Source organism: Quercus lobata, chromosome 2 (genome assembly GCF_001633185.2).
Source record: "Quercus lobata isolate SW786 chromosome 2, ValleyOak3.0 Primary Assembly, whole genome shotgun sequence".
Classification (NCBI taxonomy): Eukaryota; Viridiplantae; Streptophyta; class Magnoliopsida; order Fagales; family Fagaceae; genus Quercus; species Quercus lobata.
Window position 1 is genome coordinate 65,225,871 of NC_044905.1, and position 72,089 is coordinate 65,297,959.

General features: G+C 35.0%; 4 protein-coding genes across 4 annotated transcripts in view; 1 reads left to right on the forward strand and 3 right to left on the reverse strand.

The window, feature by feature from the left end:
- Nucleotides 1-20,801: 20,801 nt before the first annotated feature.
- On the reverse strand, nucleotides 20,802-22,861 carry LOC115976241 (putative disease resistance protein RGA4). Its single transcript, XM_031097413.1, has 2 exons — nucleotides 21,351-22,861; nucleotides 20,802-20,916 (listed from the first exon to the last, which is right to left on the reverse strand). Exon 1 carries the CDS (start codon nucleotides 22,845-22,847, stop codon nucleotides 21,354-21,356), a length of 1,494 nt encoding a protein of 497 aa, XP_030953273.1. The 5' UTR covers nucleotides 22,848-22,861; the 3' UTR covers nucleotides 20,802-20,916; nucleotides 21,351-21,353.
- LOC115976240 (putative disease resistance protein RGA3) lies at nucleotides 22,470-25,057 on the reverse strand. The gene has a single exon (XM_031097412.1). It carries the CDS (start codon nucleotides 24,629-24,631, stop codon nucleotides 22,943-22,945), a length of 1,689 nt encoding a protein of 562 aa, XP_030953272.1. The 5' UTR covers nucleotides 24,632-25,057; the 3' UTR covers nucleotides 22,470-22,942.
- Nucleotides 25,058-33,231: 8,174 nt separating this feature from the next.
- On the reverse strand, nucleotides 33,232-33,843 carry LOC115968442. The gene has a single exon (XM_031087841.1). It carries the CDS (start codon nucleotides 33,841-33,843, stop codon nucleotides 33,232-33,234), a length of 612 nt encoding a protein of 203 aa, XP_030943701.1.
- Nucleotides 33,844-69,926: 36,083 nt separating this feature from the next.
- The window catches only part of LOC115968451 (ankyrin repeat-containing protein NPR4-like), an 11,389-nt gene continuing 9,226 nt past the window's right edge, over nucleotides 69,927-72,089 (forward strand). Inside the window, exon 1 of the mRNA XM_031087851.1 lies at nucleotides 69,927-70,337. Coding sequence (XP_030943711.1) covers nucleotides 69,927-70,337 — 411 coding nt within the window. The remainder of the gene's footprint in view (nucleotides 70,338-72,089) is intronic.

Here is a 72,089-nt window from a genome sequence, read left to right on the forward strand (position 1 = left end):
GAATAAAATTAGATTGATAATTTCAATATAGTTATACTGCGCTGAGGACTCTTTTGTTAATCGGTATTTAAAAAAAAAAAAAAAAAAGTCTACCAATTGTGCCAAATAAATCAGAAAATAACTGTTCATGTGGCTTAAGGAGAAAAGAAAAATAAAAAGGAAAATTTGAAAGAGCATGCAGCCACAATGTTTGATACACAACTTTTATCTCAGCAAAAAAAAAAAAAAAAAAAAAAAGTAGTAATATGCTCATGCAATACTGTTGTTAAGGTACAATTTTTTTTTATGCCTAATATTGTTTAAATACTACCTATTTATTTTCAAACATCGCTAACAAATTATTGGGCTTCTTCAAATATTTTTTACCATATTATTATTATAGTCCACAACCATTCTTCTTTTCATCACAAAATTAGACAACAAATATAAAACGTTATAAGACCCTATATTGTTGTAAAACCTATTTTGCGTGCCAAGAATGAAGCCTATGGGCCAAATCTCACTTGGGCTTACAACTTATTTATGAAATGGGCTTAGGATTTCCTACCTTGGGTTATTCACAGAGACTCAGCTTAAATGTCTCTGCCTCTGAACTGTTTAACTCTCTCTATCCTACAATTATTCTAACTTAATGTTTTCCCTTTTTCTCTATTCTCAGTTCTCTTGTCCCTCTTTCAACAACCTTTTTCCTCCTCCCGCTTTTCCTATTTATAGCCTTATAATTAGTGGGGAGTTATGATTACTCTCGTGACTAGTGGTATAGGAGGTCCAATGTTGTTACTGCTAAGTGGGTGTTTAGTTGGGAGTGGGGTGTGGTGAAAGTGGCATTGGAACTAGTTCCTTACTTCTAGAGATATTCCTGGCAACGTTAATTCCCAAGGCAATACCAAGCATCTATGAGTCCACCTTCCTGGGAGATTCGTCCTTCTCAGCTGGGCTAGAGTTGATCCGTAGGGAATTACACTTGTAGCTTGTGTCATGATGGTATCATTGCGGTCTTTGAGTTTTAGAAGGGTATCAAGATTAATTGGGGCTAAGGCATGAGTCCAATAGAACACACAATTGAACTCAAAATTTTGAGGTCCAAAGTTCAATGCCCAATAAGACTGAAGCCTCATACATGTGGTGCCAATACATTGGATCATACAAACATAGGAGTCCTGGGGGGAACCGTGCCCTGTACACCTATAATTTAGACTCATCCCCAAATTTTTTATTTTATTAAGCAAGATAAAGTCTCATTCTTTTTAAAGCCTAAGAATGTTTATGCTTAGCAATATTTGAAAAGCCCATGGTTCAAATACATGGCAAAACAATTTTATTGATGAAATTCAAATCTATAATCAAAGCCCATGATTTAAACCTATGCCAATTTTATGGAATTCAAATCCGTAATTAAAGCCCATGATTCAACTCATGACAAGATATTTTTCTTTAATGGAATTCAACTTCATGATCAAAACCCATGATTTAAACCCATGACAAATTATCAAAGTTCATTGCTACACGACCCCTCAAAGCTCGTTTCTACACGGCACCTCTAAAGCCCGTTGCTACACCGCACCCTAAAGCCTGTTGCTACACGGCACTATCAAAACCCAATTTTCATTGGTAATATCAAAAGCTCAACTTACGTTGACAATATCAAAAATCTCAGTTCTCACTAGCAATATCAAAAATCCCAACTTACATTGGCACTATTTTAAAGCCCAATGTTATTAATACTTGGCAAAATATTATATCATATGTATTTCATTTAAAGTCCAATAATGAACAATACTTTAAGTTCTTAAACCTATTACTATAATATTAGAAGCTCCTGAAATTTATGGCAATTATCTATTTTCAAAACTCATGGCAATTATCTTATAGAAGCCCATGGAGAATCATGATTATTTATCTTAGACCCATGACATCTATTTATACTACAAGCTCTTGGAATTTATATAAGAACAAATGTTCACTATCTATCTTACATCACAACATTCAAAATATTTATTTCCAAAACTCATGATAATTATTCACCTTACAAGCATATTATGATTAAAAAAAAAACCACGAGAATATTACATTATTTCACTATAGTGGTTGTTACCATATTTTATTTGAAACCCATGGATATTTCCTCTATTTAAAACCCATGGTAAATATTATTCTCAAGAAACATTGGGGGCCATTATTTAAAAGCCCAAAAAAAAAAAAATATCATTTACAAAATAATCCATGGCAAAAATTATGAGAAATTATACAAGTTGTTATTTAAAGCTCATGGAAATTAATACCCAAAACCTATCATAAATATTTATTAAAGCTCATGAATACATTTCTTATTAACTAAAGCCCATATGGAATAAAAATCATTGGCATTATTTGGTAGCTTTGTCCATTTTGTAGGGCTCACAATGAGAAGGCAAAAGGATAGACCCAAGTGGAGAGAACCACCAAGTTAGAGGCCCACCAAAAAACTTAGCCCTCATGGCCAAGCTCAACTTGAAGTCTCAGCCAAAACAACCCATGTGTGCAAATTGACCCAGCTGGAGAACTCCATTTAGTTCTACCTTCTGTCGATAAGCACCTCAAGAAGCAATCAACCTCTTAAACCAAATTAGGAGCTGGCCACCAGTTCCAGCAACCTCTTTGCCACTACCAATCATGATTTGAACAGTACTAGATGTTGAGATGACACCTAAAAGCTAATAGGTAATAAATACCCTTCTTCTCCAAGTTTTGATTACAACTCAAGGGAGCCATGACCAAGACCTCGAAGTTCATAAAATCCTCAATTAAATAGTTATTTTATTACTAAAAATGTATGTAATTAGTTCATGAATCAAGCCCATGAATCCTAAAGGGGAAAATTTGGGAATGTGGTTTGGAGGGCATGGAGGGATCTCCAATAGAATCCTCTGAAATAGGCTTAAACTTTGACATATGGCTTGGGGTGTTGAATCTTACTTCCTAGGGTCCAAATCTCAGTTGCAACACTAAGATTCCTCTTTAATACCTGCCTTATTCCCATTGGCTAAACACAATCTCAGAAATCTTAGCATTTAATGCAAGATTATCCAAATATTCCCCCATGTGTGATATTACCCAAAGTAGCAAAGCAGCCTCAAAAGCAAATCTCTCATTTATGGCCAAATCTTAGGATAATTAAGCCTACTATTCTACCCCCTGATCAGTCTTATGTTTTTGGACTTTTGATAATTAATGTTTTCCTAAACTCCACTATAAAAGCATAAGCACATTAACCCAAAAAACACATACCAAATTCCTCTAAAAAACCTCTATTATTCTGTCAAATTTTAGCTTGTAGTTAGCCCCACTAACCTACAAATAAACCACTCTTGTCCATACCCACTTACTTTCAGACCTTTCTTTCTTATTCCAAGCTCATAAATTCTCTCCAATCAGCCATAAACAACTCTTCTTTCCCATTAAAGACTTAGTTTTAGCATTTCCCATTATAAGCCTACACGCTCACTCACTCAAAATAGTCCCTACTATCCCATTTGTACCCCACATATATATATATATATATATATATTCCCCAAGAATCTTAGTTCAATATCTGCTGCACTAAACTGAAATCTCTCTCTCCCTTCACACATGTCAAATAACCCTTTCCTTTTCACCGTAGAACCATTAGTTTTTACCTTTTGTTTTACTATTGAAGTATATAATGTATTTGCAATAATAGAATTCTTTCCTCATATTGATGTAATGATGGCTAAAAAATACTGCATTGATGAGGAAGTGACCTGAACAGTGTAAGTCACAACTAAGCAGATTCCTTTTACCATCTTCTTCAGATGTTAAAAGCAATAAGTGTCATGAAAGGAGGAAGGTTAGGTGAGAATGGATGGTTAAGATATGATAGAGGTAGGAGTATATAAGGAAAAGATGGAACATTGAGAAGAGGATCGAAACACAGGTATCAAAAAGAGATAAGCATAAAGGAAAAAAAGAAAGGAGAGAAAAAGGAGTGAACAGTATAACTATTTGTACAAACTTGCCTCCTCTATTTGTACAAACTTAGCCTCCTCAGGCAAGTTTGTAGAGGGAGATTTACCCCTTCATTTTATAAGATTAACTTTGTCTTCTCTATCTTGATCCTCGGGCAGAGTCCCCTCTTGTTATTCGTTTCCTTCTCTTACAAATTCTATTGATTTGGGCCAAAGTTTAACTGTGTAACTCACTGTTCTAAGCGGGCTTGGGTTGTTAGATTTTTTGGTCCTTACAGTCATAAATAACTTTTATTAAAAAATGAATATTTTCTTTAACTTGCCTTTTGAATTTTTGAGAAAAATTGTATTGTTTTCATTTTCATACAACAAAATTTATATTTATGATCTATGATTGTTCTTATATTACATTTATGATTGTTTCTATAATAATTAAAAATATGATTATGAAATACATTATTCTTTATTAAATTAGTTTAAATTGTAAAAAACAATTAGTAAAACCATCATAAAAATGATTATCATGCGCAATGCGTAGGTTCGCAGTTAGTTACTTTAATATTAGAAGCTCTTGAATTTTATGGCAATTATCTATTTTCAAAACCCATGTCAATCATCTTATAGAAGCACAAGGAAAATCATGATTATTTATCTTAGTCCCATGACATCTATTTATACTACAAGCTCATGGAATTTATATAAAAACATATGTTCACTATCTATATTACATCACAATATTCATAATGTTTATTTCCAAAACTCATGATAATTATTCACCTTTGAAGCATATTATGATAAAAAAACCATGAGAATATCACATTATTTCACTATAGTGGTTGTTACCATATTTTATTTAAAACCCATGGATATTTCATCTATTTAAAAACCATGGTAAATATTATTCTCAAGAAACATTAATGGTCATTATTTAAAAGCCAAATATATATATATATATATATATATATATTTATATCATTTACAAAAAAAATCCATGGCAAAAATTATGAGAAACTATACAAGTTGTTATTTAAAACCCATGGAAATTTATACTTAAAACCTATCATAAATATTTATTAAAGATCATGAATACATTTCTTATTAACTAAAGCCCATGTGGAATAAAAATTCATTACAATATTTGGTAGTTTTGTCCATTTTGTAGGGCTCACAATGAGAAAGCAAAATGATAGGCCTAAGTGGAGAGAACCACCAAGTTAGAGGCCCACCAAAGTACTTAGCCCTTATGGCCAAGCCCAACTTAAAGTCTCAGCCAAAACAGCTCATGTGTGCAAACTAACCCAGCTGGAGAACTCCATTCAGTTATGCCTTCTGCTGAAAGGCACCTCAAGAAGCAATCAAGCTCTTAAACCAAATCTGGAGTTGGCCACCCATCCCAACAGCCTCTTTGCCATTGTCAATCATGAGCAAGAGGTTGAGCTGACACCTAAAAGCTAATGGACAATAAATACCCTTCTTTGCCAAGTTTTGATTACAACTCAACGGAGTTATGACCAAGACTTCCAAGCTCATGAAATCCTCAACTAAAAAGTTTATTTTATTACTAAAAATGTATGTAATTGGTTCATGAACTAAGCCCATGAATCCTAAGGGGGAAAATTTGGGAACGTGGTTTGAAGGGCATAAAGGGATCTCCAGGAGAACCTTTTGAAGTAGGTTTAAACTTTAACACATGGCTTGGGGTGTTGAATCCTACTTCCTAGGGTCCAAATCTCAGTTGTCGTACTAAGATTCCTCCTTAATACCTGCCTTAATTCCATTGGCTGAACACAATCTCAGAAATCTTAGCATGTAATGCAAGATTATCTAAATATTCCCCCATGTATGATATTATCCAAAGTAGCAAAGCAGCCTCAAAAGCAAATCTTCCATTTATGGCCAAATCCTAGGATAATTAAGCCTGCTATTCTACCCCCTGATTAGTTTTACGTTTTTGGACTTTTGTTAATTAATGTTTCCCTATAAAAGCGTAAGCACATTAGCCCAAAAAACCCACACCAAATCCTCTAAAAAACCTTTGTTATTCTGTCAAATTTAAGCTTGTAGTTAGCCCCACTAACCTACAAAAAAACCACTCCTGTCCATACCTACTTAGTTTCAAACATTTCTTTCCTTTTTCTGTATATTCCAAGCTCATAAATGCTCTCCAATTAGCCATAAACAACTCTTCTTTCCCTACACACCCACTCACTCAAAATAGTCCCTACGATCCAATTTGTACCCCACACATATATATTCCCCAAGAATCTTAGTTCAATATTTGCTGCACTAAGCTGGAATTTCTCTCTTCCTTCACACCATGCCAAATAACCCTTTCCTTTTCATCATAGAACCATTAGTTTTTACTTTTTGTTTTACTATTGAAGTATATAATGTATTTGTAACAATAGAATTCTTCCCTTATATTGATGTAATGATGGCTAAAAAGTATTGTAGAACCTTTTGACCAGATCACAAAAGGACTTCCAAAAGTGAATACTTTCCTAAATTTGTTTAATAATTGATTGTTGGACCTTAAGTATAATTTTACCTTGTTGTTGGAGAATTTATTCTTCTTGTAATATCGTAAAAGGACCACTAAGCCAAATAATTAAGTGTCTATTGGGCTTTATTGTTGTTTTTTGTTAGGGTGCAACCATGGTTTTAAAAACCGAATCAGGCACAGAACCGTTTTTTTTTAAATTTCCGGTTCAACCCTGGTTTTTGACTGGTTTTCCAATTGTTGACCGGTTTTGGGGCTTTTAACCAGACTGGATTGGCTCTCGGTTCTTGGTTGAACCGGTCGAGTTTTTAAGACAATGGGTGCAGTCTTTAATTTTTTGCTTGGATAGACTTATCACTACACTGAAAGACTTTGGGCATCATCTCAAGAGCCCATGGTCGAGTTTCAGTTTGGCGTCCCCATATTTTATTTGAAGGCATTAATTTCCCCCTCAACAATTCCAAATTAGGTTCTAACTGCATTCTAGTCCAGTGTCTTTTAATTCCTCTATATTTTAAAGATAAGTAAGGTTTTATTGATGAAATAAAATCACTGGTCCTTCCACCTGAATTGGATTATGTATTCCAAAGTGTCATTCAATATCTAACTTTCATGCCAAGTATTTTAATATATAACTGCACAAATCTAATTTAAAAAAAAAATCAAAAGAAAATTAAATTTATTATACTTGTATTTGTCACTTTGAATGTATAATAACTTTTTAAACTATTTTAATTCATTCTAAAACTACTTTTAACCCATTCTATTTAAATCAGATTTGCAACAGCTTCCAATCCATTTATCACTAATCTATAATAGCTTACAAAAGCTTTTTATTTAGTTCAAATATAAAGTAAATTTTTTTTTGTCATGTTCTAAAAATTAGTTGTGTATAACTTAATTATTTGAAAAATATAAACATGAAATAAATTTATTGTATTACTAAAAAAATGATAAAATTTGGCTACAAATTTGGTTATAACCAATAATAGGAAGAGATATGTGTTCACTTACTAAACCACACTTAAGTGTATACAATCACTTGCTAAACCATGTATACAATCATTTATATGCCATCTTCCTATTTTTTGATATAGTCATAGGTTACAACAAATTTTCTAACAAAACTCTTTAAAAATAAAAATCAAGTTAAGAAATAAAAATATTACATTCTTCTTATTTTTTTCCAAAAAGAAAAACAATAAAGAATGGACAATTTGTATACTCTACCAAATAATATTCTTACAATGTTTTTTCATAAGTTGACATAACATAAAAATGACTATAATTATTATGCACGTTATGTATATATTTTTTTTAAAGAAAACTGAAGCATGAATTTAAATATGCATCTACCTATGTTTATTTTGAAATGAATTCATGTAAATTTTAATATACAGTGTACTAATTAATAACAAATGCAATGCATGGGAATTTTTGATAAATCATATTCATATATTTCAAATATTTAAGCAATAAGTACTAATAAATATGAAGTCAAATGGAAAAATTTGTTAAAATAAATTCCCTAATTTAATTAAAATTTATTTTTAAAAAAGTAAAATAGTATTTAATCAGAAATTGTTTCATGTTAGGTTGCTTTATTTTTCTAATTTTGTTAAGCACTTTTAGTTAAGAAATATTTGCAAATATAAAAAAAATCAAATTATAACATTTATATCAATTATAATGATATTTTTTTTCTATAAAAAACATGTATGCTTTTAAAACTTATGTGACAATATTAGAAAAAAATCAATAAACAGTCAGAAATTTCAATTTGTACTATTGTATTGATACAATCATAACTTGCCAAGAATTTTATAATTCAATGATATATCTCATTGTTTTCAATGAATATAACAATAGTTCAAATCCCTTAAAAGGTGGATATATATATATATATATATATATAAATGAAGCACCCAAGCAACCACAATTTTAAAGCAACCACACTTTTGAAGTTCTAATAGTTATTTTATATAGGTAAAGTGCATGAAATATGAAATATGGAATGATGACAAATATGAAATGTGAAGTGACCTGTCCTTCTTTACTAAAAAGAATGTTTAATTAGAATCATGATTTTTTTATTATTTTAAAAAATAATTTTAAATTCAATAGTTACAATAATGAAGTGAGGATAAGAACTCTAATAATTTTCCTATTAAAAAATGTCAGATCATATCATTGATCTACAATACTCTTGCATCTTCTTTATAGTTTGAACTATAACTCATGCTACAATTGTCCTCCCCTTTTAAAGTGTTTTTAATTGAAAGAGAAAAATACAAAAAACCATTTCAAATTTATCTATAAAACACAAATCTTTTGAGATCTTGACTATAACACTTAACATATATCTGTTGCCACTTGCATCTTTCGGGCCCCCTTAATAATATGCTCTCTATCTTATTCAAAAAAAAAAAAAAAAAAGAAAAAGAAAAAAGACTATAACACTTAACTCTATGTGATATCACTTTTTGTGTAAATCGTTAATTGTCTAACACTTAAACCCCTAAAATTTTTAAATGTAATACAAAATCCCTAAGAAGTACTATTTTATGTGAAAATAATATGTGCATATTTCATCCAAACAACATACTGAAAAGGGCTATCGGATACTTGCATGAATACCAACAGCTCTTGGTCGCACAGTAGAACTCCTGAGGCTTTTCTCGAACAAACTAGGCATGCAAAAACTCTCAGATTGGTTGAGTTTTAACACATTTGCATCGGATGAGCATATTGTCCTTGTAATCATTGTTTTTCCCTTCCCCTTTTCTATATACGTTAAAACAGGGTATCCTTAGCTTGTATATTGTTTGATATTATTAATACAATACCTATCTTTATCTCCAAAAAAAAAAAAAAAAATGCATATTTCATTAAAGGAACAAATCACTATTTATTTTCACACATTTTTTTTTCACTTTTTTATTATTACTTATTTCCACTTATGTTTAACATTTTACAAATAAAATAATATCACAAAGAATTAAGTGTTACATTTAAAACTTAAGAGATTACATGTTTTAGAGGAAACCACAAAAGGTTTGTATTTTTTTTTTTTAAAGTTTAAAGAGAAGAGAAAAATTTTATGTAACTATTTTATTCTCCAAGAAGTAATTGTGGTGGTTTTATCACAAATTAACACTTAAAACATATTATGAAATTGAGTGGTGCTTTGAGTATGTCTACAGTCGGTCTATTCATGGAACATTCCTCTCCAAAATATGTGAGTGGTTTATTGAAGGATCACATGACTTTTACCGTATTTTTTCAAAAGCATCTTATGTAGTAAATTACGAATCCTCTCCCGACAGTTGGCCTTAGCCACATCGTAGAGTTACGAAAATGAGTGTGAATTACAGAATTTTTGGATGCGAGTCTCACGTGTGTATACAGCTGGTAAAGATGAGAGGAATACTTTTTCCCGACATTCTTGATCGAGATATGAGAGGACATGACAGATAGAAGCTGATAAGGAACCTTAAAATGACGCCTTTGTGTATCGGAAAGAACCTGTCTTTTTCTTCACGGGATTCGAAAGCCATGTGCTCGTTTCGTAGCCCACGTCTCGTCTTCACGGACGAGTTTAGACGTATGCTCAACTATGAGGGCTTTCTTGTCATCTCTTTGAGCGTATCCAAAAACTAAAATTGTCTCCTTGTTGAATGTCTCAATCAAATCTTCTACATTTTTCTTTTCACAATTCTTCTAATTTTTCATGGGTACCGAATTGGTGTAACATCTAAAAATTTGAGAATTATATACGCCAATGGTTTATACTTTACACCCGTGCAGCATATAGTTATCTGGAATATAAAGAATACAATTGGCCCGTAAGTTACGTTTGGAAAAAAAAAAAAAAAAAAAAATCTTATCTAATTTCTACGAATTGTATAGTCCAGTTGTGGATACTAAATTTGCCGCCAAAATTAACATTGATCACAAGACTTGGTGAATGTTAGTGGAGTGAAATTTTTTTGACAATCCCTTAAACAGAGTTTACTTGATCTTCAGCAATTGGAATAGAGCGTTTTTTTGGTAGAAACAGCACAAAGTTCAAAGCCCTTGAACAGAGATTACTGAAAGAAAGCAAGCTTGAAGGTTTATCAATGGTGGATCAACAATGAAACGGAGAGAATGAAAACGAAGAATCAAAAAATCTTCTATTAAGCTTGCTCAATAATAGTACGTAAACTGTATCCACTATTTATACATTACAGATGGCAACTGCTCTAGAAGATTCTATCTAACAAACCCTAACAACTTCCTAACAGAAAATACAGCTGTACATTGTTACAAATATCTACAACCACAAATATCTGGACTCTGGAAGCTTTGAGTGAAACAGAGTAAGGCCAGAAGCTTTTGATCAAACTGACGTCGCTTGGAGTATTGTATTAAACACGCGTGTGTCAATATAAAAACGGTGCCGTTTCTCATTTAATAAAACGCCACCGTTTAAGCTCTGTACTCTTTTAAACTAAAGTGACCGTCGGAGCTTTGGAACTATCCTGTTGCCTCTTCTTAAGATCAGATTCAGTAACTCTACTTTCAATTACTTGATCTTTAGCAATTGGAACCCTCAATGTAGAACCTTATTGCAATAGACTTTGCGCAACAAAAATATGGATGAATGGAAGATAAGATAGGAAGTGATTCAGGAGCCGAAATTGCAAGAGCTTAATTTGGTTGGAGGAGGGGGATAGAAACACAATTCTTTCATCTCTCCATGATTATTAGGAGAAGGAATTATGTGGGCAGTTACAGTATCAAGGTGGATGATAACCGTTGAATTAAGGATCCTAATGAGATAAAGTAGTACTTCATTTCCAACTTTAGAGCATTATAATGAGTCCAGCAAATCTCAATTGCCAGAGGATTTGGATTTTGGAGGGCATCACCCAAACCATGTTTCCAAGGTATTGACAATGAAGATATGTAGGATACTTACGTAAGAAGAAATAAAAAGCATTGTGTGGTGTTAACGTATATTATGTTATGGGCTTTAGGCCCAACTAGGTTACTTGTATAGCATACTTGTACTTATACTACACTTTACTTGTACTGCATTTTACTTGTACTGCACACATATGCCTCCTATATAAAGGCACTTATGTATATTCTTTGATTTGAGAAATACAATTTAATTACATTCAGTATTTCTAACATGGTATCAGAGCCACTGCTCTAATCCTTTGGTGTGCCGCTCTTAAGCAGTCTTGTCTTCTTGGGTGTCCTCTACAGCCGTTTTTGTGAGCAGCACCGCTGCCTTCACCGTGACTCCAGTACATCAAAGACCACTGCCTTGCCGCCACCATCGCTTCCGCTTCTCCGATCAGACCATAGATAGCATCATTGGAAAGTAGTCTCTCCGATCTGCCTTTATGTGTAATTTCGTCTTCATCGGAACCTTCACGCGCCTCCACGCGCCACCAGAATACTCTACGTCACCTGCACGCGCCACCGCGCGCCGCCGACACGCGCCTCCTATATCTGTCACGCGCCTCCACGCGTCGGACTTGTTCGCTGACGTCATCATCTTACCTGCTTACGTCAGCCCTAGCTGACGTCACCTGATTACGTCAGCGCCACGTCATCTGCTGACGTATTCACCTATCAGCCTGCTGACGTCATCCGTTGACTTTGACTAGGTTGACCGTTGACCGTTGACTTTGACCAGAGTTGACTTTTTGCAGTCCGGGTCCTCCTTACCTAGTTTTTCGCGTAGATTTCATTTTTGCGCTCCATTTTTGCATATTTTGCTTCTAAATGAGAAATAAGGACAAGTCTTCTTCTTGTTGCAATAATCATCGCCAACAATCCAGCAAACGTCTTTGCAGTTTTTGCAAACGTTTGGGCCATAATATTGAGACTTGCTATCATCGCAACAAATCAGCTGTATCTATGTCCACTGCTACTGTTGCTAACACTGAGAGTGTCCAACCAATGGCTCCCATCTCTGCACAGTCTAAGTCTTCAGGACGCACTTTCACCATGTCCACAGATGACCTTAAAAACATCATCGCCAATGTCATTCGTATGGTTGGTAATGCATCTTATTCCTCTTCTCTCTCAGCTTTATCTGGTATGTCTCCTACCTCTTGGCTTATGAATTCTGCTTGTTGCAATCACATGACACCTCATTCGTCTTTATTTTCTGAACTTAAACCTGCACCACACCCTCTTAATATTCGCACAACAAATGGTTCCACAATGTCTGGTCATAATATAGGATCTGTTTCGACCTCTAACCTCTCGGTTCCTAGAGTCTTTAATGTTCCTGACCTTTCTTACAATTTATTTTCTGTGGGACAATTAACTGAGTTGGGTTATCGCATTATCTTTGATTATTCTGGGTGTATTGTGCAGGATCCAAGGAAGGGATAGGAGCTTGGGACCAGTCCCAGAGTTGGGCGTATGTTTCTCGTGGACAACCTTCGTCTTCCACTTGTTGCTCCTGTTTCTGTTGCTGCAGCTACCGTAGTTTCTTCTGTTCCTTCCCTTGCACTTTGGCATGCTCGTCTTGGTCATGCATCTTCCTCTCGGGTACAACAATTGGCTTCTAGAGGTTTGTTAGGTTCAGTGTCTACCGAAAATTTTAATTGTGTCTCATGTCAGTTAGGAAAACAACCAGCTTTGCCTTTCAATACTAGTGAATCAATAACAACTGATATCTTTGACCTTATTCATTCTGATGTTTGGGGGCCTTCCTCTGTCTCTAGTATTGGTGGGTCTCGATATTTTGTTGTCTTTGTTGATGATTACTCTCGCTATAGTTGGATTTTTAATATGAAATATCGTTCAGAATTATTGCAAGTATATTCTAATTTTGCAAAAATGGTTGAAACTCAGTTTTCCAACGCATCAAAATTTTTCGATCTGATAATGCTCTTGACAGAATTTTGCAAAAATGGTTGAAACTCAGTTTTCCAAACGCATCAAATCATCTTGTCCATGGTGCTCTCCAGCTTTTCTCCATCTCCTCTAAAGATCAACTTGCAGATATCTTCACCAAGTCACTTCCTAAGGGACGCACTCATGATTTAGTTGACAACCTCAAGTTGGTCTCACATCCACCTTGAGTTTGAGGGGGGCTGTTAACGTATATTATGTTATGGGCTTTAGGCCCAACTAGGTTACTTGTATAGCACACTTGTACTTGTACTACACTTACTTGTACTGCACACATATGCCTCCTATATAAAGGCACTGATGTATATTCTTTGATTTGAGAAATACAATTTAATTACATTCAGTATTTCTAACATGTGGGAAATAAACCCATTAAAAGCTTCAGGCATTGATTGATGGTGCACAATCTTTTTCCAATTTAGGCCTATTAACTTATGTAGCTTCTTCTACAAGATCATTGCTTCAAGGTTGTGCACCATGTAGGAAAAGTGAGCTCTCCCTATCAAGCTGCTTTTCTTCCTTGCAAATCAATATCCAAGAATTCCAAAATATTTCAGGAGAGTTTAAAAATTCAAAATAAGAAAGAAAGGGAATGGCATGTTGGGAGTGAAATAGAACCTACAGAGGGCATATGACAATATTGAATGAGACTTCTTGTTGGATGTGCTAACAAAGTTTGGCTTTAATAAGGTCACCAAATTAGACTAAATTGTAATTTTCACTCTTAAAGTTTGAGTTCATTTTAATTTTTCTCAAAAAATTTAAAATTTTGGATTTAGATCCTCGATGTTATATATGGTTTGATTCAAGTCCTTTTATTTGTGATGATAAATGGTCTGGACCAAAATCAATCCATAGTGTCTCCAAAATTGTTGCATTGTATAATTAGAATGAGAAAGTGAACGTATTATATGGTTTGAAAATTGTACAACACAGCTGCAACCCATGTAAATGTCCAAGGTCTCTCTTAAAAACCTTCTCCTAGTTTAAGGAAAATATAATCATTTACCAATAAGTAATTTCTCTTGACTGTTTACTAGTCACTTCTAAGGCCTTGTTTGTGACCTGTAGTTTGAGTTCATTTATAGATTTTGCTGCTAAATGGCATGCAGTTTGGAAAAGATACTAACCAACTACATGTTATTTTATTTTATTTTTTTTTTTTTTTGAGAATCAACTCCATGTTATTTTATATTGTAGATTGTAGTCATAACATATTAGTCATTTTGGCTCTAGTTTTGTGTAACTATCCATTGGTTAATTTAGTTATTGCCCTTGAGAGGTGTGGTTAAGTTGTTATAAGCCTGTTAGCATAGTTGAGTTACTGTTCAGTTAATCCATTATAAATAGTCTCTTGTACAATAATTCAAAGGTTAGAGTGGAATAATACAAGTTTTACTCTCTCATACTCTCTTCTCTACGATTCTGCATTTCCTTCTTCTTTCTTCTAATTTTTCTTGTATCAAATACGTAGCTATCAAATGCTTGGCTATAATTTTCACACCAACCAATTCTCAATTAGTAATCTCCAAAGTTGTCAAAAATTTAGAATTAATATGTTGTAACTTGGTAGTGCTGAAAATTATGAGCTCTACGTGCACTTTAAAAAAGAAAGTTTAGATTTCTTAAATTCTAATACTTAAGAGTGGGGTGATTCAAGGAAACAAAAGTTATCCTGTAGATGAAGTTACAATTCACAATTCAAATGTCTAATTCACATGCAATCTATAATATTAAATTCTTGAATTCTTCGTAACAACTTTAAATGACAACAAATAATATCAAAAAGTTTGTCACAAATCCAGTTAATTTTTCAGTGGGAGTAAGGGAAATAAAAAGAAAATCTGAAAAGGCCCAAAGCAAGCAAAGAATGGAGCTAAGCTTGGCCATTTAAAAAAAAAAAATTAGTATATATATAAGTATTAATTTTAGCAATTTTGTTATATAAAATTCTACTTTGTCCTCTTAACAATATCATTGATTCTTTTAAAAGCAATACCATAGCCACAAACATTTTTACAACATTTTTATAAATTGTTGATGTAGGGTCACGATTCGTGGCGGACCGTAACAGTGTCGGGTTCGCACGTAAAACGGCCCTAACAATATCATTTGTAGAGCGTGGGTTTGAAAGGCTAGGCCTTGATCGATAGGCGATGGGTTTTTCATGGCGTTCATACAAGGTTAAACGATCGTCACCCCTAGAGTACTTCTCCTGGAGGTGGGCTGGGAGGCTCTCGTTTCTTGGCCATTTTTCCCAGCCCTTTCCCAAGGTTACTTAGTTTTCCTTTTATACTCGCCTGTATCCATTTATCCTTCATCCACGTGTAGGGTCAATCTTTCCAAGGCTGATACTTGTCCCATCAGTCTATCCCCCAAAGTCGTTGGGGGTGGTTGTAGAAGCCAAAGAATGCGGCCCTATCGGGTTCAGAACATTAAATGATAATAACAGCAGCTTTCCCCGGATATTTTAGATCTTTTTTCCGAGTTTCAGTCTTATACCAGTCTTATACCATTTTTACCCTTCTTTATGAGGGGGAACTTTGGGTCTGCCGAGGACTGGACTACCCTCGGCGGTACCCAAAGGCTATTTCGTTGAACTTGGGCCATAATCCTCCTCGGTTTGGCCCATAAATCTTTTACGCCCTACATTAGCCCCTCAAAACCCGGTTGTCCAGCCTCTGGGCTGGACAGGGGGGTTTTGGTGACGCCAAACTTCTTCCTACGGCCCAATCCATTCGGCCTATTAAATATGCTGGCGGTTCCTCATATGCCCAAGAGATGCACCGGTCTACGAGATAGTTTTTAATTTTGCGCTTGAGGCGTTCTTATCGCTTGGGGTATCCAAAACGTACTTTGAATGATCACTATTTACGAGACTACTTTAATTCGACGGTTTATTTTGATGGGGTGGAGAAGTGGAACCGGCGTGTTTGGGTTTGCTGATTCCTTTGGAGATCTGAACCTATTAAATGCCCCCCGCTCCGCCCTCTGTATAATTAGGACAGGAGGAGGTTATTGTTTTTATCAAAAATCCATTTTCATCCCCCTGCGACTCTGAAATACTTAGCCTCCCTCAGGATTCGGTTTAGTCGCTGGTTTATACACTTAATCGTAAAATACTTTACCATAACAACAAGGGATGCAAAAGCCCCACCCCTCCCAAAAACGCCACGTTCCGATAAAGCTTATCATGGCTCGATCGGGACAAGGATGGCGAAGACTCAAAATCAACCTCATCCTTCTTTCAGTCAAAATCCGAAGCAGGGACTCGTCACGTCAAACTTTCGACGTGACTGAGTCGAGAACACCCAAGATCGTTACCATCCGGCTCCTCACGAGCGTACCTAATATGGCACCGGTGTGTTAGGAGTCAGGGCGGAGGCAGGGGCTAAGTGCTTCTGCTTCTCCCTTTTTTGCTCCTTGGTGCCCTCCCCCTCCCTCTTCTTATTGTCTTCCCAGCACCAGTTCCGCCCTGGTGCTGTTTCTTTTCTATCTTTTGTTCCTCTCTTTGTCTCTTCATCTCTCTCTCCTCTTCTCCTCCTTCTTTACTCATGTCCTCCATTTTCTTTATTCATCCCCTTCATCTTCGTCATTGATTTCTTCCTTACTATTTCCTTCTTCTTCATTCATTTTCTTTTTTAAAGTGAGTCCCTCTTTTAGTATGAGCAGCAATGAGGCAGAGATTGGAGAAACTTTGAAAACGAGTTTAAAAGACGCTTGACAGTTTACTTTTCTGTACTACAGATGTAATGGTTGCTTAGGCAGTTTACATTTTGTATAGGCTCGTTTGAGCCCCTTTTTGTATGTTGTAATAATTTTTTTAATTTTTTTTTTATATTAATAAAAATTGTTGTCTACCTTATTTCGCATGTTATGTCTCTATGTTTTCATAAATTTCCAAGCGCTACTCGGCACAATAATATAGCATCTAAATCAATGACGACTAAGACCAAAATATTTGATAATAAAATGATGTCGCCATAGCTTTAATAGAAGTGCTTGGCACAATAAGGCCGACCCGTAAAAAATAGTACTTACCCGGAACTAGCCGAGGAGAGAACCGAAGGCTTGATGCCGTGTGAGAAATAACCGTCCGAGGACATATCCCCTGCCAAATGAATAGCCCTCTTATACGACTAAATGCTGGGGCGTCCCACCACCTTCCTTACCCCCTTATTGGCCTTAACCTTCTATGGTGTTTAAGCCGTAGACGAAGTGACTTGACGTTTTTATCAAGTAGCCCATCTTACGAAATTCAAACCTTTACTTACCCAAGTATTTGGTTTCCCCATAGGCTTGAGTCCGAGGACCATGCAAGACCTAGGTTCTGTCCAACACTTGTAATTTTCATCTTTTGTACTTGGTTTCCCATAGGCTTGAGTCCGAGGACCATTCAAGACCTAGGTGCTGTCCCCGGGCCCTTGTTCTGAATCGGGCCTGGGCCGTGAGTTGACTGGGCCCAAAATCAGGGGGTATTTCCGTATTCTCAGGCCACGCGATACTTTTTGGGCGTCCCAGTATTCGAGGTGCGCCTTCTCGAGACTCCTCTAACTTCAGGGTTGCAGACGACGTTGGAAATCGAGCCAGAGACCTTTTGTCTGTAGCGTTCCTTGGGACGCTGCGTGAATTAAATGCTACTATCTTATCTTTTGATATAAATAGGAGAGAAAGTTACTTTTCCTACGCACAAATCCTTCAGCTTCCTCCTTTAGGAAATCATGTTTGGGGCGAGGGTTAGGGAAAAAGAACTTTCTCCACCGCGGAGGCGCCGTGTCCTCCCGAGACTCGAAGGAGTGATGCACGGGCCAAGAAAGCATAAACTTAAGAGAAATTTACACTTCTACGGAGGGGGGAGGGTGTCTCCCCCCCTTTCAGTCAAAATCCGAAGCAGGTTCTGGTCATGCCAGATTTTTGGTATGTCCGAAGAAGGAATTTCCACCATCAGCACTGTCTACCTTGTAGCCGGCAAATTCTTGCGGGGGCTTGCCAACTTCCGGCTCCCTGCGCCTTTTCTGTAGATGGTGTTAGCCTGAGGTCAGGTTCTTTGGCTGTCTGAGTTATGGGCATGCAGAAGTGTCGAGGAATAGTTTCCTTAGACAACAACTTGGCGCAGTAGCCAACCTCTCCTCTGAGCTGTCCCCACGGCTTTCTCTCCACTCGCTTGTATTTTCCTTTACTTATGTAGTCAGCTTTAGTGTAAGCTTGTTTCAGCTTTTCATTGTACACTGTACTGTTCCTTTGTCTTAATAGAATATGAGTCCATTTCTCTATACATATCTTTCTTCTCCGTAACAACTACTTTATGCATAAATATTAAATGCAAGCTTGCTCTTAAGGATATTCCGAGCAGAAAAAATGCTTTAATACAGGTTCCTACTAATTTAAACTCACAAATATTATCAAGTATAACAATGATAACTTTCAATAAATTAAATTCTTGGAACTAACCGGGATAAGCGCTGAGTACTACGCGATGCATGCTAGACCAATGTTCGAGAACGATAATCTCTAAATAATTCGTCTGAAAGGGTAGCTAAATCTCGTTTAGTGTTTAGTTTTCCACATCCAGGTAGTTGGTTTTCCCACAGGCTTGAGTCCGAGGACTATGCAATGCCTTGGTTCTGTCCAAAACCTAGTTTTCCACATCCAGGTAGTTGGTTTTCCCACAGGCTTGAGTCCGAGGACTATGCAATGCCTTGGTTCTGTCCAAAACCTAGTTTTCCACATCCAGGTAGTTGGTTTCCCACAGGCTTGAGTCCGAGGACTATGCAATGCCTTGGTTCTGTCCAAAACTTAGTTTTCCACATCCAGGTAGTTGGTTTTCCCACAGGCTTGAGTCCGAGGACTATGCAATGCCTTGGTTCTGTCCAAAACCTAGTTTTCCACATCCAGGTAGTTGGTTTCCCCAGGCTTGAGTCCGAGGACTATGCAATGCCTTGGTTCTGTCCAAAACCTAGTTTTCTCACATCCAGGTAGTTGGTTTTCCCACAGGCTTGAGTCCGAGGACTATGCAATGCCTTGGTTCTGTCCAAAACCTAGTTTTCCACATCCAGGTAGTTGGTTTTCCCACAGGCTTGAGTCCGAGGACTATGCAATGCCTTGGTTCTGTCCAAAACCTAGTTTTCTCTTTGTATGGGGCCTTGGCTTGCCTTTAGCTCTAGGGGAGTTATCTCTTCAGCCAAGCCCCTTGAGTTTATCTATACGGTTAACGTTACCAAGCGCCTAGTTTGTTCTATACGAGGAGCTTTAGCTTTTAGGGGAGTTAGCTCTTCAGCCAAGCCCCTTGTCAAGAAACGTAGCCCCTAGTGAAATTTTATACCTGAACTCTATAACCAACGGTTAGAAATAACAGAGGAACTATTTCGACCTACCACCTGCGCCAACACACAAGCCTTTCCCACAGACGGCGCCAATTGTAGGGTCACGATTCGTGGCGGACCGTAACAGTGTCGGGTTCGCACGTAAAACGGCCCTAACAATATCATTTGTAGAGCGTGGGTTTGAAAGGCTAGGCCTTGATCGATAGGCGATGGATTTTTCATGGCGTTCATACAAGGTTAAACGATCGTCACCCCTAGAGTACTTCTCCTGGAGGTGGGCTGGGAGGCTCTCGTTTCTTGGCCATTTTTCCCAGCCCTTTCCCAAGGTTACTTAGTTTTCCTTTTATACTCGCCTGTATCCATTTATCCTTCATCCACGTGTAGGGTCAATCTTTCCAAGGCTGATACTTGTCCCATCAGTCTATCCCCCAAAGTCGTTGGGGGTGGTTGTAGAAGCCAAAGAATGCGGCCCTGTCGGGTTCAGAACATTAAATGATAATAACAGCAGCTTTCCCCGGATATTTTAGATCTTTTTTCCGAGTTTCAGTCTTATACCAGTCTTATACCATTTTTACCCTTCTTTATGAGGGGGAACTTTGGGTCTGCCGAGGACTGGACTACCCTCGGCGGTACCCAAAGGCTATTTCGTTGAACTTGGGCCATAATCCTCCTCGACTTGGCCCATAAATCTTTTACGCCCTACAGTTGACATAGTAAATTCTTATTAGTTTGCATCTGGGCCCATTACTTACAAAATTTTCTACTTACTAATAACCACTTAACATATCAGCAATTTATAAAAAAGTTTATAACTCTAACATTTTACTCATTCTAAAGTTCATAATATATATTTTTTTTTTATAGCTCTAAAATCTAAAACAAAATATACAAAGCCAAAAAAATTAGCCCAAGAACAAAAATTATCAATAGCAAAACTAAAAAAAAAAAGTTCATCCATCAAATTTTACCCAAAACAAACAATCCAGCCTATAAAAAATTTTAAACAAATAATTTTTTCCTTAACTAGCGGCAGACACCCAAAAAAAAAAAAAAACCTTATCGGCTAAACAGCAGCAGAACCGAATGCCGATGTCGCCGTGCGCAGCCAGCAAAAGAACTACCCTCCTAATTCCAAGTTCTACCTTGGGAATTTAGAACCTAAAAGATAGAGCACTGTCATTGGCAACACCAAGTGCCTGGTAGACTTACTCATCAAAAAAATAAAATAAAATAAAGATTTGTCAGTCTTTAAAGCTAATATCTTCTAGATATTTTGTAATTCACATATCAACACACAATTATGCACATAATCATCTATTTATTCACGCTTTGAGCAAACATTTGCAAGCGGCCTTTTTCTTTTAACATAAAAAGTTACAGAATGCGAAACACACTCAAAAAGAAAAAGAAAAAACAAAACAGAAACTAAATGACAAACGTTACTCTATTAAATTAAATGTGCTTCCTCTCAATCAAATTAAAATTTGGCCATCAACATGTCTCTTAGCCAATTGCAAAGCATCATTTGATTCCATTAGTAAGCTTTGAAAAATCTCCTTTGCATCTCCTTCTATTATAAACTCAAACTGTGCAAAAATAGAGAGAGCGAGAGAGACGTCCAGAGGGGCAATCAGTTACCTTTTATGTGGACCAAAATTTCAGTTTCTGAAGCGCCTTGCAACCATTCCTTGATTGTACTGCTGGACGATCGACGATATGAATGTTGGGGATTCGAGCAATCTTATGCCAATCCTCGCCGCTGTCTTTCTTGCACCGCCTCTGCAGATGTGGACATCTTTCAATTCTCAATGTTTTGAGTGCCGTAAGATTTTGCAACTCGTCCGGTATAGATATTAGATTATCGCAGTATTCAATGCTCAAAGAAGAAAGTGACGTGAGGCATCCTATCTGCTTCGGCAATGAAACTAACTCCGGACATCCGTTAATAAGTAAGTCCTCAAGGCTAGTTAAATATTGAATTCCTTCAGATAAAGAGCAGAATTTGTCGCAGTTCTGAATCCATAACCTCTGTAGTGAAGACAAGCCCCTCAATCCATTTACCGGAAAGGACAAAAGATTTTTACAGTCCACTATATTGAGTACCCGTAAAGAATGTAGGTACTGGAGGCCTTCTGGCAGACTTTCGAGTCCGTTACAATAATCAAGTGTAAAGCATTTCATTGCAGTGAGATTTTGAAACAGTCCATCCGGAAGAAGTGTCGATTCATGCATACCTCCAATTTGAAGGGAAGAAAGTGAAGTGAGATTCATCACTGACTTAATTAACATTGCATTGTTTGTATAGATAATCAAACTTGTAATGGAAGGAAAAATAGGCAATTCAACTAACTTTGGGCAACCAGAGATATTTAATGTGCTTAGGCGGGGGAAATTTTCTCTTCCATCCATTGTTCGCCATTCCTCCAAATTAGCCATCTGATATAAATTCAGGCTCTCCAATGATGGGAACGAAATTGCACTATCTCCATGTAACTCATTGCCAAGATACTTCACAGAATCCATGCCACTTATTTTAAGAACCTTGAGGAATGGTAGTTTGCCAAGAGGTGGCAGATGTTCACATCTTTCGCATGCACTTAGCGAAATCTCATGAAGGAGTAAATCTTGCATCCACGTTGAAAATTTTGAACCCAAATAGTTTTGAATGCGCAACACTTTCAGATTTGAATGAGGTTGGAGACCATCAAGAACATCTTCAACCTTTTCTGGTACAGGGCACTGACTTTTGTTCTGCCAAACCAGACTTAGCGTATGAAGATTTTGTTTCCCAATCAAATTTGCATCTTTCGCCTCCTCAAAATTTCTTACATTATCAAGTTCCTTTATTGACAAATCATTTCGAAGGTGTAGTCCTTTCAGCTCACTTAATTGGTAACCATTTTCCTTGCCAACGATGAAGATGCTTAATGATTGGAGGCACGTTAGTTGTCCCATCCCTTCAGGCATACAAGAAAGAGAATTACAATATCTAAGCCCAAGATGGATAAGGTTTTTCATGTCCCTCATACCATTGGGCAACTTATGAAGAGAATAACAATAATCTAGTTTCAGCGTTTGCAGGTTCAAGAGGCGAGTTATTGATTCGGGTAAAACTTTGAATTGGGAAGAAGACATGTCGAGATACCTCAAGTGTTTTAAACTAGTGATTGATCTTAGTGCCTTTTCTGATGGTTGATGAGGAGAGTCGCACACCCGAAGATACTTTTGTTTCAAAAAATGGATGGAGAAGCTTTATACTTACCATAATAATTTGGTGACACAATGCATGAACGTAGAGATTGGACTTTGCATACATGATCATTCCAAGAAGTGCCTTGAGTATAAGACATGTGACGAATCATTTTTGGAACTTTCACCCCTTTACCAGATTCCACCACAACGCATTCAAGCCTCATAATAGACTGAGCAAGGTCATGCATAAGATCATGCATTTGACATGTTATGTTACTAGGAGAATCCTCCACAACATCTTGAAAGAAAGATCTCCACACTAATTCATTGAAGATAATAATGCCAACGTCATGCAGCTCCAGTGATTCTTTAAAGGGAATAAAACCATTAGCCATCCATAATTGTATCAACCTATCCCTATTAAGCTTGTGATCTTTGGGGAATATACAGCAGAAAGCAAAACATTGCTTTAGATGTGGGGGTAAATGGTGGTAACTCAACCTTAGCGCAGGCAAGATGGAATTTTCACCTTCTGGTAATTCCCAAATTTGACTTTCTTTCACAGATAGCCACTCACTTTCCCTACTTTTTAAGCTCATGAGGCTTCCAAGAGTCTTTATTGCTAGAGGTACCCCTCCACACTTCTTCACTATTTCCTTGCCGATTGATTCCAATTTTGATCTCTCCTTTAGCCTTCCCATCCCAAATGCACATCTTGTAAACAAGGACCAAGAATCATTCTCTGACAAACATCCCATGTGGTGTATAGGTAGTGTGGCCATCATAAGCGCTACATTCTCAATCCGGGTTGTCACTATAACCTTACTTCCGTTTGACCCACACCTCAACACCTCTTTTAAGCCATTCCATTTGTCATGGTATTCGTTCCAAACATCGTCCAAAACAAGCAAAAATTTCCTCCCACGCAATTTTTCCTGCAAGCATTGCTGTAAAGGGTCCAACTCTGAAAGATTACATGCACTACCATCAATGGATTCAATGATTGCTCTCACCAATTTTCTTATATGGAAATCATCTGATACACACACCCAAATTCTCATATCATAATGCCTCTGTACCCTTGCATCATTGTAGATCAATTGTGCAAGTGTTGTTTTTCCTAAGCCCCCCATGCCCCATACGGCATAAATGGCAAGATTATCTTGATCAGACACATGAGTGAGCAATACTTGAATGATTTTTTCTTTCTCTTCACCTCTTCCATAAATCTCACTTTCATTCACAAGTGAGCCAGTTTGTCTTCTTTCTATATCAAAGACTTCCATGTTTATATCTAACTCTCTCAAGTGAAACTTAGATCTCTCCATAGAAATGGCTTCTAGTCTATCCCTCACATTCTTCAGTTTATGTGCCATCTTCATGCGAAATATAAGTCGGTTTTGAAGAGAAAAGAAGCTACTTACTTGGCTTTTCACACCTTTCTCTTTCTCCGTCTTTTGTATTAGAGCTTCAGTTGCAAACTCGTCCAGAATATCATCTGCATCATAAGCTCCTTCTTTGAGCTTTCTCAGCCAATTCCTGATAGCCTCACTCTTCCACTGCTTCTCCTCTGCATCTTGCAGAACAGCTTGGATGGTGGAAAGTGTGCTCTCAAGGTTGTCAAGCTCAGCTCTTAGGTCCAAAGCAACTCCGAATTCTTGAAGTGCTGAAGTATTCAAGTTACCCACCATAGAGCTCACCAGGGCAGATAGAAGTATGTCCGCCATTCCCTCTCTTCTCTCTCTCTCTCTCTCTGTCTCTCTTTCTCACTCACTCACTCTGGCAACAAAATGCTATTGGAATACAGGATGGATAGCTCAGGGGAAGTGAATTGCCAAAAGGGAATTGCTTAGTTACTTTACGCGTAAAAGTCTTTCCAGCTTTGGCTTCACACGGTGTGGGCTTGACTCAGGCAGCATATTCTGCTTTGGATGCTAAATTGTTAATGTCCTTTGATTGGCTAGAGAGTCTACATCTGGCTCCACACGGGATTGACTTTACGACCGATTGATCAGTGATAGCCCACGCGGGTTTCTTTCTTCTTCAAAAAGTCTCGTTACTTTGGGACCTTGAGAGGAATTTTCCTGCATCATTGGTTTTGTAATTCCATTAGTCATCTGATTTATGATTTTCCGTGTGTATAATCAATTGCTTAAGATAGAACCGTGCTCCAAATTATTAAATCTGCCACCAATTCTGTCAAAGAATTAGCACTCACAGCCTTTTTAATTACGTAAACCCCGATGTAGTTTAAAACACACCAAATTCATTGATGCGCGCAAAGCAATATCAATCTACGTGCCATTCAGTCCTTCAAATATTTAAAGTAAATCATTTAAGTCCTTTTTTTCCTAAAAAATTTGACTACAAAGTATTTGAAATTTATTTAGAAACGCGGTTTCTGCTAAGAAAATTTCATGTCCATGCTTTTTCTGTGCCATTTCACCGAAGTATCTTGCAGTGTTCTGAATGTATGAGACACGTTAATAAATGTAATCTTAAGATAAGTGGCCAACATGATAGAAAACAGATAATCAAGTAAATAATCCACGAAATTCTTTTTTGCTTCGCATGTTAATAAATTCTCAAGGTGGACAAAAAGTAGCAATAAAAAAAAGGAAATGCTAACGAGTGCTCTTAAGGCACTGATTAATAATCCATTTAAAGAAAGTTTTTATGAGAAATGAAAAAAAGTAATTAATATTTTGACAATTTTTTTCATTTCCCATAAAAGTGGTATCAAAACTTTTTTAAAATGGATTATTGACGAGTGTCCTAAGGGCACTCGTTAGCATGACCCATAAAAAAAAGTAGCAATCTTAATTTGGCCTCTCAAAGTTAAAATCTTAATCCTTTCAGTAATACATACAACGTTAAGGGTTTCACATTTAAGAATTTAATTGTTAAATCTAATGGCTTATAAAATGTTACCTCTTTAAAATTTCAAATGACATGACATTCAATATATTTTTATTTTTTAGATTAGTAATATTTAATCTAAGTCATAACACATATCTGTTTAATATGAAAAAGATTATTTTCTAATAGAATACATGTATTATTTTGTCAAAAATTTTATAGTTCAATTGACACATTCTGGATTTTATAACAGAGAAGTTTATGGTTCAAAATTCCCCTCTTTCAACTATAGAATTATGACACAGAAAAAGATATAAATATTATTTCGTCTTTAAATTTCACAGAGATTTTTTTTTAATAATTCATTTAACGCATAAATATGTCAACATATCATTTTACACTTTTTTTTTTTATATGACTTGCACGTTTGCAAAACAATATTAATAAAACAACTACAATTGGGTTCATTATTTTTTAGGGCCACCAAATGGGCTGGTATGAATCTTTGTATAATATGTTGGGCCTTGTCTGTCTTTCCAGTTTTTATAATTTCTCTCTTTTAATTTCTTTTGGACCTTGACCGCTTCTAGCTCATCCAACTAATTACTAGTTTTCTCAAAAAAACTAATTACTAGTTTTTTTTTTTTTTTTTTTGAGAATCAATCCAACTAATTACTAGTTACTACTTACTACCCCATTTTTACACATACGGGAAAATAAGTGGACTGTTCTATTTTTCTGCTACAGTCAGGATGAAATATGACTTTTAATTATTTTTTTATTTATAGAAATGCTATGTTGACAACTTTTTCATAATAATTTTAACATTTTTCTATAAATCCTAAGTGATAGGTTGTTAATGATTGTTGCTGTTAAGTAAAAAGGTAATTACGATTATGAATTCAAATTATAACTAGTAATATATATTTATAATTTGTTGTGAAAGAATTGTGAACATAAACCTTTTTATTTATTTATTTATAGATTTACCTGAAGTATTAGGGATTCAGTATTCACAATACTAGTTAAGATTCAGTATCCCCTTGTTGAATTAGGCAAGATTTAACCCCAAAGAAAGAATATATGCCTTTTTCCCCCCTTCCTGCCATGGTCTTGGACTCTAGGCACCATTTGGGCCATTGGTAATAGTAAAACTTCCACAGATCCTGGTTTGATAGGATTGTTGCCTGTTGGTGCAGTCAGTTATACAACTGCATTGGAAATACATGCTTTCATTCCCTTATTAGGTATTCGCACACGCCGTGATTGTGACTCATGAAAGTGCCACATCCTATAGAAAAGGATACCCTTTTTTTTTTTCATTTTTTTAATTAAAAATTTTAGGCTACACATTTAAAATCCAACATTTAAAATCCAACATTTTTATGTGAATCACACAAAATCAAATAAAAACAACGTGTTTTCACATTTGGTTAAAAAATTATAAATTTTTTTTGGAGGATTTAAATGAAAAGTATAGTAGTGGGAGCTTCATACTTGGGTTGAGCTTAGCAACACCATCAACATCACTGGGTATACTCTTTTTCTTCCTCTATTTCGGAACGCTTGGGGTCACATTTGGTTAAAAAATAAAACAAATACCACGTGTTTCATACTTGGTTAAATATTAAAAAAAAAAAAAATGGAGGATTTAAATGAGAAGTAGTAGTGGGGGCTTCATAAAGACTTGGGTTGAGCTGAGCAGCTAGCACCATTAGCATCACTAGGTACTCTTTTTCTTACTCTATTTTGGCTTGCTCAGGGTCTATGACTATGAGGGTGCTTATTACAGTGGGTGGGGAGGAGTTGGCCTAGTTGGGCACTAATGCTATGTTCGGATGTTTGGAGGGAGAGGAGAGTAAAGGGAAGTAAAGGGGAGGAGAGTAGAGGGGAGTGGTTATCCTCCACCTAGTTTGGATATTTTTAAAATTAAGTAAAGGGGGAAGGGGGGGTATAATTAGCATTTTCATAGTTTGTAATTTTGTTGATATGGTAAAGGTAAATTTCGTAATTCATTTGATCAAGCATTTCTATGCTCTACTCTCCCTCCAAATTTTTCTAATTTGGGAGAATTAAAAATGAGAGGTTAGAAGTAGTTAGAACCCCTCCAAATCCCTCCCCCTTTTCCATTAAAAAACATCCAAACAAAGTAATTTAACTTACTCTCCTTCTTTCTACTCTACTCCCCCTCCATCCAAACTAGTTATAAGAGTGGTGGAGAGTGGTGAACCTAGCTAGTGTGGCTGGTGGATTTGGTGGTGGTACATTCATAAAAAGATGGCGACATGGTGGTAGCATTGAAATGATTAGTTTTCATCTAATTGACATGCACACACTATTTAGGAATCTCAACAAGAGCCACTGCAAGAATATCTTTTGACAAAATGTGTCATTATAAAAGCACCTACACTCTTGAGTAATTATAGAATACTCTAAGAGTACCACAAATACGTTCTCTCCCTTAGGTTTCTACTAATTAAATTTATGATGGGACACACAATTTATATGAGAGGGTGAGAGTACGCATTTATGATACTCCTAGAGTATTTTATAATTTTACCTCACTGAGTATCTCTTGGTAACCAAGTTCTATCAAATTACGCTTTTCTCTATTATCCATAAACTTATTTTTGTGGATCACATTGAAAAATAAATAAACATATTTTTTATGCTTTACATGTAATCATGTGTAAAATTTATATTATTAATTTGGGAATAAGTAAATTCGATGGCATAGCTAGGATTTTAGGTGGGAACATTTTTTTTTTAATATAATGTGGACTACTAGGAAATATGATCATATAAACAATATTGTTAAATGGGTAAACTAAAAAAAAAAAAAAAAATTTGGAAGAAAATGAAAATATTAATTACGTATTTTCTACAAATATTTGCAATGTAAGTAAATAGAAAAATATTTATATAAAACTAATAGAAAACAATTTAGTTAGAGACAATAATCTAATATTTCTAAAAGTAATGACAAAGAAATTTTAAAAAATTAAAATTGATGAAATTGTAGCTAAGATTGATTATATCACAAGAACGAGAACAAATAAGTGGATTAGTCATTATTTTAATATATGAGAAAAATTTAGAAAAAGTTGAATAAAATACCTTAATTGGTAATGCCACATCTCGAAAAATTATAAACAAATCTTTTTAAAAAAATAAAATTTAATTGATATATATATATTAATAGCCAAAATTGAGAGAAAATTCGATTAAATTTTAAATTGGATTCTAATTTTGTATCATGTGTCTCATCTAATTTTTAAATTTGTGTGTCAAGTGAATTATTAGGTGTGAAAATCAAAGAGTTTAAATTCAATTAGATTCTAAATTGAATCTCAGTGCTCCAAGTTTTCTTGGTCTTTTCAACAAGAAGATTTTTCTCAAATCTCAGTGCTTCAATGGTTTGATTAGCTTCATCGACCTAGGTGGAGAGTTCCTCACGTTCTAACTCCACTTCACTGAGCTTTCTCGTTGCTAACCTGTAGAGCTTCTTATGCTTCTCAGAAACCTTGTACAACTTAGTGTAGGCAGTGTGGATGTTATCCTGATCATCCATTTTCTCAAACTTTAATTCTATCAGCTCTTCTTTTTCATCAATTATGTCTTCTACTTCCTCAGTAGACTCAATAGTGGCTGTGAAAGCACTCAATATCTCATCTTGGTCACTTTCATTAGAATCTGCTTCTGGTTCTGTATCACTCAAGGGGACAGCTAGGACTTTGCTTTTGCCAATGAATTTGAGATATGTGGGACACTTTTGCTTCATGTGTCCAAATCCTTGACACCCTTAGCACTTTGGTCCATAGTAACACTGTTACCTTGACAAGCATCCTTGAATTCTCTCTTGCCTTTGTCTTGGAACTTAAATTGAGAGAATGCAGACTGTTTGCGATCCTTATCACTTGCTTTGACATTCGCATTTTTGATAAACTTCTTGAATTTTTTGGTGATATAAGATTTTAACTTGGTATCCTCATCATGAGACGACTCATCGTTATCATCATTCTTAGTCTTCAAGGCCATGTTCTTGCCTTTGTCACCCTTGCCAACCCTTGCTAACCCTAGTTCATTGGTTTGTAAGTTTCTAATCAGCTCTGTCAAAGGAATAAAGTCAAGATCCTTTGATTCTTCAATGGCAGTGATTTTGACATGAAATCTCTTCGGAAGAAATCTGAGGATCTTCCTAACAATCTTGGGTTAAGGAATTTGTTTTGCAAGATTGAAGGCTGAATTCACTATGTCATTAAGCTTGGCATAGAATTCATCGAGATCGAACTACTCGTCCTCATCCATCCTTATTTCCTCAAAATTGGTAGTGAGCCTTTGGAGCTTGGAGTTTTAACAGCTTTTGTGCCCTCGTAGGTATTCTGAAGAATAGTCCAAGTTTCCTTGGCATTTTCAGTGGAAGAGATCTTCTTGAATTCTTCATTGGTCACAGCACTAAACATAGCATTCAGTGCTTTGCTGTTAAAGTTTGCAACTTTGATCTTGGTATCGTCCCACGTTGCAGGTGGCTCTTCAGGTTTCTTCCAACCTATTTCAACTGCAAGCCATACTTTCTCATCTAAAGACTGCAAAAAGGCTCTTATGTATACTTTTTAGTATGCATAGTTAGTACCATCAAATAAAGGAGGAATAATCAGGGATTACCCACGATTCATAACAGCAGAGGTCAATGGATCACACAACAAAGATTAAAACCTAATCAGAGTGTGCTCGCTCTGATACCACTTGTTGGGTTAAGATAGCTTAACCCCGGTTAATTTATTCAATTACCCAAGTTGATTAATTAGATTCAATTGCATGCAAATTGTGAAGGCATCAACAAATCACCAAGAATACTAAATGCAACAGAAAATAAATTTGACACGATGATGATTATGTGTTCTGTTGATGCGGCTTTGGCAAGACAGTCGGCTTGCTCGTTGTCTCCTCTTGGGATTTGAATAATCTTAGCCTGTAGGTCGTCCACCCTTTTCTTCACTTGTTCTAGGTACTTCTTCATCCTCTCTCCTTTACATTCGTAATCACCGTTCACTTGGTTTGTGATGACCTGGGAATTGCAATGAATAATCACACTCTTAGCCCTGGTCACTTTAACGAGATCTAGTCCTGCTACTAGGGTTTCGTACTCCGCTTCATTGTTGGTTGTAGGGAAGTCGAGACAAACCATGCATTCGACCTCGTCCCCTTCTGGGGAACGAAGCACAATACCTGCCTTACTAGCTAATTTGTTTGATGATCTGTCTGTGTGGATGTTCCACTGAGGGTATTCTTCCGCCTTTCGGCCTTCTATATTAGTGAACTCCGCAATGAAGTCTGCGACCACCTGTCCCTTGATAGCAGTAGGTGGGTGGTACTGCACATTGAATTCGCTCAACTCTATTACCCATAGTGCCATTTGTCCAATGACTTCAGGATTGCTTATTGCTGGCCGTAGGGGCTTATCAGTTAGGACGATCACCGTGTAGGCTTGGAAGTATGGCTTGAGCTTGCAGGTTGCTTATCAGTTAGGACGATCTCCATTGGTGGGTATCTTTCCTCTACACCTTGGAGTGCTCGACTTGTGTAGTACACGGGTTTTTGCACCCTATCTTCTTCCTTAACTAAGACTATGCTGACGGCCACCGATGATACTGCTAAGTAAAGGAACATTTCTTCCCTTGGTTGGGAAGGACTTAGCAACGGAGGGGATGAGAGGTAGGTCTTCAGGTCCTCGAATGCTTGCTGACACTCGGTCGTCCATTCAAAAGATTTCTTCAACATGTGGAAGAAAGGTAGACACTTATCCGTTACTCTGGACACGAACTTGTTCAATGCTGCTACTTTGTCGTTGAGGCTTTGTACTTCTTTCACATTCCATGGGGGTGCCATTTCTATTATGGTTCGGATTTTGTTAGGGTTGGCCTCAATACCCCTCTGAGACACCATGAATCCTAGGAACTTTCTTGCCGTCACCTCGAAGGCACACTTGCCCGGATTGAGCTTCTTATTGTAGGAATGAAGGGTGTCAAATGTTTCTCTAAGATCCTCTAAGTGATCTTCCTCCTTTTGGCTTTTCACCAGCATGTTGTCAACATAAACCTGGACATTTCTCCCAATCTGCTATGCGAACATCTTGTTCATGAGCCTATGATATGTCGCGCCCGCATTTTTGAGGCCAAATGGCATTACTTTATAGCAAAAGAGGCCTTGGCTAGTGACGAACGAAGTCTTTTCCTAGTCTGCTTCGTCCATTCTGATTTGGTTGTAACTCGAAAAAGCGTCCGTGAAATTTAATAACTGGTGTTGAGCCGTAGGTAACTAGGATGTCGACTTGTGGGAGGGGGTAGCTATCTTTGGGGCATGCCTTGTTCAGGTCGGTGAAGTCTACGCACATCCTCCACTCCTTGTTAGCTTTCTTGACCATTACCACGTTCGCCAGCCAGTCGGGGTAGTAAACCTCCCTAATGAAGTTTACTTCCTGTAGCTTGTGAATTTCTTTCACTATAGCTTGGCCTCATTTTGGGGCAAATACGCGCTTCTTCTAATGGATAGGTGGAAAGGAGGGCGATACGTTAAGTCTGTGCACCATAACCGAAAGGTCTATTCCCGGCATATTTTCATGGCTCTAGGCAAATACATCCCGATTATCTTTAAGAAAAGTTGTAAGTGCTTGGCGAACCGTTGGGCTGGTGAGGGTACCAATCCTGGTAGTTCGATCAAGCTTGGACTCGTCAAGAAGTATCTTTTCAAGCCTTTCAACGAGCTCTGTCACCGTCTAGTGTTCTTCTATGTTCATGGCCTGGAGGTAGTTGTCCATCTTTATCATAGCTATGTAGAATTCGTGCGTAGCCACCTAATTTTCGTGCAATTCCCCTACTCCATAATCTATAGGGAACTTGATCATTAAGTGGTAGGTTGAGGTTACAGCCTTCCATGAATTGAGGGTGGGTCGTCCGAGAATGGCATTGTTAGTGGACGAGTAGTCGACCACAAGGAATGTTACGTCCTTAGTGATCTGCTGGGGGTAGTCGCCAACCATCATAGACAATGTGACTGCGCCTAGGGGGAATACCCCTATTCCTCCAAAACCAACGAGTGGAGCGTTCGTTGGAACTAGTCACTCTCTGTCAATCCTCATCTGTTGGAATGCTAGGTAGTAGAGGATGTCAGCTGAGCTACCATTGTCAACTAGAACCTAGTGCGTATTGTAATCCCTTACTCGTATGCTAACGACAAGTGCATCGTCATGCGGGTGGTGAAAACGTTGAGCATCATCTTCCAAGAATTCGATAATGGGGTTATTGATCCACACCATCTTTGGTATTGAACCTGTTAGCTGGACGTTCTGAACCATCCTGAGGTAAGTCTTATAGGCTTTTTTGGACGATCTAGTAGCCGTTGTGCCCCCTACAATCATTCTTATATCTCCTATAGGCAGCCTAGGATGCTCGTTCTCCCGACAGGGAACCTACTCTTGAGGTGGATACGCTTTTTCCTTGTCAACGAACCTTTGTAGCATTCCTTGCCTGATAAGAGCTTTAATTTGTTGCTTTAACTTGTAGCAGTTGGTTGTGTCATGACCATGGTCACGGTGGAAGCAGTAGTACTTGTCTTTAGACTTCTTATTGGGATCTCCCTTCAGCTTGCGGGGAAATGTCAAAACTTCTTCGTTTTTTATTTGCATCAAGACTTGGTTGATCGGGGCAGTCAGCGGGGTGAAACTCGTGAATTTCCCTGTGGGATGCTTGGAGCGCCTGTCTTCCCGCCATTCTCTAGTCCTAGCCATCTCCCGTCCCTTATCCTGCCGTACGTCTTCCTGTCTTTCCTTTTTCTTAGGCTTCTTTTCTCGGGCTAGCAACGCATCTTCTGCGTTCATGTACTTGGTTGCCCTGTACAGCACATCTGACATAGTTTTTGGGTCATTCTTGTATAGGGAAAATAGGAACTTATCCTTCCGTAGTCCATTTGTGAAGGCAGCCACGAGTATCTTGTTGTCTGCTTCGTCAATTGAGAGAGCCTTTTTGTTAAAGCGAGTGAAATAGGACCTCAGCGTCTCGTCCTCCCACTGCTTAATGTTCATTAGGCATGTAGTGGACTTCTTATACCTGTGCCTCTCGATGAAGTGTGAGGCAAACTGGGCACTTAACTCCTTGAAGGTACCAATGGAGTTGGGTGTCAGTCTGTTGAACTAGATCCTTACGGATCCCTTCAGCATGATGGGGAAGGCTTTGCACATGATCTCGTCTAGCACCCCTTGAAGGTGCATCAAGGTCTTGAAAGATTCCAAGTGATCTAAGGGGTCTTTGGATTCGTCATAGTTCTCCACCTGTGGCATACGAAACTTCGGTGGAAAGGGGAATAAAGTGACGGACGCTGTGAATGGCGAATCAGTTCGATGGACCAAGTCATCGAGATCGCTAGACACCCATCCTTTAAGGGCGTTCATTATGAAGTCCATCTATTCCTTTATCATCTGAATCTCAGCGACTATGTGAGGTGGAACTGTATCGGTGACGGATGGCTGGCTCGTGTCCTGTCTTTTTGGTTTGCTTGGTGCGTTGCTTCCTTCCGGTCCTTCTTGGTTCCTTCTCTCAGCGTTGGTGCCTTCTTGGTCATCCTCTTGAGTATTAAGGTCTGCATTCTTTTAGTGCAACTATTCTTTTAGGTCGTGGTTTTGTTTGGTGAGGCGCTCCATGGCAGCGACGAGGGTTTGAACCTATCTCTCGAGGGCGGTCGTGCGTGGTTCATCTCTTTGAGTGTCGTTGGTGGTTGCCATCGAGTGAGTGAGCACTATGCAACTCTTTGTCTAGGAAGTGATAGTATGGCTTACAAGTCGCAGCTTTCATATAGACAATGCCAACTGATGATGCTGAAAATCGTCAGTAAGCCACACAATACTCACATGCTTGAAATAAGACCTGTGAAACAAAAACAAAGAAAACCTTGAGAGAGTACCAGTGCGATACCAGCCGAAGACCTTCCGAAGGTTAAGTTAGAGAACTTTTCACAACTCTAGAGTGCCAGAGCTAGGAGAATTATGCGTACCTTGGTTTGTGAGGGTCTCGAGGTTTTTATAGTAGTGTAGGGTTGACATCCGTGCCTTGGTTAAGAAGATGTTTCCTTGTAGAAGATATCCTCTTTAATTTGTATATTTTGCGGAGTTCTTTCCTTATAGAACTCCCCTTAATTAGGGATAATCGTGGGGCACAAGGCATTCCTAACACACTTATGCCATGAAGGCCAAGTAAGGCCATGTCAAACTCGTCAGAGGTCCTATCATTCCCTTTAGCTTCCTCCCGTCAGCTACTTATCCCCGTCTACACATTCCAGTCGTCACCTTTAGGTGTTTGATGACCTAAAGGTGATGTCGTCAGCTTTAAGGTGGGACCGTCGACCTTATCCTATCGTCACTCAGGTTATGGACGTGTGGGTGAGGTTGACGAGTTCATTGGGGTCGTCTACTTCGCTTAATATGGACGATTTTATCAATGTTACTAAATTTCCCTTATCAAGCATTATACTGAGTCCAGCAAATCTCAATTGCCAGAGGATTTGGAGGGCATCCCCTAAACCATGTTTCCAAGATATTGACAATGAAGAGATATGTTGGATACTTAGGCAGAAGAAATAAAAGACATTGGGTGGGAAATAAACTCATTAAAAGCTTCGGGCCTTGATAGAATGCCTATTGGAAAAGTGATCATTGTTAAGATCATTGCTTAAACCTTGTGCACCATGTTGGAAAAGTGATCTCTCACTATCAAGCTGCTTTAATTCCTTACAGATCCAAGAATTCCATAATAGTTCGGGAGTGTATAAATTCAAAATGAGAAAGAAAGGGAATGGCATGTTGGGAGTGAAATTGGACATGCAGAGGGATTGTTGGATGTGCTAACGAATTTTGGCTTTAATGAGAAGGTCGCTAAACTATACTAAATTACAATTTTCACTCTTAAAATTTGAGTTAATTTTGATTTTGCCCAAAATATTTAAAAATTTGGATTTAGATCCCCAATGTTATATAGTTTTGGTTCATCCTTTTGTCTTCGTCAATAGTTGAGGTGGCTATTAAGTGTCACGTTAGTTCAAAACAACGCAAATGAATATGCTAAAATTAAGTAGTTTGGTAATTTGGAATCCTAGTCTAAGGTAAATAGTTTGTTAAATCTTATATTAGGGTCAGTGAGAAATTTATAAACACTCGATGGATCATATAAAGCTTTAGGGGTTTTGAGGATTCTGCTACGCTTTTGATTTCTATGAAGATCTCCATTGAAATTTACTATTCTTAGTATTTAATATCCATCAAAATTATATAAAATAAGGTTTAGAAGGTTGCAAGATTCGTTATAGGGTGCTACATTATAGAAATTTAAGAAACCAATCAAAGTAAGAAACTCTAATCATGATAGGATATGTTTAGTTGACTATCTTGTATTTTCATTTTGCTTGATTTATGAAGTTTTTGGGGGATTTCTTCCTAGATGTATTAGGATTCAATTTACTCGAAATAACTTATGAATAATATAATTTAATAAAATCTTAAGGGAGAAATTGATTAAAACTAGGAAAGAGATTATGTCTAAAAATCTGTAAGACTTGACTTTTCTGGTTGTATCCTATGTAACACTAGTTAGTAATGGAATTTCTCTTTGAACATTTGGGCATATAGAGTTTATATATTGAAATTTAATTCTGTAGAATTGAGTAGTTTTCCATTGTCAATGCTGAGTGCACTATATTGATCCCTTAATTAATGTGACTTAAAAAAATTGATTTATGGCATAACATTTTGCATTTGATACAATTTAAACAAATTAGATTCACACTCATGAAAATGATTATCTTTACTTGGCTATCGACTTTGGATAAATTTTGGTATTGACAAAGAAGTTTCTAAGTTAAAGATGTTTGGTAAGAGTGTTTTTTTTGGAATGTTTGAGTCACAATTCTCAATTAGGAAAATAAGTTTCTCAAAAAAAAAAAAAGAAGAAAAGAAAGGAAAATACTATATTTAGAAAACTCTTTATACTAGTTTTTAGTTTTCAAATAACATTGTTTAATAGTATTTTTGTAAATACTTAGAAAAGCTTGAGACTCATGGATTTGACAATACTTATAAATTTCTATCTCTCTAGACTTTTCTCTTTTCTCTTTCTTTTGCAAACTGTTTCTTCTTTTCTTTTTTTTTTCTTTTCTTTTTTTCCTTTTTTTTTTGGGTTTCGGTCTTCTCTTGTTTTTCTCTTTTCTGGGTTTGGTTTCTTTCCTTGTATTCTCAACTAAAAAAAAAAAAAAATAGCATTTTGGCCTTGATTCAGTTGGGTTTGCATTGATTCAGTGAATTGTTCAAGCTCAGACTTGCAGGGAGAGAGATGGGACGTAGAGGAAAGAGAGAGAATAAATAAATAATTACATTTTACTGTAATTAGACATATTTGTCAGAAAATTTACTTTTTTTTTTCTTAAGAACACCCACGCCTATCAAACACAGAATTATATTTTTTCACTTTTAAAAAACTGTAATTAGACATATTTGTCAAACACATTTTTTGCATTATAAGTAATTTAAACACGTGTTTTCACAACACTTTTTAAACCATATTTTTCACACCATTTTGAACAATAATACTTGAAATCTGCTACTAAATAGGTTTAAGTTTTGTTTAAGACAATGTTGATGAGTTGAACTTAGTGTGCGTTTGGCTACCGATTAAAAAGCCAGCTTATTTTATTATTCAGCTTATTTTTGTTACTATTCATGGGTCTTACTGCACTTTTTAGTACTATTTATGGGTCACACTATACTATTTGAGCTAACTTTTACATTTTTCTACAGTACTTTCAACAAAAAGTTTTTAGTTTCAGCAAAATAAACGAATTCCAAATAAACCCTTAGACGTCTTAAACTCTATAAGTAAGAACCTTATTTTCTAATTATTTTTTTTTTAAGGAAAGAAATTGTTAATTCTCTTTCATTTTCAATTCCATTCAAAATAGTTTTATTATTTCGATATATTTATGCTAAATTGTTGATTTGTAAAATTAGTCTTACCAAGAATTATAATATTTTTATTACTGATCCTTAATTTAATTGAACTTATAAAATTTAGATATCGTCAATTTAATAACTATTAATGAATTTTTAAAAAGAAAATATGTCGACAAATTAAAAGCTATACACCTTTGCATTTTAATGTTGAAACTTCAATTTCCAAAGTTTCCTTTCTAATCTCGAAGGATGATGTTTTTTTTTTTCAAATAATTTGGTTATATGTATTAAAATGGTAATTATTGAGAATTCCAATTTAGAATTATTATTATTATTATTTTTATTTTTATTATAGATAGTTTAGTTTGATTCTTACTTAGTCTTTTTATTAAAAAAAAAGGATTTGACACTTAATTAGTTATTTTAGTTATCTAAAAACATGCAAGCTACAAATCTAACGAGGGATATTTAAGTTTTTGTTTGTTTGTTTTGTTTTGTTTTGTTTTGTTTTTTTTTTTTTTTTTTGAGAAATGCAGTATGTTTATAATTATTATGTATCACAAAGAAATCCCAAGTAGCAAATTTATTATTTCCTTAAATTTACAAAAATATGATTAAATTGTAATAGGGTAAAAATAAGTTCAATACTTGAACGTGTTTAGTATCAAATTTGAACTAAAAACAACTAATTAAGTGTCAAATCCTCCAAAGGCCAAGACAATTGATCAAACATAAGTAAAAGGCGTCTAATATTTTTATTTTTTTTGAGAGAGTTTTAACCTATGGCGTCCGCTCCTGATAATAACTCTTTATATTATCAGACCAAGACACCAATCAGTTTTTGGTGTAGATGGGAATTGAATCCTAGATCTCTTATACAACCATCAGAGACTTTACCAGCTGAGCTAACTGGAACCCACAAGGCGTCTAATATTATTGAATATTGATCTTGTTAGCACATATTTGTTAAGTTAATAGGTTTATACATCTATTGGTTTATAAACTATTTAATTTGTATCTTAAATAATATTTCTAATTTTTCATGACTTACATATTAGCAAAACAATATTCATAAAACAACTGCAAATGGATTAATTATTTTTTAGGTTCACCAAATGGGCTGGTTTGAATCTATGTATAATAATGTGTTGGGCCTTGGTGGTCTTTTGAGTTTTGATCGTTTCTCTTTTTTAATTTCTTTTGGACCATGACACTTCTTGCTCATCTAGCTAATTGCTGAACCTTTTTCACAGCTTCTTGTGATTTAGGCCTGTTTGATGTGAGTAAAAAATGGTGTATTTTGTATTCATTTTTAGTTTTTTCGTGGGATTCACTACTAAAAAATTTGTTTAGCTTTGTATTTACATTCAATTTTCATTTTCAATTAAAAAAAAAAGAATTTGAATACAAAAACTGAATACAACTTTTAAGTGTTTTCATTTTCTTGAAAATAAATACAATGATATTTTCATTAAAAAAAAATAATTCAAATCTATGGGTTCCACTAACACTAACTTGCCCCATCAAAAAACCCACTCTCAATTGTGTTGAATTTTTAATTGAAAAATATAAATTGAAAAAAAGAAAAAAAAAAACTAGACCAGAAAATAATGGCAAACATGAAATGGATTGGATAGAGAAAATGAATACAGGATTTGAAAAACAAAAAAATGCGTTCAGATAATGAAGAGAAAATGAGGATAAACCCCTTTTTTTTTTCTCTGCCACGGTCTTAGCATCATTTGGGCCTTTGACTTGATATACGGCTTACCAATACCAGATCTTCCACAGATGCTGATATGAAAGGTTTGTTGGTGCGGTCGGTATTAGAATTGCACTTGAAATCCATGCCTTCACCATCAACTATTAGGGGCACTCACCTGTGCCATGATTGTGACGGAGAAAGCATCATTCCCATTTAAATCTTCTCATTTTCTCTAATTTTAGTCTAGATATAAGAATTGTAGCATTTGAATGAAAAATCCAATAATCTTACGCAAACCACTTGGAACTCTTTTTATTCCTCTTTTTCAGCACTGGAAGTCTACGAGAGCACTTACTAGAGTGGGTTAGGGAGTTGGGCACTAAGAGTGGTGTGGCTGGTGGTACATTAATCATAAATAAATAAAAAGATGGCGACGTAGTGGTGGTATTGGAATGAATGAATGAATGATTGGATTTGATCACCCCCACCATTTTATTTATTTAATTGATGTGCACAGCTGCACGCTATTTTGCAATCTCATGGAACAAGGCTGGCTGGCTCTTCCACTAGTCTATTTAAGCATTTGAAATGGAACAAGACCGGCATTTGTTTAAGGGTTTTGTTAATGGGTGTCATTAGAGCAATTATTAATAAATCATTTTCAAAAGAGTAATGTTATAGAAACAAACTATTTTACAATATTTTTACAAAATACTAGTGTAACCAACCTATTATTGGTTTTCATCTAGGCACACCATTAATATCATTTTTTCATTTACTAATAATCATTCACCACATCAATTTTGTAAATTTTTTTTGTAAAATAGTTTGTGTCTTTAACATTATGCCTAATCGTTGTTGCAAATACTTGGAGAATTAAAAAGGGAAAAGAAATGTTTAAATCTGACCTTAGGGACCAAGAATTGGGCTGCATCGCTGCTATATTTTGTTCCTGCTATTTAAATATGGAGATATCTAGGGGGTTTGCTCCTGTTCAAACATGAAAGGTGCATTTGCTATTGGATGATGACCAAAAGAATGGCCTTTATGGTTTATACTTGTATTTTTCTTCCTTTGGGCTTAATCTTAGTCCCAAATGGAAATCTTCATCAAATTTCATTTCTAATTTATTAGAACAAAACTTAGAAACTTATAGACCAATGGCTATGAATATGTATGGATAGAGATGATGTAGTATGTTCATGATAGAACAATATGTATAAATTTATAGAGTGGTCCCAAAAAGGCACTACTACTCTTTAAAATAAATGAGTAGAATGAAATAAATAATTAGTTGGATAAATTATTCCATAGTGCAGGGTGATATCAATTCAATTTGGAGGAATAAATATGAAAAATACCAAAAGGTGAAAATTTGTGAAAGAGAGTCAAATTTGGGAATTACCAAAAGGTGAAAATTCCATCTTGCCTGCGTTGAGATTGAATTACCACCATTTACCCCCACATCTAAGGCAATGTTTTGCTTTCTGCTGTATATTCCCCAAAGATCATGTGCTTGAAATGGATAAGTTGATACAATTGTGGATGGCTAATGGTTTTATTCCCTTTAAAGGGTCATTGGAGCCGCATGATGTTGGCATTATTATCTTCAATGAATTTGTGTGGGGATCTTTCTTTCAAGATGTTTTGGAGTATTCTCCTAGTAACATAACATGTAAAATGCATGGTCTTATGCATAACCTTGCTCAGTCTATTATGAGGCTTGAATGCGCTGTAGTGGAATTCGGTAAAGGGGTGAAAGTTCCAACAATGATTCGTCACTTGTCTTATACTCAACGCACTTTTTGGGATGTTGAAGTATGCAAAGTCCGATCTATACGCTCATGCATTACGTCATCAAATTATTGTAGTGAGTATAAATCTCCTCTATCCTTCTTTTTGAAACAAAAGTATCTTCGGGTGTGCGACTCTACTTATCAACCATCAGAAAAAGCGCCAAGATCAATCACTAGTTTAAAACACCTGAGGTATCTCGACATGTCTTCTTCCAACTTCAAAGTTTTACCTGAATCAATAACTTGCCTCTTGAACCTGCAAACGCTGAAACTAGATTATTGTCATTCTCTTCATAAGTTGCCCAATGGTATGAGGCACATGAAAAAACTTATCTATCTTGGGCTTAGATTTTGTGATTCTCTTACTTGTACACCTGAAGGGATGGGACAACTAATGCACCTCCAATCATTAAGCATCTTCATCGTTGGCAAGGTAAATGGTTAAAAAATAAGTGAGCTTAAAGGACTACACCTTCGAAATGAGTTGTCAATAAAGGAACTTGATAATGTCAGAAATTTTGAGGAGGCAAAAAATGCAAATTTGATTGGAAAACAAAATCTTAATTTGCTAATGGCCTGTTTGGAAGTTTAAAAAAAGAGGGGAATAGAGTAAAGGGAGGGTGAGTAATTTAATTACCTTGTTTGGAAGTTTTTTAAGGAAGGAAGGAGAGGGATTTGGAGGGGTTTCAACTACCTCTAACCTTTCATTTTGAATTCCCCCAAATTGGAGAGATTTGGAGGGAGAGTAGAGTAGATAAATTATTGACCAAATAAATTCTCTAATTTACCCTTTCTAAATTAACAAATTTACAAACCGATTATATAAATAATTTTTGTTTGTTTCCTGAGAATATTTAAAATGAATGAAAAAAAAAAAAAAAAATCTCACTTTTCACTAACACTGAAGATAAACATACATCTCTTTGATGTGTGTGTGTGTGTGTTTGTTTGTGTGGCGATATTTTTTTTCTGTCGCGCTGAAGTAATCGAATGAGATATTTGATCATCAATGGTGATTGGAGGAGATGTTCATCGTCGGCGGAGGCAGAAGTGGAATTAGTTTTACCGTCGGAGGTGGAGGACCGAGTAGCTCCGGCGAGTCGGTGGTAGCTGTTGGTAGCAGCGTTGTTGTTGTTGTTTTAACTGTAATCGTTACTGTATGGTTGTGGTGAAGATGAAGAAACTAAAGGCAAAGAACAACGGTTTGTTATCGAACTCACTCAGAATCATATCATCGTGCCTCAAAACAGTTTCCACCAACGCCAGCATCGTTGCCTCCACGGTTCGCTTTGCCGGAGCCTCGATCGCTGCTTCCATTTCCTCATCTTCTTCCGAGGATCACAAAGATCAAGTTCATATCTTTTTGATCCTTCAGGTCCCCTCTTTACTTTATTTCTAAATTTTTTATTATTTAATTTTGATTTTTTTTTTAAATTTTTTGGTAATTGTTAATATATTATCACTTGGGTGATATCTATATGACAATTATTAAATAATTAGTGGTAATTAATTTTTAATTTTTTTTACTTTTATCAGTAGTATTTGATGGAATGAGAATGTTGATTAAATAATTATTTAATCTAATAATTTAATCATAGACCAATGTTGCAAATCCATTTTCAAATAGAGGTAAATTTGTCTATTTAAATCATTTCCTCTCTTTTCTATCCTAATTTTTAAAACATCCAAACAAGAGGGAGGGCTAATTACTCCCTTCCTCCTTACTAATTTTAAAAATATCCAAACAAGGTGGAGGATAACCATTCACCTCTACTCTCCTCCCCACTACTCTCCTCCCCTCTACTCCCCTCTACTCTTCTCCCTCTCTAAACTTCCAAATAGGCCATAGGTCTGGTTTGGCAAAAGGAAAGTCAATGTTGTCACGACCCAAATCCATGGAACATGAATTCAGATGCATGACTAACTTGCTAATCTTACATAACTCAGTAAACATGATTAATTTAAACATAATTCAAAACTCCAAATAACCAATGCTATTGGTAAATCTCTTACAATAACTAAAATCCACAAATTTAGAATAATCTCCAAAATATTGTGAAATCTAAAGTGGAATAAAAAAAAATAATAACTAATAATCTTTTAAGACTTCAAGTATTATTGACTTCGCCTAAAACTCCCACGCTCTACCTTGCACCTTACGAAGCAATCCAAAGGTTCTATTCTCCAACTAAACTTTAATTTGAAAATTTTAATTGATGGGGTGACCCACACATCCAGTATGTAATTATATAGAAAACACAACAGAATAGAGTCAAGCCAGGCACGAGTATTTTGATTTTTCACAAACTCATTCAATGATATCAAAAATAATTATTCCAAAACATATAATTAATCACTTAATACAATTGTAATCACATCTTAAAATCATAAGAAAACACATACCTATAATTGATTAGAGCACAGTGTCACATATACACATCACATATTCTCACATACAATCCTGTGAGCAGATACCAACATCTAACCCCTGCTAGTGAGGGATTAACACATGTTCTCACATACAATCCTGTGAGCGGATTTACACATATATCTGATATATCTGATCAATTCTAAAAAAAACACTTATTTTGAGTCACATATCACAAAGCAAAATTTATACAAAATATAATAATTTACTTGATATTAACAATTTCTTTTCAAATACAAAGGCATATCAAAGATCACAATATCGAATAGAACATAAATCAAAGGATGCTTGACTCTCTTAGGGAATGAATAAGAACTGAAGAGTTTATATAAATATTTTACAATTTTTGAGTAAGTTTGAAAGCTCAATTTTCTAAAAGAAAAGTTTCAAACACCACTTGGAGAATAGGAGTATGACTTTGAAATCACTTGGTTCTTCACAATTTAAAGAACAAGAACCTTTTTTGAAAACTTACTTTGAAATTTAATTATTTTCAGAAAATAGTTTAGTTTAGAAATCATCTTTTAAATGAGATTGGGACATTCAAAACGTCATTTAAAATTTGAAGTTTCTCTTTAAAACATTGTCTAAAAGTCGAAGTTTCTCTTTCAATGATATAAAAATAATGCTTTCGATAAACTTTAGAAAACGTAAGCTTTAGAAACATAACTTTTGAAAACTTTTGACTTCTAAGAACCTAAAGAATAAAACTTGTGCAAATTATGCATAATTACTTACAGCACTTGAATCACTCTGACAGTCCAGCTGAAACAACCTCCAAAATGCCTCAAAACACTCTTAAATAGGACCTATCATCAATCATAAAAATTACTTAATATCCTCCACAAAATATAAAGCTTATAAAACTACACAAATGGACTCACTAGGATTATACTTTGCTGAACTAATAATACTTTCAACACTAAATTAACGTTTCTCTAACCAATAATATTTCTTGCATTAATCGAAACTCATATTGCCATGAGGAAGGCAGTAGCCAAAATATCATTGACCTGGGATTTAATATAAAACCCCAATGAAAAAGTAAGAGCCATATACCTGAATAGAGATTTGTAATCCATGGCTTGTTCTAGAGACACAGTGGGCAACCTAGGATTTAATTAAATAACTCTGATGAAAACGTGAAGGCCATATTCATGAATAATATTTGATCCATTACTATGTTCTTGGATACACACGGTGGCCCAAAACTTGGATTATATATATATATATTCCAACGAAACAACCTTAAAGTCATCCTAACATAAGCCATCCTCTAATATATATATATATATATATATATATATATAACCCAAGAAACACGATAAAGCTACCTAATATACAAACATCTTTCTGCCAAAACCATAAATATATCTCAAGGTTTATAACAGTATAGTAATATTAAGATGGAGTTTTCACCTTGATTTTGTTGCCAAACCTTGTGCCCCTAAACAATTTTGTCTCCTCCTACTGTCACGCCACCTCTCTCTCTCCCTCTCAAATTTTCTTTGGCATCCACTTTTACTAAGAAACCCTTCTAATGAAAACCCTAATTTATCTTTTCCTCTACCTTATATTTTAATGCATCAAAGATGTGGGCTTGGTGGGATAGTAGGCTGGAGTTTAAAATCCACTTGAGCTTATCTCTTTAGTCTCCAAGAAGCCCATAAAACATCTTCATCTTTTATTTATTTATTTATTATTTTAATTGCCGCACCAAATTGTATGCACTAAAAATTTAATTTTCTCACCTATTTGTAGCACCACAAAATTGTCCACTCCCATCTTATTGTGCACACACATATAGCACCTCAACTCTATATTAAAAATGACAAGATGCACTGATAATCATAAAAACAAAATTGTGGTATTAGAAGTGCCCTGTACCAGAACAGTTTGAAGATGTTCTTGATGGTCTCCAACCTCATTCAAACCTGAAAGTGTTGCACATTCATAACTATTTGGGTTCAAAATTTCCAACATGGATGCAAGATTTACTCCTTCATGATCTGGTTGAAATTTCTCTAATTAAGTGTGAAAGATGTGAACGTCTGCCACCTCTTGACAAACTACCATTCCTCAAGGTTCTTGAAATAAGTGGCATGGATTCTATGAAGTATCTTGGCAATGAGTTACAGGGAGATAGTGAAATTTCGTTCCCATCATTGGAGAGACTGAGTTTAGAATGGATGGCTAATTTGGAGGAATGGCGAACAATGGATGGAAGGGAGAAATGCTGCTTTTTCTGTTTTGGCTTTTGAGAGTTTCCCTTCTTAGCCCTAGGGTTCTTAATCTCTTTCTTATCAAGTTTAGGGGGTGCTCCTAAGATAGATTTACCCTTGTCTACGTTCTCACTAGGTAATTCATTCTTAACATCATTATTCTCAGTTTCAACATTATTAGCAGGAGGAACAAAAATAGGAGTACTAGTAGAAGCAATAATAGGATAAGAGAAATCATACCCTAAACTAGTTCGATCAGAAGCAGATTTTTGAAGACTAAGCATCTCATTGAGCTTAGCGCTTGAAGTCCTTTCCAATTGAGCTCTGACTTGGAACAATTCTACCTCAAGCTTCTTGGTCTTCTCAACCAAGAAATTATTTTCAAATCTCAGTGCTCCAATAGTCTGATTAGCTTCATCAAATTTGTAGAGATTTCTTCTCACTCAAGTTCCACATCACTAAGCTTCTTGGTGACCAACTTATACAACTTCTCATGCTTTTCTGAGACCTTGTATAACTTTGCATAGGCTGTGTGGATGTCATCTTGCTCATCCATCTTTTCAAACTTAGATTCCACCAATTCCTCTTCTTCATCCACATCTTCAACAATCCCTTTAGTATGATTTACAGTGGCAGTGAAGGCATTTAGGATTCCATCATCCTCATTATCGGAGTCATCCTCAGGCTTAGTGTCGCTCAAGGTAGCAGCAAGTGCCTTACTTTTTCCAATGGTCTTGAGATAAGTAGGGCACTCTTGTTTCATATGACCGAAACTTTGACACCCAAAGCACTTTGGTCCTGAGGGAACAGTGTACTGACCGCCATCCCTAGCATCCTTCTTCCTTTTGTCTTGGTTCTTAGACTGAGAAGAACTCGACTGTCTATGGTCCTTATCGAAGCCCTTTGCATTGGCATTCTTCATGAACTTCTTGAATAGCCTGGTGATGTAGGACTTCATTTTAGAATCTTCATCATTGGAAGACTCATCTGTGTCACTACTTTTGGCCTTTAGTGCCATTCTCTTGCTTTTGCTCGATTTCCCGATCCTTGTCAAACCCAACTCATAGGTCTGCAGATTGCCAACCAATTCTGTCAAAGGAATTTTGTCAATATTCTTTGATTTCTCAATCGCGATGATCTTGGCATGGAATCTCTCGGGTAGAGATTTGCGCACCTTTCTCATAATCTTGGGTTCAGAAATGGTTTCTCCAAGATTAAAAACTGAGTTCACAATGTCCTTGAGCTTGGCATAGAACTCATCAAACGAATCATCCTTCTCCATCTTGATCTCTTCAAAGCTTGTAATGAGTTTCTGAAACTTTGAATCCTTAATAGCCTTAGTTCCTTCATAAGTTGTCTAGAGAATGGTCCATGCTTCCTTAGCAGTTTCAGTAGAGGATATCTTTTTAAATTCCTCATTAGTGACAGCACTGAATAGAGCATTCAATGCCCTGCTGTTGAAGTTTGCCGCCTTGATCTTAGCATCATCCTAGTCGGCCGACACTTCCTTTGGCTTGGTCTAGCCTATCTCCATAACTTGTCACACCTTTTCATCTAATGACTGCAAGAAAACTCTCATGCGTACTTTCCAGTGTACATAGTTAGTGCCATCAAATAAAGGAGGTATAATAAGAGACTGTCCACTATCTATGATAAACAGGGGTCAATGGATCATACAGCAAAGATTAACATTAATCAGAGTGTGCCTACTCTGATACCACTTGATAGGCCAAAATGTATTGACCCCTTATGATAATTTAACCAATTAATCAGCTGAGTAAATTAATTAGTTAATTTAACTTGAAATAGTATGGTAGCACAAACAAATCACCAATTATACTAAATGCAGCGGAAATTATATTTGACATGGGTGATTTATTTTCGAATAGGGAAAACCTACATGGAAAAAATCCCACTGGGTGATTTTAAGGTCACCACTCCCAAGAATCCACTATTATCAAAACAAGCGGTTACAAGTAAAGAAATCCCGATACCTTATACCAACCTACAGTTGAACCCTTACTTCAATACACAATTGGACTTGTTCTGTAGTGACAACCTCTCATTTTCAATGCATGAATCCCAATTACGTGACTAACCAATTGCGCGGATCCCAGTACGCGACTTGATCTCCAACTTAAGAAGGATGTTGGCTGCAAAGTTCTTTTGTTCATCACACGATGAAGATCATGAAGTTGCTTGGTCACAAAACCCTATGGTGTAAAACACAGTAGCTTCTTGAAGAGAAAGAAGAACTAGGGTAAACTAGGTTTCTGGTTACACTTTTCTTCACACTTATGGAATTGTGCTCTTGTGCAACTATGTGTAACTTTTTACAGCTCCTAAAATAATCCTTATATATGTTTAGGGTTGTTAGAAAAGAAAGCCTAAACATATACCTACGGATTGGATGAAAAACAGAACAAAAAATCTGAATTTTATAAACCTCGATAGATAGCCATCTATCGAACTAGCTATCAAGCCATGGGCTTCAGCAGCTTTTAAACATCGATAAATGCTAGCTGTCGAGCATTAAGATCCTGCACTTTCTAACTTGATTCTTGGACAGACTTGCATGACTTTAACACTTGAACTTGAAACCTCGTTTCTTGAAGCATTAAACACATCTTAGATCTACCCAATTACAAGTAAAGTGTGTTTTGTCAAAAGATTAGCCAATTACATAAAATAGTGACATATGTTCCCAACATGATTCACATATGTCCTAACACTTTACGTGTAAAAGTCTTTCTAGCTTTGGCTCCGCATGGTGTGGACTTGACTTAGGAAGCATATTCTTCTTTGGATGCTAAATTTTTTATGGAATTTGGCTCCACACGTTATTGACTATTGACTATACTACCAATTGATTAGTGATTGCCCACGGGGTTTCTTTCTTCTTCTAAAGGTCTTGTTACTTTGAGACCTTGAGAGGAGCTACCTGCATCATTGGTTTTGCAATTCCATGAGTCATCTGATTTATGATTTTCTGTGTGTATAGTATAATCAATTGCTTAAGCTTAAGATAGAACTGTGCACCAAATTGTTACTATGCCACCAATTCTGTCAAAGAATTAGCACTCATGGCCTCTTTAATTACGTAAACCCCAATCTATATATATATATATATATATATATATAAGTTAAAGTGTAGCATTTATTGTTACTACACTCTAATTGAGCCACATTAGCGTCACATCATTATCCTATTTTTTTCTTATTTTTTTAATAATTTTTTTAACATTTACTCATTTTTTTAATATTTACACTTTCTCCAACCTTTCTCGTTCTCTTGCCTTTTCATCTCTCCATTACCCTCTACTTTAATATCACTCTTCATCTTTCCCTTCGCCTTCCCTTCATCTTCCTTTATTTTGTCTCTTCTTATTCACACAATTTTACTATAAGTTTGTTATTCTCTCTTCCATTATTTATATAGCTTTCCCTCACAAAAAGGTTATTTCTCTCTCTCAGTCTCTCTTAATTTTTTGGTTGATTTTATTTATTTTTCTTGTATCTCTACTTTAGGTTGATAATTTTTTTGTATTATTTAGAACTCTACTTTTGGTTGATTTGATTTAATTTTGTATTTCAAGTTGTTATTTTTTCTTCTCTTTGATTGTTATTTTACTCTAATCGAATATTATTTTTAAATAATCCTAATACATTAATTTAGTACAATAACAACCTTCATATCCAATAATTGTTAACTATGTTTTTATTTTTAATCTCCTATCATCTATAATGCAATGTTCTATTTTAGTGTTTCGATTCAAGTTATTGAGCCATGTTTCAATCTTTGAAAGCAAATTTTATCTAATTCTCTCTTATTGGACCAACTCTTTTTTAGATCATAGAGTGAAGCCAAGAGGTACATTTTTATAAGACAGACAATACAATAAATGATGTTCTCTTAAAAAATTTGACTTTCCAAACAGGACAAACAAATTGGGGCGGAGGGAGTAATATGCATTTGATTGTTTATGATTCAGCTTCATCAAATGCAGTTTTATTTTTCCTCAGAATTTGAGACTATAAAGGCAATGAAATTGTCGATGTTATATGATTTGGTGGAATGGGTTGTTGGATCTTGTGTAGGGGTTGGATCAAATAAACATATTGATAAAATTTTGAGGGCCGCAACCACCATCAGACTCTTGAAACCTATATTTTTTTCCCTAAAAATAATCTTTGTGTATTAGATTATATAAATACCTACATGTTAGCTTCAAAGTTCAAACCCATAATTGATATTTTGATAACCTTTACCATCCCCTTTGGGGAAGTAGCTACTTATGCACACGTATATTAGTATATGTGTTTGACTAAATGCTCAAGTTAAAATCTAGTCAAGCAACATAATTATGCATGCAAAGAATTAGTTTGGCTATCTATTTGGTTGCAACACCTATATGTTCTATGATATCTATTTTTGATGTCTTTGTTTTAGACTAGGTTGAGAAGTCTACAAACAATGACTCTCTGTTTTGTAATTTTTATCCCTTTACAAGATATGGTTTTTTTTTATGGTGGAATGCTTGAAATAAATAATGGAAACCAATAGGCTTTGATAGTTCTTCATGCATGAGAAGAGAAGAGAGACCAACCCTTCACCCTCAAAGTGTTCAACAAAATGCTTGAGCCAAACTGGAAAAAAGGGGCTTAGGCTTGGAGGTGTGGCTTATAAAGATAGTGTTGACATTAAGCATCGACCAAGTTTTATTATTTATCATCTTTAAAGGATGCCAACAATGTTGATCTTATGGGAAAAGTTACATAAAATATTGAGAAAAAAAAAATTTATATTACAATCTACTAAAAATGGTTTTTAAATATTTAAACCTTTCTATTTTTTTATATCACTAACATATTTTATAGCTACCACATATACATGTGGTAACTTAAGTTTTAATATTCTTAAGTTGTTTTGGCAAAAAGAAAAAAAGAAAAAAGTTGTCACAAAAGAGGAGTTCATGTAAAGCTTTTTGCAAAATGATATACCTATTCTATAAGGCCACCAAACTTGATGATTTGCAAATGGTGGCACCACTCGCAACAATATTTGCATAGTTATATAGCTCAAGCTAAAGCAATCAAGCATACTTTTAGCTTTCAAAGAACATATATCTATTAGTGGTTAAACGTTCATCTTGGTTAGTTTTAACTTTTCATATAATTTACCTTCACATATTCATCTATTTTAATTTATATTTTTCTATAAAAAACTTTAATTTAGATATTTATAAGTAAACAATGAAAAAATGATTCATGAAGAATCAAAAACAAAAAAATATTATCTATATATTCATCCTGTGCAGTTGTAAGGTTACATATAATTTTACATTTATATATTCATCTATTTTAAGTTAGATGTTTATAACTAAATAATGAAACCTATGAACAAGGTAATTAAAACAATCATATTCCTACTCTTCAAAAAGTCACCAATTTTTGTTCATTCTGTTAGGTTCTAAAGACTTAGGATCTTATGTATTTAGAACTCTAATGTGTATTGTTGGCAAACCATGATCAAAACAAGATGTTTAGTCATGTTTAGACGTGCTCAAAGTTGGTTCATTTATGTAAAGTTGGATTTAAGTTGTTGCAGATGTATTAAAACATTTCGGCCTGGTTCAATCGATCAAAGCTTAGGCTCAATCAATCGAAATTCGGGCAGAATGCGTTTTCTGCAGAATTCCAACTCAGCCCTAGTTTATTTAAAATGTTTAGGGTTTTGTATTTTTGCCCAAGGTATATAAGGCAAACCCTAGCCACGTTTTAGTGTTGCACATATTGCGGTTTGTGTAAATCTCTTGTGAGATCTGAGAGGAGCTTTCCTTTATACAAACTTAGGATTATCAAGAAGGAGATTCGTTCAAGAACTTGATGATCATTCAGTTGCTGCCATAGAAGCTTAAAGAAACACAAGCGGGTGTGCTTGTACTTGCTGGAATCCAAGAAAGAAGGAGTTCGTGGTCTCGGAGCTTGCACGTGGTCGTGTAAGTAAGTTTCTACTGGTGGGTAGCAATAGGATGTTAGTGGTCTAAGTCCTGTTGAACAACTTCGATTCTTTTATAGTGGATTCAGGTTTACCTTGAGGATAGCTAGGTTAAATCCTCTCTAGGTTTTTACCGGTTTGGTTTCCTGGGTGATCATATCATTGTGTTATTTACCTTTCCGCTGCTTTGCATGATATGATTGTTTGATTGTGATAACCTAGATTTGGAATTTGGACTAAGTAACAACTTGGCTAGTTACCTAGGTTAATCCAATTGTGTTTTTAAGGGGTCTAAAAACTATCAAGTGGTATCAAAGCGGGTTGCTCTCTTGTTGTTGATCTTTTGATAATTGAGCTGATCCTTGGATAACTGAGCTGATCCTTGACCCCTGTTGTTATGGATTCTTGGAAAATATTTTTTCTTATTTATCAACTTGCTTGCTTGTTGTATTTGTCTCTTGTTGCTTTTGTTAAATCTTTCCTTGAACTTTTTGGTCTTATCACATGTGATAATAATTACTTGTGTTATACTACCTTAACCGCCTTAACGGCACATGATTCTTGTCTTTGGTATTTGGATAGTGGTTGTTCCAAGCATATGACAGAAAACAAAGGATTATTCAAGACTCTCTTTGAAGAAAAGATTGGGACAATCACTTTTGGAGATGGAAGCAAATCTGTGATCAGAGGCATTGGAACTGTGGACATTCCAGGGTTGCCGGTCTTGAAGATGTTTGGTATGTTGATGGACTGAAGGCAAATTTACTCAGCATCAGTCAGATTTGCGACAATGGACTGAATATTCTCTTCACTAAGTATGAATGTGAGATACTTGATGGAGGAGGTGACTGTATGTGTGTTGGTGTAAGGACAGCGGACAACTGTTATGGTTTAACACCAAGTATAAGCAACAAGTGCTTTAGTGCAAAGATTGATCAAGTTGATTTGTGGTATCAACAGTTGGGGCATGCAAGTCATAAGCAGTTAGAGAAGATTTCCAAATGTGATGCAGTTGTTGGTTTACCTAAGTTTGAGAAGATAGATAAGTGCATATGTGGACCATGTCAGATAGGTAAATAGATAAAATCTAAACATCCAATTGTAGCGAGTGTTCAAACTTCAAGACCTCTAGAGTTACTGCACATTGATCTTATGGGTCCTGCCAGAGTTCAGAGTTTAGGTGGAAAGAAATATATTCTAGTGGTTATAGATGACTTTACTAGATATACTTGGGTTGTGCTTTTGAAAGATAAAGTTGAGGCTCCTGAGAAGATGTTATATTTATGCAAGAAATTGCAGGTTGAGAAAGATACTGTGATAGCCAGAATCAGAAGTGACCATGGAAGAGAAGTTGAGAATACCAAATTGGCTACTTTCTGCAATGATCAAGGCACACATCAAGAGTTCTCTTCACCCAAGACACCCCAACAGAATGGAATAGTGGAACAGAAAAATAGGGTTGTTCAGGAGATGGCACGTGTCATGCTAGACAATAAAAATTTGCCCAAATCCTTCTGGGGAGAAGCAGTTAACACAGCTTGCCATACACTCAACCGGGTGTATTTCAGACCTGATTCCAATAAGACTCTCTATGAACTCTGGAGAGGAAAGAAGCTGGTTATTAACTATTTTAGGATATTTGGTAGTGATTGTTACATTTTACGTGATAGAGAGAACCTAGAAAAATTTGATGCAAAGAGTGACAAGGGATATTTTCTAGGGTACTCCTCTACTAGTAGAGCATATAGAGTGTATAATCTGAGAACCAAAACAGTCATGGAATCTTCAAATGTTGTGATCAACGATGAAGTATCTTCAGAAGCACATTCAAAAATTATTGCTCCGGTTCAAGATAAGCCTATGGAGGTTGATGACTCACTTCCTGTTGATTATGTTGGGAAGCATAGTGATGAAGAGTTGATGGTTCTGAATGATGCAGTTTCTGTGCCATCAAGTTCGGAATCATCCACATCGGTACATGAGACTCAACATGCACAACATGAGTTCAGTCCTTCATCAGAACAGAAAGGTACCTCCACATCTCTAGTCAAAGGTCCTTCCTCTAGAGTAAGGCTTAATCATCCCTCCATAAACATATTGGGAAGTTTGAATGATAACATGAGATTAAGATCAAAAGTCTTAAGTGTAATTACACATTCATGCTATCTGTCCCAATTTGAACCGAAAAAGGTAGATAAAGCACTTCAAGTTGCTGATTGGGTAAACTCTATGCATGAAGAACTTCATCAATTTATTCGGAATGATGTGTGGGAATTAGTTCCTAGACCAAAGGGTGTAAATGTGATTGGAACTAAATAGATCTTTAAGAACAAGTCAGTTGAACATGGCACTATTATCAGAAACAAATCAAGACTTGTTGCTCAAGGTTACACACAAGTGGAAGGGATTGACTTCGATGAGACCTTTGCACTGGTAGCAAGATTGAAATCCATTAGGATACTTTTGGCTATAGCTAGTCATCTAAATTTCAAACTATATCAAATGGATGTCAAAAGTGCTTTCTTGAATGGAATGTTACAAGTTAAAGCCTTGTTTAGCCTTGATGAACTTACTTATTGCACCTTACTAGTTAAAGCTTTGTAGTGCATGTTGTGTGGGAAAGATGTTTATGGTTTTGATCACTTTGTCTTGATCTTGAAGTCACATGTCTTTGACTGTCGGACTTGAACCTTTAGAGAAAGGCATAAATAACCATCTCACCATTGTTCACTTGCCAATCATGAACACCTTAGTGCATATCGTAAGATTTTGTGCTTGAGAAAGTATAGCACATGCACAAAAAGATCATAAGGTGTAGCCTCGATTTAAATGCTAAAATCGGTGTGTACATTATTGGACTTAAAGCTAAATCAAATAATTGCTAAAATTGGTGTGTACATTATCCCGGCTATTTTAATGAGTTTCTGAATAATTTAAAATTTGTGTGTACAATATAAGGCAAAATCAAGAAACTTACATGATTGCAAGCTTATGATCTAGGAGATGTGAGAGTTATATGAGGTAACTTTTTTGGTAATAGTCTCTTTCAAATTCTTTGTGATGAATTTTGTAGACCTTGTGTTTTATTGCTATACATGTATCACCTCACATGTATCTCAAATTTTTGCTAGTTGCACACACTACACAAGTTACTCTTTGCTAAACATTGTACATGTTATTATGTGTGTCTTTGGTCTAACCAACCAAGTTTGCAAATACTTTGAGTTTTTATGCAAAACATATTTGATGCTTGAGAAATTATGGAAAATGTTTGGTGATCTTAATTTTGGGAAAACTGGGTTTAAAACTTCGTTTTTAAAATGCATTTCATCACAAACTCATGCATTTTGTTAATCAATTTCAATGCTTTGAGTGTTTCTAAAATGTGTCTTTGATTTTTTCAAAACTGTGTTTTTTCTCAAAAAGTTTGTGAGCCTCTGTCCTCTTCGATTGATCCAATCTGTTCTTTCGATCAATCGAAAGTGTTTTAAAATATTTAAAGAAGCCTATGTTTGCTTCGATTGATCCAAACTGATTTTAGATCAATTGAAATTGTTTGAAATTTTTTAAAGAAGCCTCTGTCTGTTTCGATCAATCGAAACTTGTGAATCAGGTTTTTTAAAAATTCAAAGTTTGACGTTTCAAACTTACTTTTTAAAAAGGTTTTCAAACTTTTTCTCTCTCTCCGAATTGGACAAGGCTAGCCCACAATTTTTTGTCGTTTTCCTCCGGATTTTTAGCAAGATTTTCCTCTCTATAAGCTGGTAAGTCCTTTTTGCCCTTCCTTTTGCATTTTATTTCATGTTTTCATGCAATTCATTGGGTTTTTCGGAACTTTTCAATTTGGGATTTTTGTTGAATCAATCCTCTTTTTTTGAAATTGATCATTTGGTTTTGTTCCTATAATGTTATATTCATGATCTATGATGGTTAATTTGATCAATTTGGTGTGTTGTGCGAAATTGAAAATTCTAGGGCTTGTATCTATCCGAATTTGGGGATTTTGTTTAAATTGATTTCAATTGATGAAATTGGCTTGTTGAATTGATGTAATTGTTCATTATTTTATATAATCTATTTTGTGTAATGATCAATTGGTCAATTTTTTACAAATTGAACAAGTGGTTTTTTCAAATTTTTGGAGTTTTTGTTAGAAACTCTATGCTCAAGCCTATTTGTGAACTTGAATTTAATTTGAACTTAATTGCACTACATTAGAACATGCATCATGACATTTAAACTATTCATGCATTGTGTAGATCTTTGTTTTTTTTTTGTGCTAACTTACAGTCTGCCCTTGGTTTTTGTTTTTTTTGCTTTGTGTCTTTGTCCTTATCCTAGCACCATGCCTAGGAAGACTAGAGCCCGTAGGACCCCCTCCACTTCCTCTAAGTCTCCCTCTAGGAGTGAGTTGTTTAGGAATGACAAAAGCAGAGAGGTCTATGAGAAACTGAATTGTAAGCGTAAGATTTGGGCTGAGCGTTCTGTTGTGTTAGATGAGGTAGATCCTGCTATTAGGGCAAACCTTGAGAGTCGAGGTTGGCTGTCCTTGTTAGAGATAGATCATCCACCCCCGAGCGCCCTGATTAGAGTGTTCTTCTCGAATCTCTCTTGCCACGTCTATGATTCCAACACCCTTGTTAGAAGTTGGATACGAGGTGTTGAGTTCAACATTACCCCTTAGATAATGGCTGATGCTCTTGGGGTTCCAGTCGTTAGGGAGCTTGTCTATCCCTATGAGGAGTCTCCACCCTTAGATGACGTTATGTCATACATCACTTGTTCTTCTATCCAGTGGGGTTCTAATCCTTGGATCACATCTACTGAGCTTACTGAGACTGCCTATCTTTTCTTTAGGATATCGTGTCATTCTTTGTGGCCTATTTCTCATCTCCACACCATCCTTCTTGAGCGATGTGTATTTTTGTATGCTTTTGTTTTTGGTGCATCTATCAGCTTTCCTCATTTGTTTCTTCATTCTTTGAACGAAGATCATAGGAGTTCTGCCGTAGCGCATGCTCTTATCCATCCTATTTTTCATTCATAGGATTTTATTGTTTCTTGGTCTAGCTGATTTCCCTACCGGCGAGCCTGTTCATGTCATAGCTCCTATAGGAGCCACTTTCCTTAGGTAGAGGGCTGCTCACTTGAGAGTTGGTTCTACGCATCCTAGAGGTGCGTCATCTGGTGTTGGTCCCCCTCCTCCCTCTTCTACAGGTGCTGATACGGTTGAGGCGTCTGGTGCTGCTGCTACTGATGCTGATGTTCCTCCACCAACTACTTCGGATGATTCGGACATTCGACGTACGTTGGATCATGTCTTGACCGTTCAGGCGACTTATGGATAGATTTTGGTGGATGTGCTCGATGAGATCAGTGCTTTGCGCGCAGAGTTGGCACAGTTTCGACGATCCTTACTGCCACCTCCTTTTGATGATGGATTTTGATTGCCTTTTGGCATTCCGTCACAAAAAGGGGCAGTACATATTGAGCACTTGTAGAGTTAGTGTTTTTTTTTTTTTTTTTTTTTTTTTTTTTTTTTTTTTTTTTTTTTTTTTTTTTTTTTTTTTTTCGGGAGAGAGCATTTTTATTGGAGCTTGTGGAGATTAGATTGTATCAGCGTTGCCTTCACTTTGTATTTACCTTTGTAGGCTTCGTTTTGTGTTTGGACTATTCATGTTAGGGGGAGATACTTTTATTGTTTTATATATTTCTTGTTTCAACTGCTTATTGATTTATATTTATGAGTTATTCATTGATATATGTCTTTATTGTGTGTTAGTTGAAATCAAGATTTTATTTTGTTTACTTGTATTTTCCACACATGCGATTATGCATTTTGTTTGAGTGTTTCAGGAAATATACAAGTTGATTCAATTGAGCTGCTGTCTACACTTGCAACTGATGGATAGTAGTTAGGATTGGATTTGTTTTTATGAGCATTTTTATGTAAAGGGCTTTTCTTTGTAAACTTGGAGCTTTTAGTTGTGTTTTGTCACGGATTGCCAAAGGGGGAGTTTGTTAGACTCTAAAGGCTTAGGATCTTATGTATTTAGAACTCTAATGTGTTTTGTTGGCAAACCATGATCAAAACAAGATGTTTAGTCGTGTTTAGACTTGCTCAAAGTTGGTTCATTTATGTAAAGTTGGATTTAAGTTGATGCAGATGTATTAAAGCATTTCGGCCTGGTTCGATCAATTGAAATTCGGGCAGAATGCGTTTTCTGCAAAATTCCAACTCAACCTTAGATTATTTAAAACGTTTAGGGTTTTGTATTTTTGCCCAAGGTATATAAGGCAAACTCTAGCCACGTTTTAGTGTTGCTCATATTACGGTTTGTGTAAATCTCTTGTGAGATCTGAGAGGAGCTTTCCTTTATACAAGCTTAGGATTATCAAGAAGGAGATTCGTTCAAGAACTTGATGATCATTCAGTTGCTGCCATAGAAGCTTAAAGAAACACAAGCGGGTGTGCTTGTACTTGCTGGAGAATCCAAGAAAGAAGGAGTCCATGGTCTCGGAGCTTGCACATGGTTGTGTCAGTAAGTTTCTACTGGTGGGTAGCAATAGGATGTTAGTGGTCTAAGTCCTGTTGAACAATTTTGATTCTTTCATAGTGGATTCAGGTTTATCTTGAGGATAGTTAGGTTAAATCCTCCCCAGGTTTTTACCGGTTTGGTTTCTTAGGTGATCATATTATTGTGTTATTTACATTTCCACTACTTTGCATGATATGATTGTTTGATTGTGATAACCTAGATTTGGAATTTGGACTAAGTAACAACTTAGCTAATTACCTAGGTTAATCCAATTGTGTTTTTAAGGGGTCTAAAAACTATCACATTCAAAAAAAGACCTTTTACATTTCTTTAGAAAATCATTAAAAAAAAAAAAAAAAAACTTTGACATACCACTAACCTAACCACTTCATACTTTAAAAAAATTAAGGCTCATAATTACTTCTGCTAAGATATTAATTATGGGTGTCTTAATTGACATCGATGATATCTATTTCTTATTGATAATCAAAAAAATTACAGCTAGCAAGAGAACATACAAAGTAATAAAGAATAAATGAAGGAAAAAAAGAAGAGAGAAATCGAACGTCAATTAGTAACCATTAAATGGAAAATAAAGAAGTGGTCAAGAGGAGTAAAAAAATAAAATAAAGATAACCATATAGAGAGGACATTAAAAACTTTACAGTACAATAAAATCAATAATTAACAATTAAACATAATAATACAAAATTTAACTTAAAATTAATCAAACTCTAACTAGGAAAATTATATTTCCTATCATAACTAAAAATGAGAAGTTCTCCAATTAATAATAATAGAATTCATATAAGAAACAAAGTTGAAAAAATTTTATAATCTCATTTTTTGACATTTCATTTAACCTTTTATATATATATATATATATATATATTTATATAATCTTCATACACCATGACTTTTAAAAATCTAATGAACAATTCTACCTCTCATTTAAAGTCTATGTTATGCAAATCATCAACCAGTAAATATATGATAGTAGTAAGAAACATTATAGATGAGAACATGAAAAATATGATAAAAATAATTATAAAAAATAAAAATAAAAATAAAACTCTTTACAAAATTTGAGGAGCAAAATAATATTTTAGCTAAAACATTATCACACACAACATGCAGGTCTGCAACTAGTGCTATTTAAAACACATTGCTTCTACCATTTCATTTAACAACTAGTGCTGAAGTTTTAAAAAACATATTGTAGAGATGGAAAATTCCCAACCTATCACAAGCTGACACATCATATTACCAAGTCCACAAAATACAACCAATTACAAAACACCACGTATTGTTGCTAGGTTTTACTATCACTGCTCAGAAACCAATAGAAATTTGCCGAGTGTCATGCAAAAACCAATCACACATCAGTATGTGTAAGCGATGACATAAGCAGTCTAGCACGTGTATGCGATGACATATGCAATCCAACGAGTGTAAGCGATGACATAAGCAAACCAATCAGGCTGTGACATGTGTCACTAATCAGATTCTGCCATGTGTCGCTCACCCACCCCCAAACTCCTATAAATAGAAGCCTTCCTAAGGCATTTAGAAAGGAGACCAAGCCATCTAGAGCACAAGCAGCATCAGAGAAGATTTAGAAGCACTCAGAAGTACAGAAGCTTTGTAGGAATCAAGCCTCAAAGCCTTCAAGAACTTCAACCTCAAAATCGAAGAACATTCGAAGCAGAATCATCCAAACTATCTGCCTAGATCCTTAAGTTTGCTGGAATTAAGCTCAAAAGCCTCCAGAAACCTTACCAAACCATAAATCAACGAAGCTCTACGGATTCAAGCCTCTAAAGCACTGAAGAACTTCCACCACAAACCTTCAAAGAAGAAGAACACACGGAGAACACAAAAAACGTGAAGAACAAAGAATTTCTATCAAGCTCATAGCCAGAGATTCATTGTAATTCTGTTTCAAAGATCTTCGATCCATTCCTCAGCCAAATTGAAGGATATTTTGTGTTCGAATCAAAATCACATTACCACAATTCCAATCAATAAGTCTTGCAAGGAGATCGAATCAGAGGATCACTCTTTTGTAATTTCAAAAAATTGTACCACACATTCATCAATACAAATTCGCATTTGTGAAACTACTTTACTTGTTTGATTTATTTCAAACTAGAAATTTAGTCATCTACACATATCTAAAGCTAATATACAAAACAATCAATTATATATATATATATATATATATATATATATAGCGCTAGCATATGTGTTTAGCATTCATTGATATCCACAAAGCAACATCAATCTACCTGCCATTCAGTCCTTCAAATATTTAAAATAAATCATTTAAATCTTATTCTCCTTAAATATTTGACCACAAAGTAGTTGAAATTTATTTAGAAACGCGGTTTCTACTAAGAAAATTTCATGTCCAGGCTTTTTCTATGCCATTTAACCTTAGTATCTTGCGGTGTTCTGAATGTATGGGACATGTTAATAACTGTAATCTTAAGATAAGAGGCCAACATGATAGAAAACAGATAATCAAGTAAATAATTAATCCATGAAATTCTTTTTTGCTTCACATGTTAATAAATTCTCAAGGTGGACAAAAAGTAGTAATAAAAAAAAAAAAAAAAGGCAGCTATATTAATTTGGCCCCTCAAAGATAAAATCCCAATCCTTTCAGTAATACAAACAACGTTAAGGGCGTCACATTTAAGAATTTAATTTTTAAATCTAATGGCTTATAAAATGTCACATCTTAAAAATTTTAAATGACATGATATTCAATATATTTTTTATTTTTTAGATTAGTAATATTTAATCTAAGTCATAACACATATCCGTTTAATATGAAAAAAAAAATTATTTTCTAATAGAATACATGTATTATTTCGCCAAAAGTTTTATAATTCAATTGACACATTCTGGATTTTATAATAGAGAAGTTTATGGTTCAAAATTCCTTTCTTCCAACTATAGAATTATGACACAAAAAAAGACAGAAGTATTATTTCGTCTTTAAATTTCACGTATATTTTTTTTGATAATTCATTAAATGCATAAATATGTCAACATATCACTTTACACTTTCTTTTATATGACTTGCATATTTGCAAAACAATATTAATAAAACAACTACAATTGGGTTCATTATTTTTTAGGGCCACCAAATGGGTTGGTTTGAATCTTTGTATAATATGTTGGGCTTGTCTGTCTTTCGAGTTTTTATATTTTCTCTCTTTTAATTTCTTTTGGACCTTGACCGCTTCTTGCTCATCCAACTAATTACTAGTTACTACTTACTTCACCATTTTCACACATACAGGGGAAAATAAGTGGACTGTTCTATTTTTCTGCTACAACCGGAATGAAAGATGACTTTTAATTATTTTTTATTTATAGAAATGCTATGTTGGCAACTTTTTCACAACAATTTCAACCTGTTACTTAGGATTTATTGTGAAAGGTTGTTAGTGATTGTTACTGTTAAGTAAAAAAGTAATTACAGTTATGAATTCAAATTATAACTAGTAATATATACTTACGATTTGTTGTGAAAGTATTGTGAACATAAAACTTATTTTTTTATTTATAGATTTACCTAAAGTATTAGGGATTCAGTATTCACAATACTAGGCAAGATTCAGTATCCCCTTGTTGAACTAGGCAAGATTTAACCCCAAAGAAAGAATATATGCCTTTTTTCCCCCTTCTTGCCATGGTCTTGGACTCTAGGCATCATTTGGGCCATTGGTAATAGTAAAACTTCCACATATCCTAATTTGATAGGGTTGTTGTCTATTGGTGCTGTCAGTTATACAACTGCATGAGAAATAATGCTTTCATTCCCCTATTAGGCACTCGCACACACCATGATTGTGACTCGTGATAGTGCCACACCCTCTTTTTTTTGTTTTTTCAATTTTAGGCTACACCTTTAAAATCCAACATTTTTATGTAAATCACATAAAATCAAATAAAAACGACGTGTTTTCACATTTGGTTAAAAATTTTATAATTTTTTTTGGAGGATTTAAATGAAAAGTATAGTAGTGGGAGCTTCATACTAGGGTTGAGGTTAGCAACACCATTAGCATCAGTGGGTTTACTCTTTTTCTTCCTCTCTTTCGGCATGCTCGAGGTCACATTTGGTTAAAAAATCAAACAAATACCGCGTGTTTCACACTTGGTTAAAATTTTTTTTAAAAAAAATGGAGGATTGAAATGAGAAGTAGTAGTGGGAGCTTCATAAAGACTTGGTTTGAGCTGAGCAGCTACCCACAATTAGCATCACTAGGTACTCTTTTTCTTACTCTACTTTGGCTCGCTTAGGGTCTATGACTATGAGAGTACTTATTACAGTGGGTGGGGAGGAGTTGGCCCAGTTGGGCACTAATGCTATGTTTGGAAGTTTGGAGGTAGAGTAAAGTAAAGGGGAGTAGAGGGGAGGAGAGTAGTGGGGAGGAGAGTAGAGGGGAATGGTTATCCTCCACCTTGTTTGGATGTTTTAAAAATTAAGTAAGGGGGAGGGGGAAATAATTATCCCTTTCATAGTTTGTAATTTTGTTGATATGGTAAGGGTAAATTTGGCAATTCATTTGGTCAAGCATTTCTATGCTCTACTCTCCCTCCAAATCTCTTCAATTTGGGGGAATTAAAAATGAGGGTTTAGATGTAGTTAGAACCCCTCCAAATCTCTCCCCCTCCTCCCTTAAAAAACATCCAAATAAAGTAATTTAAGTTACTCTCTCTTCCTCTACTCTATTCCCCCTCCATCCAAACAAGCTATAAGAGTGGTGGAGAGTGGTGAACCTAGCTAGTGTGGCTGGTGGATTTGGTGGTGGTACATTCATAAAAAGATGGCGACATGGTGGTAGCATTGACATGATTAGGTTTCATCTAATTGACATGCACATGCTATTTAGGAATCTCAACAAGAGCCATTGCAAGAATATCTTTTGACAAAATGTATCATTATAAAAACACTTACACTCTCGAGTAATTATAGAATACTTTGAGAGTACCACAAATACGTTCTCTCCCTTACATAATTGTAGGTTTCTACTAATTAAATTTATGATGAGACCTACAATTTATATGAGAGGGTGGGAGTACGCATTTATGATACTCCCAGAATATTTTATAATTTTACCTCACTAAGTATCTCCTGCTAACCAAGTCCTATCAAATTACGCTTTTCTTTGTTATCCATAAACTTATTTTTGTGGATCACATTGAAAAATAAATAAACATACTTTTTTATGCTTTACATGTAATCATGTGTAAAAATTCTATTATTAATTTGGTAATAAGTAAATTCAATGGCGTAGCTAGGATTTTAGGTGGGAACATTTTTTTTAATATAATGTGGACTACTAGGAAATATGATCATATAAACAATATTGTTAGATGGGTAAACTATATAAAAAAAATGGAAGAAAATGAAAATATTAATTACCTATTTTCTACAAATATTTGCAATGTAAGTAAATAGAAAAATATTTACATAAAACTAATAGAAAAAAATTTAGTTAGAGACAATAATCTAATATTTCTAAAAGTAATGACAAAGAAATTTAAAAAAATTAAAATTGATGAAATTGTAGCTAAGATTGATTATATCGCAAGAATGAAAACAAATAAGTGGATTATCCATTATTTTAATATACGAGAAAAATTTAGCAAAACTTGAATAAAATACCTTAATTGGTAATGCCATGTCTCGAAAAATAATAAACAAATATTTTTAAATAAAAATAATAATATAAAAAGGTAAATAAATAATATTTAATTGAAAAATTATCAAAAATAATATTTAATTGATAGCTATATATATATATATATATATATATATATTAATAGCCAAAACTGAGAGAAAATTCGATTAAATTTTAAATTGGATTCTAATTTTGTACCATGTGTCTCATCTAATTTTTAAATTTGTGCATCAAGTGAATTATTAGAAGTGAAAATCAAAGAATTTAAATTCAATTAGATTCTAAATTGAATCTCAGTGCCCCAAGATTTCTTGGTCTTTTCAATAAGATGATTGTTCTCAAATCTCAATGCTCCAATGGGCTGATTAGCTTTATCAACCTTGGTGGAGAGTTCCTCACATTCTAACTCCACTTCGCTGAGCTTTCTCGTTGCCAACCTGTAGAGCTTCTCATGCTTCTCAAAAACCTTGTATAACTTAATGTATGTAGTGTGGATGTCATCCTGATCATCCATCTTCCCAAACTTTGATTCTATCAGCTCTTCTTCTTCATCAATTATGTCTACTACTTCCTCAGTATACTCAACAGTGGCTGTGAAAGCACTCACTATCCCATCTTGGTCAATATAAAAAATGCTTTGGAAAATATTTTCTAGTGTTTGGTTGTGTTCTGAAAATGTTATTTTTCTACTAGTTTCTCACATTTTCTCAACCATTTTCTCAACTTTCAAACAAATTTCATAATAGAAAATTTCAATATATAAACTTAAAACAAACAAAAATCAAAACAAAACCAAACAAAAATCAGAACAAAAAATTTGTTAACACCAAAAACTCGGTCAAATGGAGAGAAAGAGGAAGAGAGAGTGATTGACAAAGTGAGGGAAAGGGAGAGGTAGATCGAGAAAGAGAGAGATCGGGCATGGGCGGGTCATGTGGATCGGAGCTCATGGAGGAGGGATCGGAGCTCTTGGATGTGGATCGATCTCGCCGATGCTGGGGTGCGGGTGTGCGATCTTAGTGGTGCTTGGATGAATAGAGCACTCACCGTCGCGTGGAGGGGACGAGGACGGCGATCTGACCGGCATGATCGTGGGTTCGACGACGCGATCTCTCTCTCTCTCTCTGTTTGCGCGTCTGTAAGTCCTTCTTTCTCTCCCTCTTTCTCTCTTTGCGCGTCTCTAGAAATGGTTTGAAGTGAAAATGACAATGAAAAATATTTTACGCCCCGTTGCCCTTATTTTATAGTCAACACTGAAAACATTTTCAGTTTGACCCAATTTTAAATAACAACCAAACACCCACTTTTACAGAAAAGTATTTTCGGAAGTGGTTTGAAGCCAAAACAAACGCACCCTTAATGCACATTTGACTCCCTCAACTAGGAAACCAGTGTCTAATCTCTCTCTTTAGAGACGATTGGTTGGCAGCTTAGTTTATCTTGCTGTCACTCATCCAGACATTTCTTATGCTGTTCACCAGGTGAGCCAATTTCTGTTTGCTCTACGATCGGCTCACTATGTTGTTGTCCTGCGCATTCTTCAATACTTGAAGGGCGCTCTCTTTCATGGCTTTTCTACTCTGCTTAGTCTCGTCTTGTTCCCCGTGCATTCTCTAATGTTTATTAGGCAAGAGTATTTAATTATAACTCAATATGTGCTATAAACAAAAGTGTATTTAATTAAAATTAAAAAACCATGAGACAAGATCGACAAATCGATTTAATATCTTTAATCAACTATGAAATGGGCAAATTCACAAAATAAAAAAATTCAAAGTACCCGAGAAAGAGTTAAAAAGAAGGGGTCAACTGGTTAACTAGGGGCATAGGGCACTGCACAGTTAGGGGATAAGGGGCCCACGACACGAAAGTTTCAATCTGTCACTCTTTCTTATCTAGTTTAGTCACACAGTACAGAATTTTTACTTTTAAACAATCTAGAGCAGTAGTGAGAGGGAGGAAAAGGAAAGAACTGAAAAGGTAAAAAATAAAAAATAAAAAATAAATAAATAAAAAGAAGAAGAAGAAGAAGAAGAAGGCAAACGCCAAGTCGCCAACGAAGAGAGAGAGAGAGAGAGAGAGAGAGTCACTAGTGTGAGGTAAAATGTTTTTGCAACTGTGTGAGGGACTTAGTGGTGCGGCACATCAACAAAATTTTTGACTTTTCAATCTTTCTACTGTTATGTACAAGTAAGCCCTAGATGTGCTGGGATGAAAATTAGAATTTGTTTCCCTTCTATTTGTTGAGGCAAGTGTTAAAATACCCATGTGTTCGTTTTAAAGATGCTAAATGTTTAATTATAGTAATTTGTTGACATATGTATTTATGGATTGTATTTTATTTAAATGAAAATTATGTTTATTTTTAGACTTTCTTAAATATATATACATATATGCATATTATCAGGTATGGGGGGCCAAAATGATAAGGTTATTTAAAAAATTTCAAATTATTTAGGGGACAAAATTTAAGTACAGTACCTTAAGTGTTGTTTCTTAGGTTCCCCTCTTAAGATTCAGCTATGTGGCTATTTAACTAAAAAATATACTTCCTTCCTATGAGAAAAAATCCACATGGCAAAATTTTAAGATGAGAACCTAAAGAATAACACTTAAATACTGTACCTAAGTCTTGCCTTTTATTTAGGATATTTCCAAAAAAAGTTTTAATTTTTTCCAAAAATTTATGGGGGCCATGGGTCCTCAAGTGGTTTTGCCACTATCTCAAGTTGTTCTCAATCTCTTTTAAAGATCAACTTGTAGATATCTTCACCAAGTCACATCCTAAGAGATGCCTTTGTGCTTTGGTTGATAATCTCAAGTTGGTCTCACATCCACCTTGAGTTGGAGGGTGGCTGTTAATGTGTAATAGACTATGGGCTTTAGGCCCACCTTATTTACTTGTATAGCATACATATTTGTACTACACACTCTGTCTCTTATATAATTGTACTCATGTATATTTTATTACTTGATAAATACAATATATTAATTTAGTATTTCTAACAATTATTATAAAGAGCATTCTTCAAACAATGATTTTCATTCCATAAAAGTCGCCATTTTCTCAAAGAATCTCAAATTGGGTGGGGGAGGGGCACTAATAGAAATAGTGGAAGGAAACAAAATGCAATTGTTGGGAACTATACATAAGTGAGTGAGGATTACTGAACCTGGTGGGCGGCTGGTAAAAAGATGGCGACATATACTCTGTTCTATTTGATTATTACCCCAAGGTTTACCTTTTAATGCACTCAAAATGACATTGGTATGATCACAATCATAGCTCATGCTTAAATGGTTTTTTTTTTTTTTTTTCCAAAGTGTGACTACTAGTGCATTAATATATTTGTACTTTGAAAAAGTGAAAAAGTGAAGTAATTTTGATTTGGACAAGATTTTCTCTAAATCAATTTAGAAGAATTTCCTTCAACTCACTAACTATGTGATGATTTATAAAAATACTCACATAAATTATTTAAATAAATCACATGACTCGTTAAAATAATCATCTGATTAAAAGTACATGTAAATAATAGTGTTTTTAACCGTTATCTAATTGGTTAAAAAAAGTTCCCTTCAAACCTGTTTGGAAGCTAACTTACTGGGAATTTTCTTTTTCTTTGGATTTAATTTTTTAGTCCTTCTCTATACTCCAATTCTCACCTCTTTGTCTCGGCTTTGACAGTACTATGCACGCTTCTTAATCATTGGCCTTTATGGAGTTATTATTTAATTCATTGAATTGGCACTCATCTTTTAAATTTATCACAGAACTAAATATCAGTAAAAAAAAGAAAAAAAGAAAAAAAAAAAGGAAGTTCAATAAAAATATGCTTTGTAGTTAGAAGTAATTTTTTAGTCAAAAATATTTCTTGTCCCTAAAATTTTTTTGAAGTTTGATTTTCCTACTTAATTTTTTTTTTAAATTCAATATATATATATATATATATATATATTGTCTCTAAACTATTAAAAACATTACACTTGATATTTACTGGCCTTCGTCACCTATTGCTCCTACATGACTAACCAGGTAATATTATTTTTAATAGTAAAAGAATTTGATACCACTAATTTGGATCATTATATTAAAAAACAAAAAATATAAGGTGAACAGGTGATATGAAACTATTGTCACATACATATACACTATATAAAAGAATACCTACTTTTTTTAAAGTTAAGGGACAAAAGAAATTCAATAAGTTAGAGAGAAAAAGGATTTTTTTTTTTAAAAAAAAAAAAAAACAAAAATTGTATCTCATACAAGTAAGAGAATCACAATAACTAAGCCCAAGATAGATTAGGCTTTTCATGTATCTCATACCATTGGGCAACTTTTGAAGACAATGACAATAATCTAGTTTCAATGTTTGCAGGTTCAAGAGGCAAGTTATTGATTCAGGTAAAACTTTCAAGTCGGAAGAAGACATGTCGAAGTACCTCAAGTGTTTTAAACTAGTGATTGATCTCGGTGCTTTTTCTTGTTAACGTTGTTTTAGTAACGTTTGTATTTTTTGAAAATACATGTGGGTGTAAAGTGTGTAAAAATACATGTAATTTATATATTATCTATATATATATATATATATATATATATAAAACCGAAGCCTTTGCTGGCACCACAATTTTCCACGTCAGCACAATATTTAAAAAATAAAAAATAAATAAAAATTATAACTCCTCAAAACCCTAACAACCTTACCCCTTTCTCAAGTTAAGAAATATAAAGCCACGGTTTCTGCAAACTCTCTCTCTCTCCAGACGTAGGAAGCCCTAAAGCATTCAAGATCTACAATGCACGGTATAGATTTTAGCTTATAAAGTTCAGCTTTTGTAAGGTTAGTTTTGTTTATATATTAATTAATACATAGTACTTTGTTCACCATTGAATACTCATATAATCAATTTCCAATTCAATGTTCAAGAATTAAAACAAAATTCTAATTGCGCTATCATAAAATATTATTATTAGTATGAATTTTATGGAGTTGCGATGTTCAAGAATTAAACCAAAATTCTTTTAAATTATCTATAATATTTTGTCCTCTGAAAATTTTATCTCTTTGATTTTATTATATTGTGTTTCTTAAGCTATCGAGAGATTTTCTTTGGTTTCTGCAAACTCTCTCTCTCTCCAGATGTAGGAAACCCTAAACGCACGATATAACATTCAAGATCTACAACTCACGGTATAAATTTTAGCTTATAAAGTTCAGCTTTTGTAAGGTTTGTTTGTTTATATATTTAGTCCTTACGTTTAGGTTTAGGTTTAGGTTTTAAGAGATTTATATATTACTACTATGTGGCTAAATTTCCCGTGACATTAGTTTTATATTTTTAACCAAATACATCAGGAAAGCAAGAGAAGGCGCATAAATATTTAGTCCTTACGTTTAGGTTTAGGTTTAGGTTTAGGTTTTAAGAGATTTATATATTAATACTATGTGGCTGAATTTCCTGTGACATCAGTTTTATGTTTTTTTTTTTTTTTTTTGTTTTTTTTTTTTTTTTTTTTTAATTTTATTTGTTTTATGTAAGGTTAGTTTGTTTACATCAGTTCTTTATTTCAAAGATAATACTTTTATTTCTACCGCAAGAACTATTTAGGTATGTATCCCTTGAAAGCATACATGAACTTAAATTGTCTTTTAATATATGCATGCTTTATCATTTTCTAATAGTTTTCCCGTGTATCGCACGGGTTAGCGACTAGTATATAATATAGTTAAGTTGTCAATGTTTTCATTATTAATCCAAGGTATCAAGCATCTATATGAAATGAAGTTGGCACACTTCCGATCCCATGAACTCCTGTGTCGCATGAGGGCCCAGATATCGATTTCAGATACTCAACAAAGGGAGGTTGGTCGCGTTCGTGATGCCATCGTCCGTGCAACCAAGGAAGGGAATTTTGAGTTTGTTTTTGAAATTGTGAAAGCGGATCCACAACTTGTGTGGAGCAATGATGGAAAATCAAAAAACATTTTTTCAGTTGCTGTCCAATATCGTCAAGCCAAAATCTTTAGCCTTATCTATGGTCTTGATATTAAAATCGCTTTGGCAGATACTAGAGATGACTTCTACGACAATAACTTATTACATATGGCCGGGATGTTAGCACCTTCTACTTCACTTAATGACATCGCAGGTGCAGCTTTGCAGATGCAAAGAGAACTACAATGGTTTAAGGTTATCTCTCTCACTTTTAATTTCACGGTCTTTTAAATATTAGCTATATGTTCACTTAAACAACTATTAGAGTCTTTAATCAAGCAGTAACAGAAGGCTACAAAATGTTACTGTGACCCTTTTGAATATTTTTGGGTGTGGTACTTTCGCTGGTACAGAAATTTACAAAAAATTTCTATATTTTTATGTAAATACTAGATAATAAGTTTTAATTCATTACTTCAAAATAATAATACAGAAATTTAAAATCAACCTAAAAAAACACAATCAAAATAAAATGATTGAGAATTAAACTAATATTAACAACAACCAAAATAAGAGTGCAACAACAAAGAAATGCTAAAACAATTAATAAAAACTATCAAATAAACTTACACATTCACATGCAAAATTACAAACGCTTGAAACTTATAAAAGGGCACTTAAAATTTGATTTTGTGCTACTTTTAAAAGTTTGAAGGCGACTCTTAAACTTTTGAGCAATAACATGATTATTTTGAAAGTTCATGAGGAATTTTCGTTGTTCAATGGTCTTTTAGGGTTTTTATTTTTTTGGAATAATTTTGGGAGGTTGTAGGGCATTTAAGTAATTAATTTTAGAGATTTTGATGGTATTTTAGTCATTTGGAGAATTCAAGAATATTTTGATCATTTTGTAGGTTACTTTGATTATTGTGTTTGGTTTAAAATTATTTTGGTTATTTTGAAGACTTTATAGGGTTTTCTTTAAAAAAAAAAAAAAAAATCATTTTATAGGTTTGCTAGGTCTTATTTTAAAGGATACAATGGGCATTTTTATCAATTTTGTGGTTTTAAGGGTATTTATCTTGAAGGTTTCAGGAGCATTTGGAAGGTTTTGAGTGTATTCTGTCATTTTGGATATTTTAAGGGGATATTTGGATTATTTAAAGGTTCTAGGGTTTTTGATCATTTTGAAGATTTTAAGGATATATAAAATCTTCATAACATCATCATCTTGGAGGTTTTTGTTGGGGGGAGGGGGGTGGATTTTCACTTGGGAGTTGAGACTGACAAATGTATTACACTGATTTATTAGGCCTAAAGTGAGAAGTAACCTAGTTTGTATACCATTAGGGTAAGTGTAAAACATTTGTTAGTTTCAACTCTAAAGTGAACAAACAACCAACCCCCCCCCCCCCCTCCCCCCTCCCCCCTCGAGGTCGCACCCCGCCCAAAAAAAAAGTTGTCATATCACGAAAACCTCCAAGATGATGGAGAGTTAGAACAAGTACACTGGTTATTTACAATTCGATCCATAAATTCATATTTCGTTTATAATTTTAAAATATAAAAAATATAAAATTTCAACATTTATAAATAAGATTTTTTATTTTTTTAAAAAAATTTGAAAATTAGGGGTGAGGTGATTTGAGCTCTAGATGTGTTATTGAAAAAGATCAAGAGGTGACAACTGAGCTATAAAACTTTTGGCATAAATGAAATAATTATTGATCTTTGATTATCTTGAAATTTTGCATCTTAGGGGGTCTAAGGGGATAATGTCGGCAAGAGCCTTTTGGCTTAACTTGCACCTCCTAGTATTTCCAATGAAGACGTCCACTGTTCAAATTCTCCCTCATCCATTGTTATAACTGTCAAATTATCCACACATAAAAAGAACCAATGTAATCTAATTGTAGATTTTTCAAACTACACATCCAATAGATAATTATTGAGTGGTGTAAAATTATCAAAAGCTACGCAACATATAATTTCAACAACTCACAAATG

What these genes read in the sequence shown, in the direction of transcription:
- LOC115968442 (XM_031087841.1), bottom strand. Translation starts at nt 33,843, where the DNA reads ATGAACATTAAGCAGTGGGAGGACGAGACGCTGAGGTCCTATTTCACT.
- LOC115976241 (XM_031097413.1), bottom strand. Translation starts at nt 22,847, where the DNA reads ATGTCTTCTTCCCAATTCAAAGTTTTACCCGAATCAATAACTCGCCTC.
- LOC115976240 (XM_031097412.1), bottom strand. Translation starts at nt 24,631, where the DNA reads ATGGCGGACATACTTCTATCTGCCCTGGTGAGCTCTATGGTGGGTAAC.